We start from the raw sequence: 72,089 nt of genomic DNA, 5'->3' as shown, positions 1-72,089 counted from the left end.
CAGGTTCCTGCGTTCACCCCCGCTATGGATTCCAAGCAGAAGGGTAGCAGCGGACAAGAAGGGAGACTCGAGGGGGCACGGAATTGTTGCACCTGGCTTACCTCCCATCGAAATCCTACAGCTGTGCCTCCCACGGACACTCTCTCTGGCAATATCACCCCATTTGGCATGTATCCAGTCCCGCTATGCTGAACATTGGGGGATTATGGGATATGCAGTTCCACTACACGGAGCTGCATTTGGATTCGGACTACATGGAGGGGGCGGAGCATAGAGGTCAAAACAACAGAGGGGAAGGACTGTATTCACCACGCAGCGCTAGGAGCAGTTGGAGAGGGGCGCTGAGGAAGGCTGATAACGCCGAAATGCATCCGCCTGAGCCATCTGTGCAATAAAGTGCTCCTGATTGTCTCCCTTGGGTCACGGCCTTTTTCTTTGGAGGAGGTAGCAACTTAGACATTTATGCGCTAAGCCAGTGCTCATTTGCGTGTACCCCCGCGGCATCAAGTTGGGCTGGACTATCTGGCAATTTCGACGGAGCATCTTTTCCTGTATTGCGTTAGCAATAAGCTCCAGAACCCACCACGACGCTTGGAGGAGACAGCGGCAGGGGATATTTCATCCTCTAACCGGGTAACTAAGTTCCTGCGTTCACCCCCGCTATGGATTCCAAGAAGAAGGGTAGCAGCGGACAAGAAGGGAGACTCGAGGGGGCACGGAATTGTTGCACCTAGCTTACCTCCCATCGAAATCCTACAGCTGTGCCTCCCAAGGGCACTCTCTCTGGCAATATCACCCCATTTGGCATGTATCCAGTCCCGCTATGCTGAATATTGGGGCATTATGGGATATGCAGTTCCACTACACCGAGCTGCATTTGGATGTGGACTACATTGAGGTGGCGGAGCATAGAGGTCAAAACAACAGAGGGGAAGGACTGTATTCACCACGCAGCGCTAGGAGCAGTTGGAGAGGGGCGCTGAGGAAGGCTGATAACGCCGAAATGCATCTGCCTGAGCCATCTGTTCAATAAAGTGCTCCTGATTGTCTCCCTTGGGTCACGGCCTTTTTCTTTGGAGGAGGTAGCAACTGAGACATTTATGCGCTAAGCCAGTGCGCATTTACGTGTACCCCAGCGGCATCAAGTTGGTCTGGATTATCTGGCAAGCTCGACGGAGCATCTTTTCCTGTATTGCGTTAGCAATAAGCTCCAGAACCCACCACGACGCTTGGAGGAGACAGCAGCAGGGAATATTTCATCCTCTATCCGGGTAACCAGGTTCCTGCGTTCACCCCCGCTATGGATTCCAAGCAGAAGGGTAGCAGCGGACAAGAAGGGAGACTCGAGGGGGCACGGAATTGTTGCACCTGGCTTACCTCCCATCGAAATCCTACAGCTGTGCCTCCCACGGACACTCTCTCTGGCAATATCACCCCATTTGGCATGTATCCAGTCCCGCTATGCTGAACATTGGGGCATTAGTCGATATGCAGTTCCACTACACGGAGCTGCATTTGGATGCGGACTACATTGAGGGGGCGGAGCATAGAGGTCAAAACAACAGAGGGGAAGGACTGTATTCACCACGCAGCGCTAGGAGCAGTTGGAGAGGGGCGCTGAGGAAGGCTGATAACGCCGAAATGCATCCGCCTGAGCCATCTGTTCAATAAAGTGCTCCTGATTGTCTCCCTTGGGTCACGGCCTTTTTCTTTGGAGGAGGTAGCAACTTAGACATTTATGCGCTAAGCCAGTGCGCATTTACGTGTACCCCGCGGCATCAAGTTGGTCTGGACTATCTGGCAAGCTCGACGGAGCATCTTTTCCTGTATTGCGTTAGCAATAAGCTCCAGAACCCACCATGACGCTTGGAGGAGACAGCGGCAGGGGATATTTCATCCTCTATCCAGGTAACCAGGTTCCTGCGTTCACCCCCGCTATGGATTCCAAGCAGAAGGGTAGCAGCCGACAAGAAGGGAGACTCGAGGGGGCACGGAATTGTTGCACCTGGCTTACCTCCCATCGAAATCCTACAGCTGTGCCTCACACGGACACTCTCTCTGGCAATATCACCCTATTTGGCATGTATCCAGTCCCGCTATGCTGAACATTGGGACATTATGGGATATGCAGTTCCACTACACGGAGCTGCATTTGGATGCGGACTACATTGAGGGAGCCGAGCATAGAGGTCAAAACAACAGAGGGGAAGGACTGTATTCACCACGCAGCGCTAGGAGCAGTTGGAGAGGGGCGCTGAGGAAGGCTGATAGCGCTGAAATGCATCCGCCTGAGCCATCTGTTCAATAAAGTGCTCCTGATTGTCTCCCTTGGGTCACGGCCTTTTTCTTTGGAGGAGGTGGCAACTGAGACATTTATGCGCTAAGCCAGTGCTCATTTACGTGTACCCCTGCGGCATCAAGTTGGTCTGGACTATCTGGCAAGCTCGACGGAGCATCTTTTCCTGTATTGCATTAGCAATAAGCTCCAGAACCCACCACGACGCTTGGAGGAGACAGCGGCAGGGGATATTTCATCCTCTATCTGGGTAACCAGGTTCCTGCGTTCACCCCCGCTATGGATTCCAAGCAGAAGGGTAGCAGCAGACAAGAAGGGAGACTCGAGGGGGCACGGAATTGTTGCACCTGGCTTACCTCCCATCGAAATCCTACAGCTGTGCCTCCCACGGACACTCTCTCTGGCAATATCACCCCATTTGGCATGTATCCAGTCCAGCTATGCTGAACATTGGGGCATTATGGGATATGCAGTTCCACTACACGGAGCTGCATTTGGATGCGGACTACATTGAGGGGGCAGAGCATAGAGGTCAAAACAACAGAGGGGAAGGACTGTATTCACCACGCAGCGCTAGGAGCAGGTGGAGAGGGGCGCTGAGGAAGGCTGATAACGCCGAAATGCATCCGCCTGAGCCATCTGTTCAATAAAGTACTCCTGATTGTCTCCCTTGGGTCACGGCCTTTTTCTTTGGAGGAGGTAGCAACTGAGACATTTATGCGCTAAGCCAGTGCGCATTTACGTGTACCCCCGCGGCATCAAGTTGGTCTGGACTATCTGGCAAGCTCGACGGAGCATCTTTTCCTGTATTGCGTTAACAATAAGCTCCAGAACCCACCACGACGCTTGGAAGAGACAGCGGCAGGGGATATTTCATCCTCTATCCAGGTAACCAGGTTCCTGCGTTCACCCCCGCTATGGATTCCAAGCAGAAGGGTAGCAGCGGACAAGAAGGGAGACTCGAGGGGGCACGGAATTGTTGCACCTGGCTTACCTCCCATCGAAATCCTAAAGCTGTGCCTCCCACGGACACTCTCTCTGGCAATATCACCCCATTTGGCATGTATCCAGTCCCGCTATGCTGAACATTGGGGCATTATGGGATATGCAGTTCCACTACACGGAGCTGCATTTGGATTCGGACTACATGGAGGGGGCGGAGCATAGAGGTAAAAAAAACAGAGGGGAAGGACTGTATTCACCACGCAGCGCTAGGAGCAGTTGGAGAGGGGCGCTGACTAAGGCTGATAACGCCGAAATGCATCCGCCTGAGCCATCTGTGCAATAAAGTGCTCCTGATTGTCTCCCTTGGGTCACGGCCTTTTTCTTTGGAGGAGGTAGCAACTTAGACATGTATGCGCTAAGCCAGTGCTCATTTGCGTGTACCCCCGCGGCATCAAGTTGGGCTGGACTATCGAGCAATTTCGACGGAGCATCTTTTCCTGTATTGCGTTAGCAATAAGCTCCAGAACCCACCACAACGCTTGGAGGAGACAGCGGCAGGGGATATTTCATCCTCTATCCGGGTAACCAGGTTCCTGCGTTCACCCCCGCTATGGATTCCAAGAAGAAGGGTAGCAGCGGACAAGAAGGGAGACTCGAGGGGGCACGGAATTGTTGCACCTAGCTTACCTCCCATCGAAATCCTACAGCTGTGCCTCCCAAGGACACTCTCTCTGGCAATATCACCCCATTTGGCATGTATCCAGTCCCGCTATGCTGAACATTGGGGCATTATGGGATATGCAGTTCCACTACACCGAGCTGCATTTGGATGTGGACTACATTGAGGTGGCGGAGCATAGAGGTCAAAACAACAGAGGGGAAGGACTGTATTCACCACGCAGCGCTAGGAGCAGTTGGAGAGGGGCGCTGAGGAAGGCTGATAATGCCGAAATGCATCCGCCTGAGCCATCTGTTCAATAAAGTGCTCCTGATTGTCTCCCTTGGGTCACGGCCTTTTTCTTTGGAGGAGGTAGCAACTTAGACATTTATGCGCTAAGCCAGTGCGTCTTTACGTGTACCCCCGCGGCATCAAGTTGGTCTGGACTATCTGGCAAGCTCGACGGAGCATCTTTTCCTGTTTTGCGTTAGCAATAAGCTCCAGAACCCACCACGACGCTTGGAGGAGACAGCAGCAGGGGATATTTCATCCTCTATCTGGGTAACCAGGTTCCTGCGTTCACCCCCGCTATGGATTCCAAGCAGAAGGGTAGCAGCGGAAGAGAAGGGAGACTCGAGGGGGCACGGAATTGTTGCACCTGGCTTACCTCCCATCGAAATCCTACAGCTGTGCCTCCCACGGACACTCTCTCTGGCAATATCACCCCATTTGGCATGCATCAAGTCCCGCTATGCTGAACATTGGGGCATTATGGGATATGCAGTTCCACTACAAGGAGCTGCATTTGGATTCGGACTACATGGAGGTGGCGGAGCATAGAGGTCAAAACAACAGAGGGGAAGGACTGTATTCACCACGCAGCGCTAGGAGCAGTTGGAGAGGGGCGCTGAGGAAGGCTGATAACGCCGAAATGCATCCGCCTGAGCCATCTGTTCAATAAAGTGCTCCTGATTGTCTCCCTTGGGTCACGGCCTTTTTCTTTGGAGGAGGTAGCAACTTAGACATTTATGCGCTAAGCCAGTGCGTCTTTACGTGTACCCCCGCGGCATCAAGTTGGTCTGGACTATCTGGCAAGCTCGACGGAGCATCTTTTCCTGTATTGCGTTAGCAATAAGCTCCAGAACCCACCACGACGCTTGGAGGAGACAGCGGCAGGGGATATTTCATCCTCTATCCGGGTAACCAGGTTCCTGCGTTCACCCCCGCTATGGATTCCAAGCAGAAGGGTAGCAGCAGACAAAAAGGGAGACTCGAGGGGGCACGGAATTGTTGCACCTGGCTGACCTCACATCGAAATCCTACAGCTGTGCCTCCCACGGACACTCTCTCTTGCAATATCACCCCATTTGGCATGTATCCAGTCCTGCTATGCTGAACATTGGGGCATTATGGGATATGCAGTTCCACTACACGGAGCTGCATTTGGATGCGGACTACATTGAGGGGGCGGAGCATAGAGGTCAAAACAACAAGTGGGAAAGGACTGTATTCACCACGCAGAGCTAGTAGCAGTTGGAGAGGGGCGCTGAGGAAGGCTGATAACGCCGAGATGCATCCGCCTGAGCCATCTGTTCAATAAAATGCTCCTGATTGTCTCCCTTGGGTCACCGCCTTTTTCTTTGGAGGAGGTAGCAACTTAGACATTTATGCGCTAAGCCAGTGTGCATTTTCGTGTACCCCCGCTGCATCAAGTTGGTCTGGACTATCTGGCAAGCTCGATGGAGCATCTTTTCCTGTATTGCATTAGCAATAAGCTCCAGAACCCACCACGACGCTTGGAGGAGACAGCGGCAGGGTATATTTCATCCTCTATCCGGGTAACTAGGTTCCTGCGTTCACCCCCGCTATGGATTCCAAGCAGAAGGGTAGCAGCGGACAAGAAGGGAGACTCGAGGGGGCACGGAATTGTTGCACCTGGCTTACCTCCCATCGAAATCCTACAGCTGTGCCTCCCACGGACACTCTCTCTGGCAATATAACCCCATTTGGCATGTATCCAGTCCCCTATGCTGAACATTGGGGCATTATGGGATATGCAGTTCCACTACACGGAGCTGCATTTGGATGCGGACTACATTGAGGGGGCGGAGCATAGAGGTCAAAACAACAGAGGGGAAGGACTGTATTCACCACGCAGCGCTAGGAGCAGTTGGAGAGGGGCGCTGAGGAAGGCTGATAACGCCGACATGCATCCGCCTGAGCCATCTGTTCAATAAAGTTCTTCTGATTGTCTCCCTTGGGTCACGGCCTTTTTCTTTGGAGGAGGTAGCAACTTAGACATTTATGCGCTAAGCCAGTGCGCATTTACGTGTACCCCGCGGCATCAAGTTGGTCTGGACTATCTGGCAAGCTCGACGGAGCATCTTTTCCTGTATTGCGTTAGCATTAAGCTCCAGAACCCACCACGACGCTTGGAGGAGACAGCGGCAGTGTATATTTCATCCTCTATCCGGGTAACCAGGTTCCTGCGTTCACCCCCGCTATGGATTTCAAGCAGAAGGGTAGCAGCGGACAAGAAGGGAGACTCGAGGCGGCACGGAATTGTTGCACCTGGCTTACCTCCCATCGAAATCCTACAGCTGTGCCTCCCACGGACACTCTCTCTGGCAATATCACCCCATTTGGCATGTATCCAGTCCCGCTATGCTGAACATTGGGGCATTATGGGATATGCAGTTCCACTACACGGAGCTGCATTTGGATGCGGACTACATTGAGGGGGCGGAGCATAGAGGTCAAAACAACAGAGGGGAAGGACTGTATTCACCACGCAGCGCAAGGAGCAGTTGGAGAGGGGCGCTGAGGTAGGCTGATAACGCGAAAATGCATCCACCTGTTCAATAAAGTGCTCCTGATTGTCTCCCTTGGGTAACGGCCTTTTTCTTTGGAGGAGGTAGCAACTTAGACATTTATGCGCTAAGCCAGTGTGCATTTACGTGTACCCCCGCGGCATCAAGTTGGTCTGGACTATCTGGCAAGCTCGACGGAGCATCTTTTCCTGTATTGCGTTAGCAATATGCTCCAGAACCCACCACAACGCTTGGAGGAGACAGCGGCGGGGGATATTTCATCCTCTATCCGGGTAACCAGGTTCCTGCGTTCACCCCCGCTATGGATTCCAAGCAGAAGGGTAGCAGCAGACAAAAAGGGAGACTCAAGGGGGCACGGAATTGTTGCACCTGGCTTACCTCCCATCGAAATCCTACAGCTGTGCCTCCCACGGACACTCTCTCTGGCAATATCACCCATTTGGCATGTATCCAGTCCCGCTATGCTGAACATTGGGGCATTAGTCGATGTGCAGTTCCACTACACGGAGCTGCATTTGGATGCGGACTACATTGAGGGGGCAGAGCATAGAGGTCAAAACAACAGAGGGGAAGGACTGTATTCACCACGCAGCGCTAGGAGCAGTTGGAGAGGGGCGCTGAGGAAGGCTGATAACGCCGAAATGCATCCGCCTGAGCTATCTGTTCAATAAAGTGCTCCTGATTGTCTCCCTTGGGTCACTGCCTTTTTCTTTGGAGGAGGTAGCAACTTAGACATTTATGCGCGAAGCCGGTGCGCATTTACGTGTACCCCCGCGGCATCAAGTTGGTCTGGACTGTCTGGCAAGCTCGACGGAGCATCTTTTCCTGTATTGCGTTAGCAATAAGCTGCAGAACCCACCACAACGCTTGGAGGAGACAGCGGCAGGGGATATTTCATCCTCTATCCAGGTAACTAGGTTCCTGCGTTCACCCCCGCTATGGATTCCAAGCAGAAGGGTAGCAGCGGACAAGAAGGGAGACTCGAGGGGGCACGGAATTGTTGCACCTGGCTTACCTCCCATCGAAATCCTACAGCTGTGCCTCACACAGACACTCTCTCTGGCAATATCACCCCATTTGGCATGTATCTAGTCCCGCTATGCTGAACATTGGGGCATTATGGGATATGCAGTTCCACTACACGGAGCTGCATTTGGATACGGACTACATTGAGGGGGCGGAGCATAGAGGTCAAAACAACAGAGGGGAAGGACTGTATTCACCACGCAGCGCTAGGAGAAGTTGGACAGGGGCGCTGAGGAAGGCTGATAACGCGCAAATGCATCCGCCTGGGCCATCTGTTCAATAAAGTGCTCCTGATTGTCTCCTCAGTGTCACAGCCTTTTTCTTTGGAGGAGGTAGCAACTTAGACATTTATGCGCTAAGCCAGTGCGCATTTACGTGTACCCCCGCGGCATCAAGTTGGGCTGGACTATCTGGCAAGCTCGACGGAGCATCTTTTCCTGTATTGCGTTAGCAATAAGCTCCAGAACCCACCACGACGCTTGGAGGAGACAGCAGCAGGGAATATTTCATCCTCTATCCGGGTAACCAAGTTCCTGCGTTCACCCCCGCTATGGATTCCAAGCAGAAGGGTAGCAGCGGACAAGAAGGGAGACTCGAGGGGGCACGGAATTGTTGCACCTGGCTTACCTCCCATCGAAATCCTACAGCTGTGCCTCCCACGGACACTCTCTCTGGCAATATCACCCCATTTGGCATGTATCCAGTCCTGCTATGCTGAACATTGGGGCATTAGTCGATATGCAGTTCCACTACACGGAGCTGCATTTGGATGCGGACTACATTGAGGAGGCGGAGCATAGAGGTCAAAACAACAGAGGGGAAGGACTGTATTCACCACGCAGCGCTAGAAGCAGTTGGAGAGGGGCGCTGAGGAAGGCTGATAATGCCGAAATGCATCCGCCTGAGCCATCTGTTCAATAATGTGCTCCTGATTGTCTCCCTTGGGTAACGGCCTTTTTCTTTGGAGGAGGTAGCAACTGAGACATTTATGCGCTAAGCCAGTGCTCATTTACGTGTACCCCTGCGGCATCAAGTTGGTCTGGACTATCTGGCAAGCTTGACGGAGCATCTTTTCCTGTATTGCGTTAGCAATAAGCTCCAGAACCCACCACGACGCTTGGAGGAGACAGCGGCAGGGGATATTTCATCCTCTATCCAGGTAACCAGGTTCCTGCGTTCACCCCCGCTATGGATTCCAAGCAGAAGGGTAGCAGCCGACAAGAAGGGAGACTCGAGGGGGCACGGAATTGTTGCACCTAGCTTACCTCCCATCGAAATCCTACAGCTGTGCCTCCCAAGGGCACTCTCTCTGGCAATATCACCCCATTTGGCATGTATCCAGTCCCGCTATGCTGAATATTGGGGCATTATGGGATATGCAGTTCCACTACACCGAGCTGCATTTGGATGTGGACTACATTGAGGTGGCGGAGCATAGAGGTCAAAACAACAGAGGGGAAGGGCTGTATTCACCACGCAGCGCTAGGAGCAGTTGGAGAGGGGCGCTGAGGAAGGCTGATAACGCCGAAATGCATCCGCCTGAGCCATCTGTTCAATAAAGTGCTCCTGATTGTCTCCCTTGGGTCACGGCCTTTTTCTTTGGGGGTGGTAGCAACTTTGACATTTATGCGCTAAGCCAGTGCGTCTTTACGTGTACCCCCGCGGCATCAAGTTGGTCTGGACTATCTGGCAAGCTCGACGGAGCATCTTTTCCTGTATTGCGTTAGCAATAAGCTCCAGAACGCACCACGACGCTTGGAGGAGACAGCGGCAGGGGATATTTCATCCTCTATCTGGGTAACCAGGTCCCTGCGTTCACCCCCGCTATGGATTCCAAGCAGAAGGGTAGCAGCGGACAAGAAGGGAGACTCGAGGGGGCACGGAATTGTTGCACCTGGCTTACCTCCCATTGAAATCCGACAGCTGTGCCTCCCACGGACACTCTCTCTGGCAATATCACCACATTTCGCATGTATCCAGTCCCCTACGCTGAACATTGGGGCATTATGGGATATGCAATTCCACTACACGGAGCTGCATTTGGATACGGACTACATTGAGGGGGCGGAGCATAGAGGTCAATACAACAGAGGGGAAGGACTCTATTCACCACGCAGCGCTAGGAGCAGTTGGAGAGGGGCGCTGAGGAAGGCTGATAACGCCGAAATGCATCCGCCTGAGCCATCTGTTGAATAAAGTGCTCCTGATTGTCTCCCTTGGGTCACGGCCTTTTTCTTTGGAGGAGGTAGCAACTGAGACATTTATGCGCTAAGCCAGTGCTCATTTACGTGTACACCTGCGGCATCAAGTTGGTCTGGACTATCTGGCAAGCTCGACGGAGCATCTTTTCCTGTATTGCATTAGCAATAAGCTCCAGAACCCACCACGATGCTTGGAGGAGACAGCGGCAGGGGATATTTCATCCTCTATCTGGGTAACCAGGTTCCTGCGTTCACCCCCGCTATGGATTCCTAGCAGAAGGGTAGCAGCAGACAAGAAGGGAGACTCGAGGGGGCACGGAATTGTTGCACCTGGCTTACCTCCCATCGAAATCCTACAGCTGTGCCTCCCACGGACACTCTCTCTGGCAATATCACCCGATTTGGCATGTATCCAGTCCGGCTATGCTGAACATTGGGGCATTATAGGACATGCAGTTCCACTACACGGAGCTGCATTTGGATGCGGACTACATGGAGGGGGCGGAGCATAGAGGTCAAAACAACAGAGGGGAAGGACTGTATTCACCACGCAGCGCTAGGAGTAGTTGGAGAGGGGCGCTGAGGAAGGCTGATAACGCCGAAATGCATCCGCCTGAGCCATCTGTGCAATAAAGTGCTCCTGATTGTCTCCCTTGGGTCACGGCCTTTTTCTTTGGAGGAGGTAGCAACTTAGACATTTATGCGCTAAGCCAGTGCTCATTTGCGTGTACCCCCGCGGCATCAAGTTGGGCTGGACTATCTGGCAATTTCGACGGAGCATCTTTTCCTGTATTGCGTTAGCAATAAGCTCCAGAACCCACCACGACGCTTGGAGGAGACAGCGGCAGGGGATATTTCATCCTCTATCCGGGTAACCAGGTTCCTAGATTCACCCCCGCTATGGATTCCAAGAAGAAGGGTAGCAGCGGACAAGAAGGGAGACTCGAGGGGGCACGGAATTGTTGCACCTAGCTTACCTCCCATCGAAATCCTACAGCTGTGCCTCCCAAGGGCACTCTCTCTGGCAATATCACCCCATTTGGCATGTATCCAGTCCCGCTATGCTGAATATTGGGGCATTATGGGATATGCAGTTCCACTACACCGAGCTGCATTTGGATGTGGACTACATTGAGGTGGCGGAGCATAGAGGTCAAAACAACAGAGGGGAAGGACTGTATTCACCACGCAGCGCTAGGAGCAGTTGGAGAGGGGCGCTGAGGAAGGCTGATAACGCCGAAATGCATCCGCCTGAGCCATCTGTTCAATAAAGTGCTCCTGATTGTCTCCCTTGGGTCACGGCCTTTTTCTTTGGGGGTGGTAGCAACTTAGACATTTATGCGCTAAGCCAGTGTGTCTTTACGTGTACCCCCGCGGCATCAAGTTGGTCTGGACTATCTGGCAAGCTCGACGGAGCATCTTTTCCTGTATTGCGTTAGCAATAAGCTCCAGAACCCACCACGACGCTTGGAGGAGACAGCGGCAGGGGATATTTCATCCTCTATCTGGGTAACCAGGTTCCTGCGTTCACCCCCGCTATGGATTCCAAGCAGAAGGGTAGCAGCGGACAAGAAGGGAGACTCGAGGGGGCACGGAATTGTTGCACCTGGCTTACCTCCCATCGAAATCCTACAGCTGTGCCTCCCACGGACACTCTCTCTGGCAATATCACCACATTTCGCATGTATCCAGTCCCCTACGCTGAACATTGGGGCATTATGGGATACGCAGTTCCACTACACGGAGCTGCATTTGGATGCGGACTACATTGAGGGGGCGGAGCATAGAGGTCAAAACAACAGAGGGGAAGGACTGTATTCACCACGCAGCGCTAGGAGCAGTTGGAGAGGGGCGCTGAGGAAGGCTGATAACGCCGAAATGCATCCGCCTGAGCCATCTGTTCAATAAAGTGCTCCTGATTGTCTCCCTTGGGTCACGGCCTTTTTCTTTGGAGGAGGTAGCAACTTAGACATTTATATGCTAAGCCAGTGTCCATTTACGTGTACCCCCGCGGCATCAAGTTGGTCTGGACTATCTGGCAAGCTCGACGGAGCATCTTTTCCTGTATTGCGTTAGCAATAAGCTCCAGAACCCACCACGACGCTTGGAGGAGACAGCGACAGGGGATATTTCATCCTCTATCCGGGTAACCAGGTTCCTGCGTTCACCCCCGCCACGGATTCCAAGCAGAAGGGTAGCAGCGGACATGAAGGGAGACTCGAGGGGGCACGGAATTGTTGCACCTGGCTCACCTCCCATCGAAATCCGACAGCTGTGCCTCCCACGGACACTCTCTCTGGCAATATCACCACATTTCGCATGTATCCAGTCCCCTACGCTGAACATTGGGGCATTATGGGATATGCAGTTCCACTACACAGAGCTGCATTTGGATGCGGACTACATTGAAGGGGCGAAGCATAGAGGTCAAAACAACAGAGGGGAAGGACTGTATTCACCACGCAGCGCTAGGAGCAGTTGGAGAGGGGCGCTGAGGAAGGCTGATAACGCCGAAATGCATCCGCCTGACCCATCTGTTGAATAAAGTGCTCCTGATTGTCTCCCTTGGGTCACGGCCTTTTTCTTTGGAGGAGGTAGGAACTGAGACATTTATGCGCTAAGCCAGTGCTCATTTGCGTGTACCCCCGCGGCATCAAGTTGGGCTGGACTATCTGGCAATTTCGACGGAGCATCTTTTCCTGTATTGCGTTAGCAATAAGCTCCAGAACCCACCACGACGCTTGGAGGAGACAGCGGCAGGGGATATTTCATCCTCTATCCGGGTAACTAGGTTCCTGCGTTCACCCCCGCTATGGATTCCAAGAAGAAGGGTAGCAGCGGACAAGAAGGGAGACTCGAGGGGGCACGGAATTGTTGCACCTGGCTTACCTCCCATCGAAATCCGACAGCTGTGCCTCCCACGGACACTCTCTCTGGCAATATCACCACATTTCGCATGTATCCAGTCCCCTACGCTGAACATTGGGGCATTATGGGATATGCAGTTCCACTACACGGAGCTGCATTTGGATGCGGACTACATTGAAGGGGCGAAGCATAGAGGTCAAAACAACAGAGGGGAAGGACTGTATTCACCACGCAGCGCTAGGAGCAGTTGGAGAGGGGCGCTGAGGAAGGCTGATAACGCCGAAATGCATCCGCCTGACCCATCTGTTGAATAAAGTGCTCCTGATTGTCTCCCTTGGGTCACAGCCTTTTTCTTTGGAGGAGGTAGGAACTGAGACATTTATGCGCTAAGCCAGTGCTCATTTACGTGTACACCTGCGGCATCAAGTTGGTCTGGACTATCTGGCAAGCTCGACGGAGCATCTTTTCCTGTATTGCATTAGCAATAAGCTCCAGAACCCACCACGATGCTTGGAGGAGACAGTGGCAGGGGATATTTCATCCTCTATCTGGGTAACCAGGTTCCTGCGTTCACCCCCGCTATGGATTCCTAGCAGAAGGGTAGCAGCAGACAAGAAGGGATACTCGAGGGGGCACGGAATTGTTGCACCTGGCTTACCTCCCATCGAAATCCTACAGCTGTGCCTCCCACGGACACTCTCTCTGGCAATATCACCCGATTTGGCATGTATCCAGTCCGGCTATGCTGAACATTGGGGCATTATAGGATATGCAGTTCCACTACACGGAGCTGCATTTGGATGCGGACTACATTGAGGGGGCAGAGCATAGAGGTAAAAAAAACAGAGGGGAAGGACTGTATTCACCACGCAGCGCTAGGAGCAGGTGGAGAGGGGCGCTGAGGAAGGCTGATAACGCCGAAATGCATCCGCCTCAGCCATCTGTTCAATAAAGTACTCCTGATTGTCTCCCTTGGGTCACGGCCTTTTTCTTTGGAGGAGGTAGCAACTGAGACATTTATGCGCTAAGCCAGTGCGCATTTACGTGTACCCCCGCGGCATCAAGTTTGTCTGGACTATCTGGCAAGCTCGACGGAGCATCTTTTCCTGTATTGCGTTAACAATAAGCTTCAGAACCCACCACGACGCTTGGAAGAGACAGCGGCAGGGGATATTTCATCCTCTATCCAGGTAACCAGGTTCCTGCGTTCACCCCCGCTATGGATTCCAAGCAGAAGGGTAGCAGCGGACAAGAAGGGAGACTCGAGGGGGCACGGAATTGTTGCACCTGGCTTACCTCCCATCGAAATCCTACAGCTGTGCCTCCCACGGACACTCTCTCTGGCAATATCACCCCATTTGGCATGTATCCAGTCCCGCTATGCTGAACATTGGGGCATTATGGGATATGCAGTTCCACTACACGGAGCTGCATTTGGATTCGGACTACATGGAGGGGGCGGAGCATAGAGGTCAAAACAACAGAGGGGAAGGACTGTATTCACCACGCAGCGCTAGGAGCAGTTGGAGAGGGGCGCTGAGGAAGGCTGATAACGCCGAAATGCATCCGCCTGAGCCATCTGTGCAATAAAGTGCTCCTGATTGTCTCCCTTGGGTCACGGCCTTTTTCTTTGGAGGAGGTAGCAACTTAGACATTTATGCGCTAAGCCAGTGCTCATTTGCGTGTACCCCCGCGGCATCAAGTTGGGCTGGACTATCTGGCAATTTCGACGGAGCATCTTTTCCTGTATTGCGTTAGCAATAAGCTCCAGAACCCACCACGACGCTTGGAGGAGACAGCGGCAGGGGATATTTCATCCTCTAACCGGGTAACTAAGTTCCTGCGTTCACCCCCGCTATGGATTCCAAGAAGAAGGGTAGCAGCGGACAAGAAGGGAGACTCGAGGGGGCACGGAATTGTTGCACCTAGCTTACCTCCCATCGAAATCCTACAGCTGTGCCTCCCAAGGGCACTCTCTCTGGCAATATCACCCCATTTGGCATGTATCCAGTCCCGCTATGCTGAATATTGGGGCATTATGGGATATGCAGTTCCACTACACCGAGCTGCATTTGGATGTGGACTACATTGAGGTGGCGGAGCATAGAGGTCAAAACAACAGAGGGGAAGGACTGTATTCACCACGCAGCGCTAGGAGCAGTTGGAGAGGGGCGCTGAGGAAGGCTGATAACGCCGAAATGCATCTGCCTGAGCCATCTGTTCAATAAAGTGCTCCTGATTGTCTCCCTTGGGTCACGGCCTTTTTCTTTGGGGGAGGTAGCAACTGAGACATTTATGCGCTAAGCCAGTGCGCATTTACGTGTACCCCAGCGGCATCAAGTTGGTCTGGACTATCTGGCAAGCTCGACGGAGCATCTTTTCCTGTATTGCGTTAGCAATAAGCTCCAGAACCCACCACGACGCTTGGAGGAGACAGCAGCAGGGAATATTTCATCCTCTATCCAGGTAACCAGGTTCCTGCGTTCACCCCCGCTATGGATTCCAAGCAGAAGGGTAGCAGCGGACAAGAAGGGAGACTCGAGGGGGCACGGAATTGTTGCACCTGGCTTACCTCCCATCGAAATCCTACAGCTGTGCCTCCCACGGACACTCTCTCTGGCAATATCACCCCATTTGGCATGTATCCAGTCCCGCTATGCTGAACATTGGGGCATTAGTCGATATGCAGTTCCACTACACGGAGCTGCATTTGGATGCGGACTACATTGAGGGGGCGGAGCATAGAGGTCAAAACAACAGAGGGGAAGGACTGTATTCACCACGCAGCGCTAGGAGCAGTTGGAGAGGGGCGCTGAGGAAGGCTGATAACGCCGAAATGCATCCGCCTGAGCCATCTGTTCAATAAAGTGCTCCTGATTGTCTCCCTTGGGTCACGGCCTTTTTCTTTGGAGGAGGTAGCAACTTAGACATTTATGCGCTAAGCCAGTGCGCATTTACGTGTACCCCGCGGCATCAAGTTGGTCTGGACTATCTGGCAAGCTCGACGGAGCATCTTTTCCTGTATTGCGTTAGCAATAAGCTCCAGAACCCACCATGACGCTTGGAGGAGACAGCGGCAGGGGATATTTCATCCTCTATCCAGGTAACCAGGTTCCTGCGTTCACCCCCGCTATGGATTCCAAGCAGAAGGGTAGCAGCCGACAAGAAGGGAGACTCGAGGGGGCACGGAATTGTTGCACCTGGCTTACCTCCCATCGAAATCCTACAGCTGTGCCTCACACGGACACTCTCTCTGGCAATATCACCCTATTTGGCATGTATCCAGTCCCGCTATGCTGAACATTGGGACATTATGGGATATGCAGTTCCACTACACGGAGCTGCATTTGGATGCGGACTACATTGAGGGAGCCGAGCATAGAGGTCAAAACAACAGAGGGGAAGGACTGTATTCACCACGCAGCGCTAGGAGCAGTTGGAGAGGGGCGCTGAGGAAGGCTGATAGCGCTGAAATGCATCCGCCTGAGCCATCTGTTCAATAAAGTGCTCCTGATTGTCTCCCTTGGGTCACGGCCTTTTTCTTTGGAGGAGGTGGCAACTGAGACATTTATGCGCTAAGCCAGTGCTCATTTACGTGTACCCCTGCGGCATCAAGTTGGTCTGGACTATCTGGCAAGCTCGACGGAGCATCTTTTCCTGTATTGCATTAGCAATAAGCTCCAGAACCCACCACGACGCTTGGAGGAGACAGCGGCAGGGGATATTTCATCCTCTATCTGGGTAACCAGGTTCCTGCGTTCACCCCCGCTATGGATTCCAAGCAGAAGGGTAGCAGCAGACAAGAAGGGAGACTCGAGGGGGCACGGAATTGTTGCACCTGGCTTACCTCCCATCGAAATCCTACAGCTGTGCCTCCCACGGACACTCTCTCTGGCAATATCACCCCATTTGGCATGTATCCAGTCCAGCTATGCTGAACATTGGGGCATTATGGGATATGCAGTTCCACTACACGGAGCTGCATTTGGATGCGGACTACATTGAGGGGGCAGAGCATAGAGGTCAAAACAACAGAGGGGAAGGACTGTATTCACCACGCAGCGCTACGAGCAGGTGGAGAGGGGCGCTGAGGAAGGCTGATAACGCCGAAATGCATCCGCCTGAGCCATCTGTTCAATAAAGTACTCCTGATTGTCTCCCTTGGGTCACGGCCTTTTTCTTTGGAGGAGGTAGCAACTGAGACATTCATGCGCTAAGCCAGTGCGCATTTACGTGTACCCCCGCGGCATCAAGTTGGTCTGGACTATCTGGCAAGCTCGACGGAGCATCTTTTCCTGTATTGCGTTAACAATAAGCTCCAGAACCCACCACGACGCTTGGAAGAGACAGCGGCAGGGGATATTTCATCCTCTATCCAGGTAACCAGGTTCCTGCGTTCACCCCCGCTATGGATTCCAAGCAGAAGGGTAGCAGCGGACAAGAAGGGAGACTCGAGGGGGCACGGAATTGTTGCACCTGGCTTACCTCCCATCGAAATCCTAAAGCTGTGCCTCCCACGGACACTCTCTCTGGCAATATCACCCCATTTGGCATGTATCCAGTCCCGCTATGCTGAACATTGGGGCATTATGGGATATGCAGTTCCACTACACGGAGCTGCATTTGGATTCGGACTACATGGAGGGGGCGGAGCATAGAGGTAAAAAAAACAGAGGGGAAGGACTGTATTCACCACGCAGCGCTAGGAGCAGTTGGAGAGGGGCGCTGACTAAGGCTGATAACGCCGAAATGCATCCGCCTGAGCCATCTGTGCAATAAAGTGCTCCTGATTGTCTCCCTTGGGTCACGGCCTTTTTCTTTGGAGGAGGTAGCAACTTAGACATGTATGCGCTAAGCCAGTGCTCATTTGCGTGTACCCCCGCGGCATCAAGTTGGGCTGGACTATCGAGCAATTTCGACGGAGCATCTTTTCCTGTATTGCGTTAGCAATAAGCTCCAGAACCCACCACAACGCTTGGAGGAGACAGCGGCAGGGGATATTTCATCCTCTATCCGGGTAACCAGGTTCCTGCGTTCACCCCCGCTATGGATTCCAAGAAGAAGGGTAGCAGCGGACAAGAAGGGAGACTCGAGGGGGCACGGAATTGTTGCACCTAGCTTACCTCCCATCGAAATCCTACAGCTGTGCCTCCCAAGGACACTCTCTCTGGCAATATCACCCCATTTGGCATGTATCCAGTCCCGCTATGCTGAACATTGGGGCATTATGGGATATGCAGTTCCACTACACCGAGCTGCATTTGGATGTGGACTACATTGAGGTGGCGGAGCATAGAGGTCAAAACAACAGAGGGGAAGGACTGTATTCACCACGCAGCGCTAGGAGCAGTTGGAGAGGGGCGCTGAGGAAGGCTGATAATGCCGAAATGCATCCGCCTGAGCCATCTGTTCAATAAAGTGCTCCTGATTGTCTCCCTTGGGTCACGGCCTTTTTCTTTGGAGGAGGTAGCAACTTAGACATTTATGCGCTAAGCCAGTGCGTCTTTACGTGTACCCCCGCGGCATCAAGTTGGTCTGGACTATCTGGCAAGCTCGACGGAGCATCTTTTCCTGTTTTGCGTTAGCAATAAGCTCCAGAACCCACCACGACGCTTGGAGGAGACAGCAGCAGGGGATATTTCATCCTCTATCTGGGTAACCAGGTTCCTGCGTTCACCCCCGCTATGGATTCCATGCAGAAGGGTAGCAGCGGACAAGAAGGGAGACTCGAGGGGGCACGGAATTGTTGCACCTGGCTTACCTCCCATCGAAATCCTACAGCTGTGCCTCCCACGGACACTCTCTCTGGCAATATCACCCCATTTGGCATGCATCAAGTCCCGCTATGCTGAACATTGGGGCATTATGGGATATGCAGTTCCACTACACGGAGCTGCATTTGGATTCGGACTACATGGAGGTGGCGGAGCATAGAGGTCAAAACAACAGAGGGGAAGGACTGTATTCACCACGCAGCGCTAGGAGCAGTTGGAGAGGGGCGCTGAGGAAGGCTGATAACGCCGAAATGCATCCGCCTGAGCCATCTGTTCAATAAAGTGCTCCTGATTGTCTCCCTTGGGTCACGGCCTTTTTCTTTGGAGGAGGTAGCAACTTAGACATTTATGCGCTAAGCCAGTGCGTCTTTACGTGTACCCCCGCGGCATCAAGTTGGTCTGGACTATCTGGCAAGCTCGACGGAGCATCTTTTCCTGTATTGCGTTAGCAATAAGCTCCAGAACCCACCACGACGCTTGGAGGAGACAGCGGCAGGGGATATTTCATCCTCTATCCGGGTAACCAGGTTCCTGCGTTCACCCCCGCTATGGATTCCAAGCAGAAGGGTAGCAGCAGACAAAAAGGGAGACTCGAGGGGGCACGGAATTGTTGCACCTGGCTGACCTCACATCGAAATCCTACAGCTGTGCCTCCCACGGACACTCTCTCTTGCAATATCACCCCATTTGGCATGTATCCAGTCCTGCTATGCTGAACATTGGGGCATTATGGGATATGCAGTTCCACTACACGGAGCTGCATTTGGATGCGGACTACATTGAGGGGGCGGAGCATAGAGGTCAAAACAACAGAGGGGAAAGACTGTATTCACCACGCAGCGCTAGGAGCAGTTGGAGAGGGGCGCTGAGGAAGGCTGATAACGCCGAAATGCATCCGCCTGAGCCATCTGTTCAATAAAGTGCTCCTGATTGTCTCCCTTGGGTCACGGCCTTTTTCTTTGGAGGAGGTAGCAACTTAGACATTTATGAGCTAAGCCAGTGCGCATTTACGTGTACCCCGCGGCATCAAGTTGGCCTGGACTATCTGGCAAGCTCGACGGAGCTTCTTTTCCTGTATTGCGTTAGCAATAAGCTCCAGAACCCACCACGACGCTTGGAGGAGACAGCAGCAGGGTATATTTCATCCTCTATCCGGGTAACCAGGTTCCTGCGTTCACCCCAGCTATGGATTCCAAGCAGAAGGGTAGCAGCGGACAAGAATGGAGACTCGAGGGGGCACGGAATTGTTGCACCTGGCTTACCTCCCATCGAAATCCTACAGCTGTGCCTCCCACGGACACTCTCTCTGGCAATATCACCCCATTTGGCATGTATCCAGTCCCGCTATGCTGAACATTGGGGCATTATGGGATATGCAGTTCCACTACACGGAGCTGCATTTGGATGCGGACTACATTGAGGGGGCGGAGCATAGAGGTCAAAACAACAGAGGGGAAGGACTGTATTCACCACGCAGCGCTAGGAGCAGTTGTAGAGGGGCGATGAGGAAGGCTGATAACGCCGAAATGCATACGCCTGAGCCATCTGTTCAATAAAGTGCTCCTGATTGTCTCCCTTGGGTCACTGCCTTTTTCTTTGGAGGAGGTAGCAACTTAGACATTTATGCGCGAAGCCAGTGCGCATTTACGTGTACCCCCGCTGCATCAAGTTGGTCTGGACTATCTGGCAAGCTCGACGGAGCATCTTTTCCTGTATTGCGTTAGCAATAAGCTCCAGAACCAACCACGACGCTTGGAGGAGACAGCGGCAGGGGATATTTCATCCTCTATCCGGATAACCAGGTTCCTGCGTTCACCCCCGCTATGGATTCCAAGCAGAAGGGTAGCAGCGGACAAGAAGGGAGACTCGAGGGGGCACGGAATTATTGCACCTGGCTTACCTCACATCGAAATCCTACAGCTGTGCCTTCCACGGACACTCTCTCTGGCAATATCACCCCATTTGGCATGTATCCAGTCCCGCTATGCTGAACATTGGGGCATTATGGGATATGCAGTTCCACTACACGGAGCTGCATTTGGATGCGGACTACATTGAGGGGGCGGAGCATAGAGGTCAAAACAACTGAGGGGAAGGACTGTATTCACCACGCAGCGCTAGTAGCAGTTGGAGAGGGGCGCTGAGGAAGGCTGATAACGCCGAAATGCATCCGCCTGAGCCATCTGTGCAATAAAGTGCTCCTGATCGTCTCCCTTGGGTCACGGCCTTTTTCTTTGTAGGAGGTAGCAACTTAGACATTTATGCGCTAAGCCAGTGCGCATTTACGTGTACCCCCGCGGCATCAAGTTGGGCTGGACTATCTGGCAAGCTCGACGGAGCATCTTTTCCTGTATTGCGTTAGCAATAAGCTCCAGAACCCACCACAACACTTGGAGGGGATAGCGGCAGGGGATATTTCATCCTCTATCCAGGTAACTAGGTTCCTGTGTTCACCCCGCTATGGATTCCAAGCAGAAGGGTAGCAGCGGACAAGAAGGGAGGCTCGAGGGGGCACGGAATTGTTGCACCTGGCTTACCTCCCATCGAAATCCTACAGCTGTGCCTCCCACGGACGTATCAAGTCCCGCTATGCTGAACATTGGGGCATTATGGGATATGCAGTTCCACTACATGGAGCTGCATTTGGATGCGGACTACATTGAGGGGGCGGAGCATAGGGGTCAAAACAACAGAGGGGAAGGACTGTATTCACCACGCAGCGCTAGGAGCAGTTGTAGAGGGGCGATGAGGAAGGCTGATAACGCCGAAATGCATACGCCTGAGCCATCTGTTCAATAAAGTGCTCCTGATTGTCTCCCTTGGGTCACTGCCTTTTTCTTTGGAGGAGGTAGCAACTTAGACATTTATGCGCGAAGCCAGTGCGCATTTACGTGTACCCCCGCTGCATCGTTGGTCTGGACTATCTGGCAAACTCGACGGAGCATCTTTTCCTGTATTGCGTTAGCAATAAGCTCCAGAACCAACCACGACGCTTGGAGGAGACAGCGGCAGGGGATATTTCATCCTCTATCCGGATAACCAGGTTCCTGCGTTCACCCCCGCTATGGATTCCAAGCAGAAGGGTAGCAGCGGACAAGAAGGGAGACTCGAGGGGGCACAGAATTATTGCACCTGGCTTACCTCACATCGAAATCCTACAGCTGTGCCTTCCACGGACACTCTCTCTGGCAATATCACCCCATTTGGCATGTATCCAGACCTGCTATGCTGAACATTGGGGCATTATGGGATATGCAGTTCCACTACACGGGGCTGCATTTGGATGCGGACTACATTGAGGGGGCGGAGCATAGAGGTCAAAACAACTGAGGGGAAGGACTGTATTCACCACGCAGCGCTAGTAGCAGTTGGAGAGGGGCGCTGAGGAAGGCTGATAACGCCGAAATGCATCCGCCTGAGCCATCTGTGCAATAAAGTGCTCCTGATCGTCTCCCTTGGGTCACGGCCTTTTTCTTTGGAGGAGGTAGCAACTTAGACATTTATGCGCTAAGCCAGTGCGCATTTACGTGTACCCCCGCGGCATCAAGTTGGGCTGGACTATCTGGCAAGCTCGACGGAGCATCTTTTCCTGTATTGCGTTAGCAATAAGCTCCAGAACCCACCACAACACTTGGAGGGGATAGCGGCAGGGGATATTTCATCCTCTATCCAGGTAACTAGGTTCCTGTGTTCACCCCCGCTATGGATTCCAAGCAGAAGGGTAGCAGCGGACAAGAAGGGAGGCTCGAGGGGGCACGGAATTGTTGCACCTGGCTTACCTCCCATCGAAATCCTACAGCTGTGCCTCCCACGGACACTCTCTCTGGCAATATCACCCCATTTGGCGTGTATCCAGTCCCGCTATGCTGAATATTGGGGCATTATGGGATATGCAGTTCCTCTACACGGAGCTGAATTTGGATGCGGACTACATTGAGGGGGCGGAGCATAGGGGTCAAAACAACAGAGGGGAAGGACTGTATTCACCAGGCAGCGCTAGGAGCAGTTGGAGAGGGGCACTGAGGAAGGCTGATAACGCCGAAATGCATCCGCCTGGGCCATCTGTTCAATAAAGGGCTCCTGATTGTCTCCCTTGGGTCACAGCCTTTTTCTTTGGAGGAGGTAGCAACTTAGACATTTATGCGCTAAGCCAGTGCGCATTTACGTGTACCCCTCGGCATCAAGTTGGTATGGACTATCTGGCAAGCTCGACGGAGCATCTTTTCCTGTATTGCGTTAGCAATAAGCTCCAGAACCCACCACGACGCTTGGAGGAGACAGCGGCAGGGTATATTTCATCCTCTATCCGGGTAACCAGGTTCCTGCGTTCACCCCCGCTATGGATTCCAAGCAGAAGGGCAGCAGCGGACAAGAAGGGAGACTCGAGGGGGCACGGAGTTGTTGCACCTGGCTTACCTCCCATCGAAATCCTAGAGCTGTGCCTCCCACGGACACTCTCTCTGGCAATATCACCCCATTTGGCATGTATCCAGTCCCGCTATGCTGAACATTGGGGCATTATGGGATATGCAGTTCCACTACACGGAGCTGCATTTGGATGCGGACTACATTGAGGGTGCGGAGCATAGTGGTCAAAACAACAGAGGGGAAGGACTGTATTCACCACGCAGCGCTAGGAGCAGTTGGAGAGGGGCGCTGAGGAAGGCTGATAACGCCGAAATGCATCCGCCTGAGCCATCTGTTCAATAAAGTGCTCCTGATTGTCTCCCTTGGGTCACGGCCTTTTCCTTTGGAGGAGGTAGCAACTTAGACATTTATGCGCTAAGCCAGTGCGCATTTACGTGTACCCCCGCGGCATCAAGTTGGTCTGGACTATCTGGCAAGCTCGACGGAGCATCTTTTCCTGTATTGCGTTAGCAATAAGCTCCAGAACCCACCACGATGCTTGGAGGAGACAGCGGCAGGGGATATTTCATCCTCTATCCAGGTAACCAGGTTCCTGCGTTCACCCCCGCTATGGATTCCAAGCAGATGGGTAGCAGCGGACAAGAAGGGAGACTCGAGGGGGCACGGAATTGTTGCACCTGGCTTACCTCCCATCGAAATCCTACAGCTGTGCCTCCCACGGACACTCTCTCTGGCAATATCACCCCATTTGGCATGTATCCAGTCCCGCTATGCTGAACATTGGGGCATTATGGGGTATGCAGTTCCACTACATGGAGCTGCATTTGGATGCGGACTACTTTGAGGGGGCGGAGCATAGAGGTCAAAACAACAGAGGGGAAGGACTGTATTCACCACGCAGCGCTAGGAGCAGTTGGAGAGGGGCACTGAGGAAGGCTGATAACGCCGAAATGCATCCGCCTGAGCCATCTGTTCAATAAAGTGCTCCTGATTGTCTCCCTTGGGTCACGGCCTTTTTCTTTGGAGGAGGTAGCAACTTAGACATTTATGCGCTAAGCCAGTGCGCATTTACGTGTACCCCGCGGCATCAAGTTGGTCTGGACTATCTGGCAAGCTCGACGGAGCATCTTTTCCTGTATTGCGTTAGCAATAAGCTCCAGAACCCACCACGACGCTTGGAGGAGACAGCGGCAGGGGATATTTCATCCTCTATCGGGGTAACCAGGTTCCAGCGTTCACCCCCGCTATGGATTCCAAGCCGAAGGGTAGCAGAGGACAAGAAGGGAGACTCGAGGGGGCACGGAATTGTTGCACCTGGCTTACCTCCCATCGAAATCCTACAGCTGTGCCTCCCACGGACACTCTCTTTGGCAATATCACCCCATTTGGCATGTATCCAGTCCCGCTATGCTGAACATTGGGGCATTATGGGATATGCAGTTCCACTACACGGAGCTGCATTTGGATGCGGACTACATTGAGGGGGCGGAGCATAGCGGTCAAAACAACAGAGGCGAAGGACTGTATTTACCACGCAGCGCTAGGAGCAGGTAGAGAGGGGCGCTGAGGAAGGCTGATAACGCCGAAATGCATCCGCCTGAGCCATCTGTTCAATAAAGTGCTCCTGATTGTCTCCCTTGGGTCACGGCCTTTTTCTTTGGAGGAGGTAGCAACTTAGACATTTATGCGCTTAGCCAGTGCGCATTTACGTGTACCCCCGCGGCATCAAGTTGGTCTGGACTATCTGGCAAGCTCGACGGAGCATCTTTTCCTGTATTGCGTTAGCAATAAGCTCCAGAACCCACCACGACGCTTGGAGGAGACAGCGGCAGGGGATATTTCATCCTCTATCCAGGTAACCAGGTTCCTGCGTTCACCCCCGCTATGGATTCCAAGCAGAAGGGTAGCAGCGGACAAGAAGGGAGACTCGAGGGGGCACGGAATTGTTGCACCTGGCTTACCTCCCATCGAAATCCTACAGCTGTGCCTCCCACGGACACTCTCTCTGGCAATATCACCCCATTTGGCATGTATCCAGTCCCGCTATGCTGAACATTGGGGCATTATGGGATATGCAGTTCCACTACACGGAGCTGCATTTGGATGTGGACTACATTGAGGGGGCGGAGCATAGAGGTCAAAACAACAGAGGGGAAGGACTGTATTCACCACGCAGCGCTAGGAGCAGTTGGAGAGGGGCGCTGAGGAAGGCTGATGACGCCGAAATGCTTCCGCCTGAGCCATCTGTTCAATAAAGTGCTCCTGATTGTCTCCTTTGGGTCACAGCCTTTTTCTTTGGAGGAGGTAGCAACTTAGACATTTATGCGCTAAGCCAGTGCGCATTTACGTGTACCCCTGCGGCATCAAGTTGGGCTGGACTATCTGGCAAGCTCGACGGAGCATCTTTTCCTGTGTTGCGTTAGCAATAAGCTCCAGGACCCACCACGACGCTTGGAGGAGACAGCGGCAGGGGATATTTCATCCTCTATCCGGGTAACTAGGTTCCTGCGTTCACCCCCGCTATGGATTCCAAGCAGAAGGGGAGCAGCGGATAAGAAGGGAGACTCGAGGGGGCACGGAATTGTTGCACCTGGCTTACCTCCCATCGAAATCCTACAGCTGTGCCTCCCACGGACACTCTCTCTGGCAATATCACCCCATTTGGCATGTATCCAGTCCCGCTATGCTGAACATTGGGGCATTATGGGATATGCAGTTCCACTACATGGAGCTGAATTTGGATGCGGACTACATTGAGGGGGCAGAGCATAGGGGTCAAAACAACAGAGGGAAAGGACTGTATTCACCACGCAGCGCTAGGAGCAGTTGGAGAGGGGCGCTGAGGAAGGCTGATAACGCCGAAATGTATCCGCCTGGGCCATCTGTTCAATAAAGTGCTCCTGATTGTCTCCCTTGGGTCACAGCCTTTTTCTTTGGAGGAGGTAGCAACTTAGACATTTATGAGCTAAGCCAGTGAGCATTCACGTGTACCCCCGCGGCATCAAGTTGGGCTGGACTATCTGGCACGCTCGACGGAGCATCTTTTCCTGTATTGCGTTAGCAATAAGCTCCAGAACCCACCACGACGCTTGGAGGAGACAGCGGCAGGGGATATTTCATCCTCTATCGGGGTAACCAGGTTCCTGCGTACACCCCCGCTATGGATTCCAAGCAGAAAGGTAGCAGAGGACAAGAAGGGAGACTCGTGGGGGCACGGAATTGTTGCACCTGGCTTACCTCCCATCGAAATCCTACAGCTGTGCCTCCCACGGACACTCTCTCTGGCAATATCACCCCATTTGGCATGTATCCAGTCCCGCTATGCTGAACATTGGGGCATTATGGGATATGCAGTTCCACTACATGGAGCTGAATTTGGATGCGGACTACATTGAGGGGGCGGAGCATAGGGGTCAAAACAACAGAGGGGAAGGACTGTATTCACCACGCAGCGCTAGGAGCAGTTGGAGAGGGGCGCTGAGGAAGGCTGATAACGCCGAAATGCATCCGCCTGAGCCATCTGTTCAATAAAGTGCTCCTGATTGTCTCCCTTGGGTCACAGCCTTTTTCTTTGGAGGAGGTAGCAACTGAGACATTTATGCGCTAAGCCAATGCTCATTTACGTGTACCCCTGCGGCATCAAGTTGGTCTGGACTATCTGGCAAGCTCGACGGAGCATCTTTTCCTGTATTGCATTAGCAATAAGCTCCAGAACCCACCACGACGCTTGGAGGAGACAGCGGCAGGGGATATTTCATCCTCTTTCCGGGTAACCAGGTTCCTGCGTTCACCCCCGCTATGGATTCCAAGCAGAAGGGTAGCAGCGGACAAGAAGGGAGACTCGAGGGGGCACGGAATTGTTGCACCTGGCTTACCTCCCATCGAAATCCTACAGCTGTGCCTCCCACGGACACTCTCTCTGTCAATATCACCCCATTTTGCATGTATCCAGTCCCGCTATGCTGAACATTGGGGCATTATGGGATATGCAGTTCCACTATACGGAGCTGCATTTGGATGCGGACTACATTGAGGGGGCGGAGCATAGAGGTCAAAACAACAGAGGGGAAGGACTGTATTTACCACGCAGCGCTAGGAGCAGGTGGAGAGGGGCGCTGAGGAAGGCTGATAACGCCGAAATGCATCCGCCTGAGCCATCTGTTCAGTAAAGTGCTCCTGATTGTGTCCCTTGGGTCACGGCCTTTTTCTTTGGAGGAGGTAGCAACTTAGACATTTATGCGCTTAGCCAGTGCGCATTTACGTGTACCCCCGCGGCATCAAGTTGGTCTGGACTATCTAGCAAGCTCGACGGAGCATCTTTTCCTGTATTGCGTTAGCAATAAGCTCCAGAACCCACCACGACGCTTGGAGGAGACAGCGGCAGGGGATATTTCATCCTCTATCCAGGTAACCAGGTTCCTGCGTTCACTCCCGCTATGGATTCCAAGCAGAAGGGTAGCAGCGGACAAGAAGGGAGACTCAAGGGGGCACGGAATTGTTGCACCTGGCTTACCTCCCATCGAAATCCTACAGCTGTGCCTCCAACGGACACTCTCTCTGGCAATATCACCCCATTTGGCATGTATCCAGTCCTGCTATGCTGAACATTGGGGCATTATGGGATATGCAGTTCCACTACACGGAGCTGCATTTGGATGCGGACTACATTGAGGGGGCGGAGCATAGAGGTCAAAACAACAGAGGGGAAGGACTGTATTCACCACGCAGCGCTAGGAGCAGTTGGAGAGGGGCGCTGAGGAAGGCTGATAACGCCGAAATGCATCCGCCTGAGCCATCTGTTCAATAAAGTGCTCCTGATTGTCTCCCTTGGGTCACGGCCTTTTTCTTTGGAGGAGGTAGCAACTTAGACATTTATGCGCTAAGCCAGTGTGCATTTACATGTACCCCCGCGGCATCACGTTGGGCTGGACTATCTGGCAACCTCGACGGAGCATCTTTTCCTGTATTGCGTTAGCAATAAGCTCCAGAACCCACCACGATGCTTGGAGGAGACAGCGGCAGGGGATATTTCATCCTCTATCGGGGTAACCAGGTTCCTGCGTTCACCCCCGCTATGGATTCCAAGCAGAAGGGTAGCAGAGGACAAGAAGGGAGACTCGAGGGGGCACAGAATTGTTGCACCTGGCTTACCTCCCATCGAAATCCTACAGCTGTGCCTCCCACGGACACTCTCTCTGGCAATATCACCCCATTTGGCATGTATCCAGTCCCGCTATGCTGAACATTGGGGCATTAGGTGATATGCAGTTTCACTACATGGAGCTGCATTTGGATGCGGACTACATTGAGGGGGCGGAGCATAGAGGTCAAAACAACAGAGGGGAAGGACTGTATTCACCACGCAGCGCTAGGAGCAGTTGGAGAGGGGCGCTGAGGAAGGCTGATAACGCCGAAATGCATCCGCTTGAGCCATCTGTTCAATAAAGTGCTCCTGATTGTCTCCCTTGGGTCACGGCCTTTTTCTTTGGAGGAGGTAGCAACTGAGACATTTATGCGCTAAGCCAGTGCTCATTTACGTGTACCCCTGCGGCATCAAGTTGGTCTGGACTATCTGGCAAGCTCGACGGAGCATCTTTTCCTGTATTGCATTAGCAATAAGCTCCAGAACCCACCACGACGCTTGGAGGAGTCAGCGGCAGGGGATATTTCATCCTCTTTCCGGGTAACCAGGTTCCTGCGTTCACCCCCGCTATGGATTCCAAGCAGAAGGGTAGCAGCGGACAAGAAGGGAGACTCGAGGGGGCACGGAATTGTTGCACCTGGCTTACCTCCCATCGAAATCCTACAGCTGTGCCTCCCACGGACACTCTCTCTGTCAATATCACCCCATTTTGCATGTATCCAGTCCCGCTATGCTGAACATTGGGGCATTATGGGATATGCAGTTCCACTATACGGAGCTGCATTTGGATGCGGACTAAATTGAGGGGGCGGAGCATAGAGGTCAAAACAACAGAGGGGAAGGACTGTATTTACCACGCAGCGCTAGGAGCAGGTGGAGAGGGGCGCTGAGGAAGGCTGATAACGCCGAAATGCATCCGCCTGAGCCATCTGTTCAATAAAGTGCTCCTGATTGTCTCCCTTGGGTCACGGCCTTTTTCTTTGGAGGAGGTAGCAACTTAGACATTTATGCGCTTAGCCAGTGCGCATTTACGTGTACCCCTGCGGCATCAAGTTGGTCTGGACTATCTAGCAAGCTCGACGGAGCATCTTTTCCTGTATTGCGTTAGCAATAAGCTCCAGAACCCACCACGACGCTTGGAGGAGACAGCGGCAGGGGATATTTCATCCTCTATCCAGGTAACCAGGTTCCTGCGTTCACTCCCGCTATGGATTCCAAGCAGAAGGGTAGCAGCGGACAAGAAGGGAGACTCGAGGGGGCACGGAATTGTTGCACCTGGCTTACCTCCCATCGAAATCCTACAGCTGTGCCTCCCACGGACACTCTCTCTGGCAATATCACCCCATTTGGCATGTATCCAGTCCCGCTATGCTGAACATTGGGGCATTATGGGATATGCAGTTCCACTACACGGAGCTGCATTTGGATGCGGACTACATTGAGGGGGCGGAGCATAGAGGTCAAAACAACAGAGGGGAAGGACTGTATTCACCACGCAGCGCTAGGAGCAGTTGGAGAGGGGCGCTGAGGAAGGCTGATAACGCCGAAATGCATCCGCCTGAGCCATCTGTTCAATAAAGTGCTCCTGATTGTCTCCCTTGGGTCACGGCCTTTTTCTTTGGAGGAGGTAGCAACTTAGACATTTATGCGCTAAGCCAGTGTGCCTTTACGTGTACCCCCCGCGGCATCAAGTTGGGCTGGACTATCTGGCAAGCTCGACGGAGCATCTTTTCCTGTATTGCGTTAGCAATAAGCTCCAGAACCCACCACGATGCTTGGAGGAGACAGCGGCAGGGGATATTTCATCCTCTATCGGGGTAACCAGGTTCCTGCGTTCACCCCCGCTATGGATTCCAAGCAGAAGGGTAGCAGAGGACAAGAAGGGAGACTCGAGGGGGCACAGAATTGTTGCACCTGGCTTACCTCCCATCGAAATCCTACAGCTGTGCCTCCCACGGACACTCTCTCTGGCAATATCACCCCATTTGGCATGTATCCAGTCCCGCGATGCTGAACATTGGGGCATTAGGTGATATGCAGTTCCACTACATGGAGCTGCATTTGGATGCGGACTACATTGAGGGGGCGGAGCATAGAGGTCAAAACAACAGAGGGGAAGGACTGTATTCACCACGCAGCGCTAGGAGCAGTTGGAGAGGGGCGCTGAGGAAGGCTGATAACGCCGAAATGCATCCGCCTGAGCCATCTGTTCAATAAAGTGCTCCTGATTGTCTCCCTTGGGTCACGGCCTTTTTCTTGGAGGAGGTAGCAACTTAGACATTTATGCGCTAAGCCAGTGCGCATTTACGTGTACCCCCGCGGCATCAAGTTGGGCTGGACTATCTGGCAAGCTCAACGGAGCATCTTTTCCTGTATTGCGTTAGCAATAAGCTCCAGAACCCACCACGATGCTTGGAGGAGACAGCGGCAGGGGATATTTCATCCTCTATCGGGGTAACCAGGTTCCTGCGTTCACCCCCTCTATGGATTCCAAGCAGAAGGGTAGCAGAGGACAAGAAGGGAGACTCGAGGGGGCACAGAATTGTTGCACCTGGCTTACCTCCCATCGAAATCCTACAGCTGTGCCTCCCACGGACACTCTCTCTGGCAATATCACCCCATTTGGCATGTATCCAGTCCCGCTATGCTGAACATTGGGGCATTAGGTGATATGCAGTTCCACTACATGGAGCTGCATTTGGATGCGGACTACATTGAGGGGGCGGAGCATAGAGGTCAAAACAACAGAGGGGAAGGACTGTATTCACCATGCAGCGCTAGGAGCAGTTGGAGAGGGGCGCTGAGGAAGGCTGATAACGCTGAAATGCATCCGCCTGAGCCATCTGTTCAATAAAGTGCTCCTGATTGTCTCCCTTGGGTCACGGCCTTTTTCTTTGGAGGAGGTAGCAACTGAGACATTTATGCGCTAAGCCAGTGCTCATTTTCGTGTACCCCTGCGGCATCAAGTTGGTCTGGACTATCTGGCAAGCTCGACGGAGCATCTTTTCCTGTATTACATTAGCAATAAGCTCCAGAACCCACCACGACGCTTGGAGGAGACAGCGGCAGGGGATATTTCATCCTCTTTCCGGGTAACCAGGTTCCTGCGTTCACCCCCGCTATGGATTCCAAGCAGAAGGGTAGCAGCGGACAAGAAGGGAGACTCGAGGGGGCACGGAATTGTTGCACCTGGCTTACCTCCCATCAAAATCCTACAGCTGTGCCTCCCACGGACACTCTCTCTGGCAATATCACCCCATTTGGCATGTATCCAGTCCCGCTATGCTAAACATTGGGGCATTATGGGATATGCAGTTCCACTACACGGAGCTGCATTTGGATGTGGACTACATTGAGGGGGCGGAGCATAGAGGTCAAAACAACAGAGGGGAAGGACTGTATTCACCACGCAGCGCTAGGAGCAGTTGGAGAGGGGCGCTGAGGAAGGCTGATAATGCCGAAATGCATCAGCCTGAGCCATCTGTTCAATAAAGTGCTCCTGATTGTCTCCCTTGGGTCACGGCCTTTTTCTTTGGAGGAGGTAGCAACTTAGACATTTATGCGCTAAGCCAGTGCGCATTTACGTGTACCCCCGCGGCATCAAGTTGGGCTGGACTATCTGGCAAGCTCGACGGAGCATCTTTTCCTGTGTTGCGTTAGCAATAAGCTCCAGAACCCACCACGACGCTTGGAGGAGACAGCGGCAGGGGATATTTCATCCTCTATCCGGGTAACTAGGTTCCTGCGTTCACCCCCGCTATGGATTCCAAGCAGAAGGGTAGCAGCGGATAAGAAGGGAGACTCGAGGGGGCACGGAATTTTTCCACCTGGCTTACCTCCCATCGAAATCCTACAGCTGTGCCTCCAACGGACACTCTCTCTGGCAATATCACCCCATTTGGCATGTATCCAGTCCCGCTATGCTGAACATTGGGGCATTATGGGATATGCAGTTCCACTACACGGAGCTGCATTTGGATGCGGACTACATTGAGGGGGCGGAGCATAGAGGTCAAAACAACAGAGGGGAAGGACTGTGTTCACCACGCAGTGCTAGGAGCAGGTGGAGAGGGGCCCTGAGGAAGGCTGATAATGCCGAAATGCATCCGCCTGGGCCATCTGTTCAATAAAGTGCTCCTGATTGTCTCCCTTGGGTCACGGCCTTTTTCTTTGGAGGAGGTAGCAACTTAGACATTTATGCGCTAAGCCACTGCGCATTTACGTGTACCCCCGTGGCATCAAGTTGGTCTGGACTATCTGGCAAGCTCGACGGAGCATCTTTTCCTGTATTGCGTTAGCAATAAGCTCCAGAACCCACCACGACGCTTGGAGGAGACAGCGGCAGGGGATATTTCATCCTCTATCCAGGTAACCAGGTTCCTGCATTCACCCCCGCTATGGATTCCAAGCAGATGGGTAGCAGCGGACAAGAAGGGAGACTCGAGGGGGCACGGAATTGTTGCACCTGGCTTACCTCCCATCAAAATCCTACAGCTGTGCCTCCAACGGACACTCTCTCTGGCAATATCACCCCATTTGGCATGTATCCAGTCCCGCTATGCTAAACATTGGGGCATTATGGGATATGCAGTTCCACTACACGGAGCTGCATTTGGATGTGGACTACATTGAGGGGGCGGAGCATAGAGGTCAAAACAACAGAGGGGAAGGACTGTATTCACCACGCAGCGCTAGGAGCAGTTGGAGAGGGGCGCTGAGGAAGGCTGATAATGCCGAAATGCATCAGCCTGAGCCATCTGTTCAATAAAGTGCTCCTGATTGTCTCCCTTGGGTCACGGCCTTTTATATATATAAGTTGCTACCTCCTCCAAAGAAAAAGGCCAGATTCAGAACCCCTAAAGTCTCCCCTAGTAGCACATGGGGTGGGGTTCCTGTAGATATAAGGCAAGTACTTATAAAATATGTTTTTCTAAGTCCTGGTGCTGTAAAAATGGCCCAAGTCATTTTTAAGTTTCGTGTTTGGCGGCGCATGTGCTGCATGCGCTGTCTCAGCGACACTAAAGTAATCTGTGTATTGGCTTCACCTCCGTGTAATTTCTCCTGCCCCTTGTGATTGGTTTAAGTTTGGCATTGCTGTTGGTTTCTTGATTTCTGTTGGCTGTTGCCCCTAAGGTCACTTTCATGCAGGGCTGTAAGTGGGATAAAAAAAACTGGGGGGTCTCTCAAAGGGGCGTGGCCAATGTAATCAGGGGCGTGGCTTAAAACTCGTAAATTAAAAATCTGTGCTTAGCACAGTGTGCTGCCCGACTTGTATTTTGCTGTTTGTGTCATTGCATCTAAATATGATACAACAACTAACATCATACCTACAACAAGTCAGGCCTATAGGCTTTGACAATGGTTGTTAGTTGAAAAAGTTAAAGAAGCAGCAACTTTGTCCTGTCGATAATGTTGAGCAAGCTTCCCCTAAAAGATCTGGTGACGCCACAACAATGTTGCTGCACCTGAGTCTCAGAAAGAGATGGGAAATCCAGAGAGAAAATGACTCTCTTTAAAGGATTTCCCTTCCCCTACAACGCTCACCTGGCATGATGTCATGCTGTCACTTCTCCACTAGTGAGAAGTGAGCAGTGTCAGCAGCGTCAGCAGCGCACATGATGTGCCTGAAGTCTCTAAGCGGGTCTATATCGGGCTCTGTTTTGTGCCCTGGCACTTTTTCCCGGACTGCAGCAATAGCAGGCTGTCACTGCAGTCCAGGTCCTGTTTTGTGCCAAGGCTCAAAACAGAGCCCAATAGAGATCCGTTTCGAGCCTCCCTTAAAAAAACTGCCGGTGCTCAGACCCGGAGAGACCCGGCCCACTTAAAGCCCTGCTTCCATGTAGTCCCGAGGCAGCGGCGCCTAACTACAGTTTCGCTCCGCTCACACTTAATTGAATGCAGTCTGCCATCTGGTTGGGGGCGTAGCCCCCCTCCTCTCCCTCGTTCCCCGCGGCCGCTTGTTCTTGCTTGCCTCTGACTGATAGCAGATGCACAGCCACCTCGTCTGTGATATTTCTCACAGGGACAGTGGTGGTATGCATATATGACCTGGTCTCAAGGACTTCAACAGACGTCGCCACCACCTTCTCTTTTTAATTAGACCGTAAATATTGCGGAGGGTCTCTGTGATCAGAGTATACTTTCTACACGTGGGAGGGGCAGTCGAATGACTCATGTCCCCTCCTCCCCGGCAGCGCCCACTGTTGATTTATTCCAGGTAGATGCTTTTGACAGGGGCCTGTAAAAATCAGTCCAGCTGCCAGTGTGAACCCCTTTATCATTCAAATGTCTTTGGTGCCTCCTGCCTTAAAGAGAGGATTGTTCAGCTCGGCTCGGCACTGCCTCTGGCTGAAACTAAAACTCGCAAAGACGTTTTTAGGTCTTGCAGAGAGACCTATTGCGGTGAAACCAGAAAGTTAAACCATGCGGATTGCGAATGCGAATTTCCAACAGTTCACGTGAAATCACGTGACCACAAGCAGGCGCATTTCCCCACCTCAAAGCCATCAGCCTCCCTCCCACAGGCTGCCCCAGCGTGCGCAGTGCGCGCTGACCTCCCTTCTCCTCCCCCTAATTGCTTTTTTTCACGGCTGCCAGGCCGTGAGCTGCTTCAAAGCGATCCGCTTCGCCCCCTGCTGCACCCCATATGGTTTTGTTGTTGAAGCACCTCACCTCCCTCAGAACGCACACCGCCCCTGCAGCAGTAGTGACACTGTAAATGCGACTGTGATTGTAATTAGTATCGTTTTGTTGCGCCGCATATTAAGGGCTGCTTCTGGTTTAGACATTTTTTGTATTCCCTTTTCCATTAGCGTCATATATTGTCTTCCATCTCATTCCTCTCTTTCTTATTTTCTGAATATCTTCCATCTCTCCCCCCCTCATAACCGATTTCCCATGTTAAGGTTCTCCAACGCCGCAAGGTCATGCGAATGGCAAGAGCGCTATGCAAACATATGCCTGCAAGCATAGCTTCATCCACGTCTCTTTCTCCTGACTTTTTTTCCCCTTTCCACACCTCTTCTTTTCTTCCCTTCCTTTCATCGTATCTCCCTCTGTTCTTTGTTTCCCCTCCACGCTCGTTTCCCCTCTGGCTCCCTCTTGTCTTTTCTGCCCCTCTTTCTATTTCTTTTCTTTTATGAGTGTCTGTGCCCGTCGCCTCTATCCCACCCAGACCACATTTCACAGGCCAGAGTGGAGCCTGTTTTCTATCCGTCTGTTTTCCCTACACTTTAAGACCTTTTTTCCGCACTTTTCTCAGGATATGAGGAAATGTTTTGAAAATTCAGCCTGCTCGGCAGGAGCTGGCTCATGTTTTTATTAAAGACGCCCTGTGTTAAATCTGACTCCCCAAAATAACCCGGCCGCTTGCCCCTCCTGCCGTAGCTGCTGCTCTGAAGAGATTTCCAGTCGGTTTGGCTGGGTTCGTCTTTAACAAATATGCAAATATGTTTTTTTCTATTTACACAACAAAACCACTGGTTGCAACTGGATTTGTGCAGCCACCCATTCCCAGGATCCGGAGATGTCATGTGTGGTTCCTGACATCGGCAGGAGGACGGGTTTATTGGTGCAAAGAAGGGTACTTGGACAAACTATGCCGAAAGAGTGGGGTCATGGGCAGTTTTTACCCCGCCCCATACAAAGTATGCACTCTTCCCCCCACTAAGCATGGGCGGAAAATCCGTTTCGCTCGCGGATTTTGCGGATTTTCGGTAAATTCGCAATCCGCGAGATTCGCGAATCTCCCGCAAAATCCGCAAATCCGCGAGCAGCGGATTTCATGGCTTGCTCGCACTGTTCGCGTGAGTTCGCGGCTTCCCAGTACAACTTCGCGCCCCGCGAATAAGCGCAAAATTGCAGAAATACGATCTTAGCAAAACTGAAACTACTTACCAGGTTCAAAAGTTCAGGCTCATCATTAGTAGCCATTTCCTGTAGTGCTTCCTGAGGGGCCCCTCCAGAGTTCAGTTGCCAGTTGCAACTATTATGTGACCCTGCTCTGAACCTCAGAATAGTTACACATATGCCACAAAGGTCCTGAATTACAGCTAAGGGAGACAAGCAGGAGCCAGGCTGGAGGTTCAAATCCATTAATCAGCCCCTAATTCATTATTGTCAGTTGGGGCAGGGCAGGTGTTGTAACTAATTTTGCAACAATGAAAGCACTTAGCAAGTGCAAAAGATCACTAATCAGGAAGCACTAAGGAAGCAGGTGCCAGCTAAAAAAATATTCTGTGACACATTAATCAGCCCCAAATTAATTCAGGTCACTTGAGGCAGGGAAGGTGTGCTTGCGTTGCCACAATAATGTACACTGACTGGACAACCAGAGGGTGCTGTGATGAAACAGAGGGTTGCATGGGTGGGCCAGAGGGTGGCATGAGTAGTCAGAGAGTGGCAGTGGTGACAGAGAGTGGCAGTGATGAAGAAGAGTGTCCCAAACAGGCTGGACAACAAGTTCGCGAAACTTGCGACCCGACAGGTAAGTTCGCGTTTTGCGAAATTGTACAAAACCCTCGCGAACTGGCAGAAACCCGCGCGAACACACAAAAAAAAAAATCCGCAAATTCGCGAGAATTCGCGGATTTTGCGGATTGCGAGTTCGCAAATCCGCAAAATTCGCGAACGCGAGATTCGCAAAATTCGCCCATGCTTACCCCCCACCTCAGCAGTAACATGGACACTTGCGCGTAACTTTAAGGATATTGTCCTGTCTGCGCCTCTTTGCCGGGGGAACGGATTCTCTGTGGGATTTTGAAGCGCTAGAACAGGATCTGCATCGAGGCACTAGCATGCCGGAAAACAGTAAGCACTAGTGCGCTAACCCTGCTTTCTTCAGCTAGTACCAAAATGTCCAATCTCGGTACCTTAAACCCAGGCCCTGAGCAGCAGGAGGCATGTTTACTAATACCTCATCTGTCTTTGAATGTCTGCCCAAAAAATGTAAGTGCTCCCCTGGAGTCCGATGGGATTCCTACTTGACTTTCTCTGTCCTGGCCCAAATGGAATATTTTACATTTGTGTTTTTAGGGACCTATAACATTTAAAAGTGGCATTTTTTTAATGAATTATTGTTATACCTTCCTTTTTTCCACCCCCATCTGCCCTCCTGTTATCCATCTTCACCCACCTTTGCTTTTCCAACCCCACCTGATTGCCAAAGCAAATAGTTTGCCCATAGGTGAGAGCGATTCCGCCTGCCTTGAGCGCATCCACTTCAAAGCCATCTGTTGCTCGGCCTCACTTCTCCACTTCTCCTCCCCCTCCTCCCCCTAATTACATCCCTGTTCACGGCCGCAGCCTGCAGTCCCGCCCCAGTCCCGCCCCTAAAAGCTTCTTTCCTGACTCCACTCTTCCATTCTGTCCTCCTCCCTTTATTTTTTTTAAACCACATCATATCTATCTAACGCCCTCCCTCTATCTATCGCCCTCCCTCTATTTATCGCCCTCCCTCTATCTATCTATCGCCCTCCCTCTATCTATCTATCGCCCTCCCTCTATCTATCTATCGCCCTCCCTCTATCTATCTATCGCCCTCACTCTATCTATCGCCCTCACTCTATCTATCTATCGCCCTCCCTCTATCTATCTATCGCCCTCACTCTATCTATTTATCGCCCTCACTCTATCTATCTATCGCCCTCTATCTATCGCCCTCCCTCTATCTATCGCCCTCCCTCCATCTATCGCCCTCACTCTATCTATCTATCGCCCTCCCTCTATCTATCTATCTATCTACCTATCTATCTATCTATCTATCGCACTCACTCTATCTATCTATCGCATCACCACAGCACCACTCAGCACCACCACAGCATCACTCAGGGGCACCACAACATCACTATGCGCTACCACAGCATTACTGAACGCCACAGCATCACTGAACGCCACAGCATCAGTCAGCGCCACTACAGCATCAATCTGTGCAACCATTTAACAACAACTGGTTCAAATATGTTCTCTCAATGTTTCAAGCTTTATTAGAAATGTCACAAAAAGATGTTAATATTTCACTTCTGTTCTTGGATTTAGGTCACAATAAAATACACTGAACATAATCTTCACAAAAGTTATTTACAAAAGTTTTAGCTATTGCCATTATAAATTACAATAACTTTTATTTAAGTATTAATTATTAAACAAATAATAAAAGCATTTTTTATTTGTAATATCAATACATCTAAGTCACATAAATAATACACACATTGCATTACAAATGCGATAGGTGTCACATTTGCAAAAGTTAAAACTATTGGCATTGTAAATTACAAAGCTATTAATTTCGCTATTTTCAATACCAACACATAAATAAAAAATGTGTCATTTACAATACCAATAGCTCAAACTTTCCTAATGCGAGACCTATTGCATTGCAAATGCTTGTTTGCATCGGGACAAAAAAAAAAAAACAAGTGGGGTTTTCTTTCAGTTTCCTGCTTACCTCAAATGTAAAATGAAGAAAACAATGCATGCCTATGTTCAAATGTGCTTCCCTCCTTCAGTCCAGTGGTACACGTTTTGAGTAATATGGTACACTCTGAGTTTCACACACGGACAGAGAGAGATCTGCCTTCACTTTTTAAAAGTTAGTTTGATGGAAAATATGTCTCCATTTGCTATTATGCAAGCGGCAACAATGACGCAAAATCCATTTGCTCCCATTTTGCATCTGTGCAAAACTACGTAGAGTACAGTGATCTTAGAACTCTTTAATGAATCAACACAACATATTGCTGCTGTTGTAAAATGCAAACCGTTTCGAAAGCCGATAGGGACTGATAAAGTTGGTTGAAATGGGAGGTAACTAAAAAGTCACATGGGGCCTTGTGTCATATTTGCATTCTGTTTCTACTATCTACAAAAACCCCTTTTTAACTTGTCGCTCTTTTTAAAATTTTATGATGTTCAGTATGGTTTTATGTGATCATGTATTACTATGTATTTTTATGATGGTTTTTAACCTTCGAAATAAATAAAAGAACTGAACTGAACTGAAAGCCGATAGATTTTTGTTTGCTTCAGAAGAGTCTATTGTACAACTGTGTGCAAGTGGTCACTAGCCGTCCCAGGCCACGTTGCTCTGTTGCCTGGGGAAACAGGGGTTTGCAATAGCATAAGCATACATTTACTTTAGCGCGGTGCATTTTCTATCAGTGCGATAAATAATTAAAATAAAGAAGGTTAAAGTTTATGTCCAACAACCTCAAAAGAACATCCCCTACTTCATATGTTCTCACAAAATGCAAACTCATTCTCTCTGCAAGAAATCTTTTCACCGCTCTGCCTTTGGTCCTTTTCTCAGAAAGACAAGGCCCCGGGCTTTGTTTTCACAACGCGTTTACTCAACCATTGAGGTGACTTAATAAAGCACTTAAGTAGGCGCACACCATAATCATGCGGATGGCTTGGTTTTGTAAGAGTCTTGTTTTCAAGGTGCAAGAGCGGGCCTTCTGTTTGTGATGAGCGAGTTAAAGGGGGGCTCAAAGAGAAAAGGCTGACAGGGCAATCAAAAAGGTTTGATCTTCAGAATAAAATAAGGGCTTAATTTAAACAGGGGTGGTTACGCTCAAAACACTAGGGGTGGGCCTCTGCAGCCTTTTATTTGGCATACTGTCAGAGCCTGCTAATAAAGTTTATTTGGCATGACACTTAAACTTTTTTCCAGCCTTCTTTTGATTAACTTTCCAATCAACATTTTGAAAAAGGGAAAGAAAAAACTTGAAATAAACACCCCTCTTTTGTGTTAATGCTTCAAAGATTTTCAAATGGCTGAGATTATTCCCACTGCAAACACTTCTATTTACAAGGTCAAGTGTATAAGCACTCGATGCAGCTTAAAGTATAATTATTTATCTAAGGGCGTTTGAGTGTAGATCAGCAGCCCTGGCAGAACACCAGACATCAACAGTACAAAATCCCTTGACAATTTCACAAGCCTGTGCTTATATAATATATATATATAATATACTAGCAGCCCGTCCCGACGTTATCCGGGAGCAATCATTACGTTGTGTAACCTGCCCGTGTCACTGCTCACGTCATTTTTTCATGCTGTAATGCCCCGTTTGGTACCTGCCCACGTCACTGGCCACGTCACTTTTTCGTCCTGTAATGCCCCGTTTGCTACCCGCTCCACTTTGTACGCTTTTGTCACCTGCACGCGTTTCTTTTTCCTCCTGTTAACCTGCCCACGTCACTGCCCACATCACTTTTTCCTCCCTGTAATGCCCCGTTTCACTTTTTCGTCCTGTAATGGCCCGTTTGCTCCCCGCTCCACTTTGTACGCTTTTGTCACCTGCACACGTTTCTTTTTCCTACTGTTAACTTGCCCATGTTACTGCCCACGTCACTTTTTCCTCCCTGTAATGCCCCGTTTCACTTTTTTGTCCTGTAATGGCCTGTTTGCTCCCCGCTCCACTTTGTACGCTTTTGTCACCTGCACACGTTTCTTTTTCCTCCTGTTAACCTGCCCACGTTACTTTTTCCTGCACACCTTTGTTTTTCTTCCGGTACCTGTGGCTCGCTCACCGCTCCTCCCCGCCGCCGCTCCTCCCTCACGTTTGCTTTGCTGACTGGTAACTTGGCGCCCTACCTCATCCGCCGCTGACCGCTCCTCCCCGCCGCCGCTCCTCACTGTCTGCCCGCCGATCATCACCGCCTGTCTGCTGGTCATGTCCGCTGCTCCCCTGATCTCCGCCGCTCCTCGTCACTGCTCCTCGTCACTGCTCCTCCCCGCGCTGATCTCTGCCGCTCCTCCCTGCGCTGATCTCCGCCGCTCCTCGCGTGTACGTCGCTCTTGATGTCAGCACGCACGTCGCGGCCGCTACTTTAAAGGGACTACTTTTTTTTTTAACTTATATTTTTTAATAACGTATTTATTTTTAATTTATATAGCCTATGTCCATCTGCACACCCTGAGGATTACAACGATGTATCGGGTGTGTGGATTGGCGCTGTGGTTCCCGAGTTTACCCGCCTCAAAGTTCTTCCTTTATAATAGTAGTATAGATATAATATATATATATATATAATAATATTCACAGATGTATACACCGAAACTGATATCCATACAGCTGAATTGGAGCTTATAATGGCTAAATAAATTAGTAGAATTGATTAATGCTCGCTGGCCGGATAGAAAGACACTACCATGTCTGGCTTCACAATTTTTCAATCACCCGCAGAATAATTTTAGACAACTCAGTTTCTATACTTTTTTAAAATTCCAAAATCTATAAAAATATAGAAACCCCAAAAACATGGAAATTGAGAGGCTGTGCACAAAAATACAGTCAAAAACAAACTGGGAGAACATGCGGTGACAACATAAACATGTTGGGATTGGTACTATTGTGCAAATTGTACGTTAGAATTCGCGTTTGATACATACTACGTCAAACACTGATGAGCATGTATGCCCTCTGTCTTCAAGGATTTGGTAGAAGACTTGTTATCCATCTGTGGATGTAGCTCAGTGGTAGAGTGCATGCTTCGAATGTAAGAGGCCCCGGGTTCAATCTGCAGCTCTTTTAATAAAAATGTGATTTTCTATTTTTTTTTCATTTAAACTAATAGATCAGAACAAACATTTAATTTATTTTCTTTTAAGCTGATTTATTTTTCCGCTTATGACCGTTGCAATGCCTACCGAGCACTAGCTCATTAATGTGCTCCAGTGGCCCCCGCGCAAGTGCTCGTGTGCTACTGGACGTAAATACCACAACATATTTAGTCAGTTATGGATTTGCACTTATTATATTAGTAGGACATTGTGTCCTCTGCTCAAATTTGCTTTTGTTAGTAGTCTCTCGATAGCAAATCAGCAGGTGTTGTACACTCATTTCATGTACACTGTACTCTATCAGCGACTTCCACCACTACCTGATCATATATGCACCCCCTTTCTCATCACTTATGAACACTGCTCCCCATCTCCCCATAATCAGCCTCAGCATCTCTTACTGACTGGTTAGTGCACAGCACTCCAGTCTTTGTAAGTGGCGTCTAGCAGTTAATTTCTCGCTGGCCCATAGCAGATCGGACACCCACCTACAAGGAGGTAAGCGCCTAAGCGGGTAGGGTCAGGAACTGGCACAGAGGAGACTGAAGCGCTCCCCAGGCAAACCGACAGTCTCTTGGCACTCCCTCATTATAAACAGTCCTGTCTGACAGACTTTAAGTAACAAGTCTTTGATTAACCTTCATAGGAAAGCGAGTTCACTGATCTGCGGCAGACACGGGATCATTTCATTTAGAGTTATTCACTGCTCTCTTGTGCAACATCGGACTCAATCCCAGAGTCGAGCCCACTCTGTTGAGTTGATCAGCTAAGTGTCAGCGAGAGGCCAAGTAATGAATGAGCACTTAGTCTGTGCTGTGCTCCTTCTTGAGCGGAGTTGATGCCTGCTAGCAGGCTGTCATAAAAACGCTAGCTGCAGTGAAGGACTTACCTTTTAGAATTCTTTGTGGTATCGAGAATCATTAACTTGGGTCAGAGGCACAGCAGCTAATATTTATAGCGCTTAGTAAGTGTAATAGCGTTGCAAATAATAAGAAATTATCATTAATACTACTCCTGTCAATATTAGTCTTTCGTGAACTCAAGGCACTGGTGCAGAGTAAAGAATCACGCACAGGACCAAAAAGCTCCTTTTATCTTAGGTATACTAGTGATAAGCTACTGTAGATGTGGAGTTAATTTATGCATAACCAAATCAGTGCAAAGGTCTAAAGCTTTTCTGCAGAGCCCGCCCCGGGCGCTGCCAAGTACCAATGCAGCAAGTCTTGATTTCACCGTATGTCCTTCTCCCACCACCCTATGCTTCTTTTTCCTTTGCCTCATTCTTGATTAGTTTCTGCTTCCTTTCCTCCCTGCTCCCTGCCTGACCCCTCTCGGGCACCAGTGGCACTTTGGGGCCCCGGCGCATATTTTTCACATCCTCATTGTTTGATCCTCAGCAAATGAGAGAACAAGTATTTGCAATGCAATAGGTCTCGCATTTATGCAAGTTTGAGCTATTGACAATGCAAATGACAATGCCTTTTATTTATGTTTAAAAACTAAAACAAAAAATAGCCATTGTCATTTGCAATGTCATTAGCTCAAACTCGCGTATATGCGAGACCTATTGCATTGCAAATGCTTGTTCCTATTGCAAATCCCCTGTTACATAGGGTAACATGGTAGAAAATTATTGATTAATAACAATTGCTAGGGGAGGGATATAAATGCCATTCAAATACTTCCCAGAATGGTAATAATAAATCCAACAATATCATATTGTTGAATTTCTCCTAAAGTGTACATACACAAAGTAATAAGACTTTCTTGTTTGTAGGTTCAAATGCAGCCTTCCAGTGTTCTGCCCTGATTGGTCAGAGTTAAGTGGATTAGCCAGGCCTCCTTGAAGAGGTGATAAAGAGCCCCTGTGGTTAACCAGCTCTGCTGGCAGGGCAGTGTGCTGTTCAATAGGAATGCCAGGCCAGGGGAGGGGTCATAAACTATGCTCTGCAAAGGGGAGAGCAGAGACCATTGTCAGTTACAGTTCTGAACTTCCCACCTTAGGCAGATAATAGGATTAAGGAAGGTATGAGCAGTTGCAGGGGGGAGAGTCTAAGTAAAGTAGCTATCCTAGGGGTGTGTTTAGCCAGCTCTTACCTCCTTGCTAGAAAATCAACCATTATTGCTTTGGAAGATTTAATGCACTCTGGGACAAAACAATGCCACACTCTACAGGATGTGTTCATAACGTTGAGGAGTTACCCTGCTCCCATTGGTCAGAAGTGATATCCTGCACGACCCAGAGAACTTAGAATAAGTATCTGAGAGGAACACAGTCCTCGAGATCTGCTGCTTGAAACTTACTGAAGCAAGAAGTGCCCTGTTGAGACGTTTTGTTGAGCACATATTTCTAAGGCCTTACTTCTGAAGGCTGCACCACCTGAAACTACAGCCCTGTGGATCATCTTGCTGAAAAAGAACTATAGAGTAGACTGACTCAAATAAAGCTACAGGTTAAAAGAGCTCATCTGGAACACCACCAACTAAATCTACACCTAGGAGAACCATCAGTGGATTTGTAAGGGTTTTGTACCAGTGGGTTGTGGGAACTGAAGTCCTCAACTTTCAAGGACCATCTTGGAGCTTCGAGACCCTTGGAGAGTTTGAGACACTTTGGGAACCCTTGAGGAACTTCAGGAAGAAGTTCAAGAAGTTTGGAGAACTTTGAACCAACTTTGAAAAAAGCTCCATAGAGGGACCGACTCAACCTGGGCACCCAGGCCGCCTGCCTTCAACCGCGAGCCGGTCAAGCCAACCAGGTTTGTCCCGCTAAAAGCTCCATCGCTCCAACTACCAGAGATTGACCGGGACTAGAGAAAATCTGGAGCCGGTGAACCCTCACCGGATCCAGCTACATGAGGAGCATCGAGAGACCCCGCGAGAAAAAGCTTTTTAAGTCCACTCCAGGATAGTCAACCGGTACCTCGTCACAAGTCAAACCGGCAAACCCTCACCGAATCCGGACTGGCCGGGAGCTTCGAGGGGCCTCGTGGAGAAAAGCTCCAGAAATGTTTCTAATTGTGAAGGTAGAAACTGAGACCGGGAGCAGCCGCGAGCTGAAGCCGCTCAGGGCTCCATAGCGCTCGGCCTGAAACTTTGGCTTTGGTCCGGTCTATTGTGAGCAGGTATCACAATATGGTGCTATAATCTTCTAAGCTCTATATTTTATTAAATCTTTGAAAATTCATATCTCTGGTTCCCTACATTGGATCTTTGTCGTTTTTGTGTCATGTTAAAGATAAAAATATTTCTTATTGTTATAAATTGGTGTTGGATTTTTATTATGTGTTCTGTCTTAATTATTTACTGAAATGGTGTTTTAAATGCTTTACATACCTATCTTTGAAGTTAAGCGTGTCTGCTCGCTGCCACGTTACCAAGGGTTGAACATAGGAATAATTTTCTAAGACCGATGCTGAGTCCTATTATGTGTTAGTGGCCTTATTGCCAGTGACAGACCTACATTTGCCCTACCAATAACCCACTTTCCAACAATTGGTGCTCAGCGGTGTGGATGAGGACTTGTGTTTAAAAAGTACACCTTTCAGTGAATGATGTAAGATTATAAAAATCCTCTAAATTGCCTAGAACAGAACTTTTGAGTTTGATTTTTGGAATTTGGACTAAACTGTTTTTAATCCATTGTTTTGATTTTTCCAAATTGTTCTAAGTTTTTTGTGCCTAGTTTTTGTGACCCAAAACTAGGGAACAATAGAGCTGGACCTGGCTAAAATGTCCCAGTTTAAGATAGCTGATCTTAGGGCACAGTGTAGGCTTAGGGGGCTGAATGCTGCCAAGATGATTAGGAAGGCAGGGTTGCTTGAGTCCCAAAAGGCCTGGGCCAGGGCAGCTGAGGAGAACCCAGGGGGTGGGAAGATGTTCCTCCCAACCACACCCAAGAGAGGGGTGTGGATGAGACCTCTTCCATTGTGACTAGTATTAGCCAAGTGAATCAAGGGGGTGGTGGGAGTGAGTAAGGGTCCTTTACTCAGGAACCACTACTGTCACTTGCAGAGAAACAGCTTCAGGCTCAATTAGAGTTGATTGCCTTGGAGAAGGAGAAATTCTAATTGGCTAAGAGAAAATGGGAGAGGGAGGAGGAGAAGAGGAACGGTGGCAGCAAAAGTGAAGAAGATGTTGAGATGTCCATGTGTGGTAGATTTTTAAAAAAAAAATTTTTTTTATTGAAAACAATGCAGGGCACAAGACCGTCAAATGGCACAGACATTGGGTAGCACAGGTTACATTAGACATTAGCAACCTTTTACTCATCAGCAAAATCAGTGGTAATAAACTCATTCCTATTGGTACTTCCCTGGAGTCCCTCCATCCCCCCCCACCCCTTACTCAGATTCACTCTCCCCATCTAGCATTGGTGGTTCACATAAATAACCTCTGTAATTGTTCCAGGCCCCCCAAATGTTTCCCCATTTCCGGGGGCATCCACGGTACAGATACACCACCCTCTCTGCCATCATTGCCGTATCCAAGTCCATGCACCAGTCCTTAAGCGTCAGAACCTCCTCAGATCCCCAATAGTTGGCTATATTTCATTTGAAATACATTACACCCAGCGTCACCCATTCCTGAGCGGGGTGGGTGAGATCATTCGGCTCCCAGAGGTTCAGGAGGCAACATCTTGGCTCCAGGACAACTGACACCTCGACCACCTGAGACACCGTTCTCATGATTTTAGCCCAGTACGCTGCAATCTGGGGGCATTGCCATAGAGTGTGAAAGAATGTTCCCTCCTCCCTGCAACCCCTAAGGCAAAAGCGGTGTGTGGCCCTCCCTATGGTGTGAAGGGTGACCCTCGTATAGTATACGGGGTGTAATATCTTTAGCTGTACCAGTCTGAGTCTAGAAGGTATAGTCACCTCCCGCGGGGATGACTGCAATGTCTGCCAGTCCGCCTCGTTTATTTCCCCCAAATCAGTGAACCATTTGGGCTTTAATTTTAGTGTTGGGTCCGGTGTGTTGTTGACTAGTTTACGATAAGTGAATGAGGTCGCCTTTTTGGGCATATGCTCAATAAGCAATCTGTCCTCTAAAGGAGTGGCCTCAGGCACATCAGTGCCTGATGGGAAAACCGATTCCAGGGCATGTTTGATCTGTATATATCTAAACTTCTCGGTGGATGCTAATTTGTATAGGGTCTGAAGCTGGTCAAATGATACTACAGCACCTCTCTTCCATAAATCTCCCACCGTGGAGATGCCTATCAGGTCCCAAGTTCTGAACCCCTTGCTATTGCGAAGTCTACCCAGCTGCCACGCTGACCAAAGGGGGGTCATTTGAGTGATAGTATCTTTGCATTTAAGACAGGTCTGTGCCGCATACCAGATGCTAACTGTATGCGCTGTTGGTCCCAAGAGGGAGGAAGAGCCACCCCTATCATATAGCACGGAGAGAACTCAAGCCTCTCCCATACCTGTCCGCCTGGAACGCTGGTTCCGTCTGGGGTGCGTGTAACCACTGATTAATTATTTTCAGTTGGGCTGCCCACCCAGTAATACAACTGAATATCTGGGAGGGCTATACCAACGTCATACCAGCCCCGGATCAATTTACCCCTTGAAATGCGTGCCGGTTTATTTCCCCAGAGCATGCCAGAGACAACCGCTTCTATATATAAAGGGACTGTGACTGGGTATTTTCCAATACATAAAGAAGTTGGGGAAGTGTCATCATTTTAAAAAGGGCTTCCTTGCCCAGGAGGGTCAGAAGCAGGTTATGCCAGTGTATCACATCACGCCTAAATCGTTCAAGAGCGGGCTCTAAATTTTTTATGAGGATGGCATCTGATCTGGGCGTTACCCAAATACCCAGGTGTTTAAAAGAGTCTTCCGTGACCGTAAGTGGGCAGTCCGCCGGGAGCAGTGGGGCCGGGCCCTTAAGGACGAGCAACACTGATTTGGACCACTTGATGGTATAACCCGATGCCCGACCAAAGATTTCGCAAATATTCAAAAGTACTAATATAGACCGTCTGGGGGAAGACAGGTGTAATAGAACATCCTCGGCATATAGAGACATGCGGTCCTCCCAAGTCGCAGTTCAATTAAGTCCCCGAATCATGGGGTCCCATTGGATCCAGGCCGCCAATGGCGCCAGCGCAAACAGCAATGGAGACAAGGGGCAGCCCTGGCGCATACCCCGTCCCAACGGAAAGCCTCTAGAGATATGACCATTCACCACCACGTGTGCGAGTGGACGCGAGTACAGTAATTTCACCCATGCGCAGAATTTGGGGCCGAAGCTCAGATGCCTGAGACTGCGAACAAGTAAGGCCCAGGTGTGGTAGATTTTACCCTAAACTTCCCAAGGGCATAGTGCCCAAGTACACAGAGGGGGATGACATTGACAGGTGGCTAGCAGCTTTTGAGAGGGCCCTTAAAATGAGTACGGTACCACTCTAGGTATTGGGGTGCACTCCTGTGGGAGTTGATTCCAGTAGCTGGGAGGGATAGGCTCCTGACCCTGAAGGGAGAGGATGCAGAATCATACCAGCAGATGAAGGCATGCTTAGTCAAGAGATGTGGTCTGACTCAAGAACAGTACAGGGTAAAGTTTAGAGGCACCCAGAAATTGAGTTCAAAGTCTTGGGTAGACTTTGTGGATGTTTCAGTGAAGGCACTGGAAGGCTGGATTGTTGGTAACAAAGTTGACACATATGAGGGATTGTGTAATTTGTTTTTGAAAGAACATATTTTGACTCATTGTGCAGAACATAGTTATGCCAGTATATGGTAGACTCTAAGCTGACAGACCCCAGAGTGTTGGGGGATTTAGCTGATGAATGGGTAAGAACCCGGGTTTCCATTCAGCACCAGGGGGGTGGCCAGAAGAAAGGAGGACAGGTCCCTAGCCAAGGGAAAGCCCAGGGAAATAAATGTCAAAAACCGAAGGATCCTCCAAAGACCCACAAAAACCTGCACAAGGAGGCGGCCCGAGCCAACCCAAATTTAAAGCGGCGGAGGGTTTAAGGGAAAGCCTGTAGGTTCTTTGATCCCCCAAAGGTGGGTAAGTGCTTTGACTGTTACCAGCCAGGGCATAAGCAGGGAGATTCTGTCTGCACCAAGAAGCTCCCCCTAAGGGGCCATCCACAGGGATTGCCAGTGTCAGTGTAGGGATGGAGAGCGGTGCCCCAGAAAGGAGTAGTCGGGTGGTGCAAGCAACCTTAGTGTCCTTGGGAAGGGTGAATATTGCCACCCTTGCTGCCTTACCTCCAAACATGGACAAGTATAGGCAGAGGCCTAAAGTGAATGGGACTGAGGTTGAGGCTATCAGAGAAACTTGGGCTAGTGTAACTATGGTCCTGGATGAACTGGTGCCTCCAGAGCAGTTGTTACCTAGTGAGTTTCACCAAATGACATATGCAGACAGCACTACCAAACTCCATCCTATGGCTGTGGTAGATTTGGAATGGGGAGATGTGACAGGTCCTATGAAGGTAGCTGTGTATAAGGTGCTTCCAGTCCAGAGTTTACTGGGCAATGATCTTAAAGCCTCTGGGTGGTCAGAGGTGGAGAGAGGACTCCATATGAAAATATTGGAGGAGCTCCCTGAGTGGGTATGTGCTGTGACTAGGTCACAGACTAGCCAGAAAGGAGGAGCTGGACACTTGGACCCTGGAACAAAGACAAAGGGCCAAGCATCCAAGGACATGGGTACTGGGCCTGGTGAGCCAGCCCAGGGAACTCCAGAGGTACAGGAAGAATCGAACCCTGATGGAGAGGATCTGGCCTCTGAGGGAGGGCCTCCATCCCTGCCAGAGCTGTTAGACTTGGCAGAACTGAAGTGGACCCTCCAGAGAGGAGTTCAGTCAGGGACAGAGTAACTGTCCCACCCTTGAGAGCTTGAGGCGGATTGCTTCCAAGCAAGAGGAGGGGGATGACAGTGGGTTTCACATACTCTCCTGGGAAGATGGACTGCTTTATACTGAGGCCAGAAACCTCAAGGAGGGGGCCACCAGGAGGTTGGTGGTGTCCCAGAATTACAGAGAGTTCATCCTTACTTTGGGTCATGATATCCCCTGTGCAGGACATTTGGGACGGACAAAGACATGGAACCGCTTGGTGAACCATTTCTACTGCCCCAGATGTCTGAAAAAATAAAGGAATTTTGCAGCTCCTATGTCACCTGTCAGGCCAGTGCCAAGGCAGGGGCCCAGACAAAGGCTCCCCTAATACCACTGCCAGTGGTTGGGGTTCCTTTTGAAAGGGTGGGGATGGACATCGTTGGTCCCCTGGACCCACCACATCAGGGAATAGGTATATCTTAGTGGTAGTTGATCATGCTACTGGGTACCCTGAAGCCCTACCTCTTAGAACCATTGATGCTCCTGCGGTGGCTAGAGCACTGCTTGGTGTGTTCATTGGAGTGGGGTTTCCAAAAGAGGTGATGGCAGATAGGAGTATAAACTTCCTGTCCAGCTATCTGACTGCTATGTGGGATGTGTGTGGTGTTAACTACAAGTTTACAACCCCTTATCACCCACAAGCAAATAGTCTAGTTGAGAGATTCAATAAAACCTTGAAGGGCATGATATATGGGTTGTCAGAGAAACTCAGGAGGAGATGGGATGTTTTCCTCTCATGCTTACTGTTTGCCTACAGGGAGGTGCCACAGAAAGGGGTTGGTTTTAGTCTCTTTGAGTTGGTGATTGGACACCCTGTGAGGGGGCTATTGAGCCTGCTAAAAGAGTCTTTAGAGAAGCCTCTTAAAGAAGCAAAGGACAATGTGCTTGACTATATGCTAGGCCTGAGATCTAGAATGGCAGAGTACATGTACATGGCAAATGGGTAACTGGAGGCCAGCCAGGAGCTCATGAAGCACTGGTATGATCAAAAGGCTACTATGCCTGAGTATACTCCAGGACAATTGGTATGGGTGTTGGAGCCTGAGGCACCCAGGGCCCTCCAAGACAAGTGGGGTGGTCCCTATCCAATCTTAGAAAAGAAGGGTGAGGTTACTTATTTGGTTGACCGTGACACCCCCAGGAACCCTCACAGGTCCCTGCATGTGAATAGATTGAAACCCCACCATGACAGACCAGAGATGACCATATTACTGGTCACTGATGAGGGTGTGGAGGAGGAAACTGAGCCTGCGCCAACCTCTTCTCCACTAATGTGCAAGATGGGTCAGTGGAGGGAGTTGTACTCTCTCCCAAATTGACAGACCAGCAGCACAGAGACTGTAAGCAAGTGCCGGAGCAGTTTGCTGGCCTGTTCTCTTTGACCCCAGGCATCACTGAGTGGTGTGTGCACCACATTGACATTGGTGACATCCTACCTGTCAAAAATAAACTGTACTGGTTGTCTGACCATGTCACAGCCAGCATTAAAGCTGAGGTTGCTAAGATGCTGGAATTGGGGGTAATTGAACCGTCTGAGAGTCCATGGGCTAGTCAAGTATTGCTGGTACCTAAACCAATCCTCAGGGGGGACCCAAGGAGTTAAGTTTCTGTGTGGACTACAGAGGATTGAATGCAGTCACAAAGACAGACGCTCACCCTATACCTAGAGCTGATGAGCTCAATGATAGGTTAGGGGCTGCTAAGTATCGGAGTACTTTCGATTTGACTTCAGGTTACTGGCAGATTGCCCTCACTGATGGAGCAAAGGAAAGGTCAGCATTTTCCACACCAGAGGGACATTATCAGTTCACGTTAATGCTCTTTGGCTCAAAGAATGCACCTGCCACCTTCCAAAGGCTGGTGAACAGGGTATTGTCTGGGTTGGAACAGTATAGTGCAGCTTACCTGGATGATATAGCTGTATACAGTTCTACCTGGGGGGATCACTTAAGCCACCTAAGGGCAGTGCTTCAGGTCATGCAGCAGGCAGGCCTGACTATTAAGGCAAGCAAGTACCAAACAAGGGCGAGGTATGTGGTGTACCTGGGCCACCTGGTAGGTAGGGGCCATGTACAGCCTCTCTAAGCGAAAATCCAAACTATTTTGGATTGGACAGCTCCTGTTACCCATCCTCTGGTCAGGGCATTCCTTGTTCAAAATTATGGGACCATTGTGGGGCCCCTAACAGAACTCACTTCTAAAAAGAGGCCCAAGAAGGTGATTTGGACCCCTGAGTGTCAGAAGGCTTTTGACACTCTGAAAGCTCCTATGTATTCAGCACCAGTGCTATATTCCCCTGACTACAGAAAGGAAGTTGTGGTTCAGACAGATGCTTCAGAGCAAGGGATTGGGGCAGTGTTGTCACAGCTAAATGAAGAGGGCCTTGATCAGCCAGTTGCCTTTAATAGCAGGAGGCTTCTTCCCAGAGAGCAGAGGTGGAGTGCCATTGAGAGAGAGGCTTTTGCTGTGGTGTGGTCCCTGAAAACGTTGAGACCATATTTGTTTGGGACTCACTTTCGTGTTCAAACGGACCACAGACCTCTCAGATGGCTCATGCAAATTAGAGGGAAGAATCCCAAGTTGTTAAGGTGGTCCATTTCCCTTCAGGGAATGGACTTTACAGTGGAACACAGACCTGGGGTTACCCTTGCAAACGCAGATGGACTTTCTAGGTTTTTCCACTTAGCTGATGAGGACTACCAAGGTGTAGGTTAGTAACCCATCACCTTTTGTTTGGGGGGGCTATGTTGCAAAGTCATCCTGTGCCCTGAGCACCCACCAATATTTTGCTGAATGACACTGGAGGTAACTGATTTTGACTGACTCTAGGCTCTGCCTAACCAGGCCCAGGGCCAGTGCAATGTTGAAAGAGACACATTAGAATACAGTTACGACATCTACATATACTAGGCTACACAATGGTATGGTGGGGTAGCCATGTGATTGGTATGACCTCCCCTATAGGCCACTAGTATATATTAGGGCAGGGGATTGAAACTACCTAGAAGTCCCCAGCCCCGTGGAGCATGGCAGTTTCGAGGCCAGCAGCCTTTTTTTGAACTTGCATGTGTGCACTGCTGAAGCCTGAGGTCAGTTTAAAAACAGCCTTGGATGCCAAGACTGCTTTAAAGAAATAAATTGTGTCCAAACTCGACTTTGGTGTTTGAGACATTTAAAAATGGATAACCTACAATGATTTGGCAAATTAGGGACCCCCAGGGTCTCCCCTAGGTATCCCAGGGGTGGGGGGTCAGGGATTCATAAGGTACACCCGTATAAAATGAGTTATTAAATGCCTGGGTAACGTGAATTTTCACATTTCACTCCCCACATTGTGATAAAGTGCTGCTCAAATTCGACTTTGATGCTAGGATCACTGTAAAGGGAGAATCTGCAATATCTCTACAGAGTCAGAACCCCTACAGTCTCCCCTAGTTGTACATGGAGTGGTGTTCCTGTAGATATAAGGCAAGTACTTATAAAATATGTTTTTGTAAGTCCTCGTGCTGGGCAATTGCCCAAGTCATTTTTCCCATTGCAAATCCCCTGTTATATAGGGGTAACATGGTAGAGAGTTATTGATTAATAACTATTGCTAGGAGAGGGATAGAAATGCCATTCAAAGACTTCCCAGAATGGTATTAATAAATCCAACAATATCATATTGTTGAATTTCTACTAAAGTGTACATACAAGCAGTTATAAGACTTTCTTGTTTGTATGTTCAAATTCAGCCTTCCAGTGGTCTGCCCTGATTGATCCCAGTGAATTTGCCTAGCCAGGCTACCTTGAAGAGGTGATAAAGAGCCCCTGGGATTAACCAGCTCTGCTGGCAAGGCAGAGTGCTGTTCCATAGGAATGCCAGGCCAGGGGGAGGGGTCATAAACTATGCTCTTCAAAGGGGAGAGCAGAGACCATTGTCAGTTACAGCTTTGAAATTTCCATCTTAGGCAGATGGTAGGATTAAGGAAGGTATGAGCAGATGCAGGGGGGAGAGCTAAGTAAATTAGCTATCCTAGGGGTGTGTTTAGCCAGCTCTTATCTCCTTGCTGGAAAATCAGCCATTATGGATTAGGAAGATTTGAGGCACTCTGGGACAAAATAATGTCACAGTCTACAGGATGTTGTCATAACTTTGAGGAGTTACCCGGCTCTCATTGGCCTGAAGTGACATCCTGCATGTCCCAGAGAACTTGGAATAAGTATCTGAGAGGGGCAGAGCCCTCCAGATCTTCTGCTTGAAACTTACTGAAGCAAGAAGTGCCCTGTTGAGAAGTGTTGTTGTGCAAAGATTTCTAAGGCCTGACCTCTGAAGACTGCACCACCTGAAACTACAGCCCTGTGGATTATCTTGCTGAAAAAGAACTATAGAGTCGACTTCCTGAAAGCTACAGGTTAAAAGAGCTCGTGTGGAATATCACCAACTAAATCTACACCTGGGAGAACCATCAGTGGATTTGTAAGGGTTTGTACCAGTAGATTGTGGGAACTGAAGTCCTCAACTTTCAAGGACCATCTTGGAGCTTCCAGACCCTTGGAGTGAGTTTCAGACACTTTGGGACCCGTTGAGGAACTTCATGAAGAAGTTCAAGAAGTTTGGAGAACTTTGGACCAGCTTTGAAAAAAAGCTCCATTGAGGGACCGACTCAACCTGGCCAGCCAGGCCGCCTGCTTTCAACTTCTAGCCAGACAAGCCAACCAGGTTCGTCCCGATAAAAGCTCCATCGCTCCCACTTCCAGAGATTGACCAGGATTAGAGAAAATCTAAAGCCGGCGAACCCTCACCGGATCCGGCTACATGAGGAGCATCGAGAGACCCCACGAGAAAAAGCTCCAGAAAAGTTTCTGAGTCCGCTCGATGAAAAGGTGACCGGGAGCAACTGCGAGAGCCAAGCCGCCTGCCTTCCATTGTGTGTAGGCCTGGTTTCCTGGGTTGTCCCGCTGAAGCAATCTTGAAATATTTTCTAAGTCCGCTCCAGGGAAGTTGACCGGGACCTCGTCACAAGTCAAGCCGGCGAATCCTCACTGATTCCGGACTGGCTGGGAGCTTTTAGGGGCCTCGAGGGGAAAAGCTCCAGAAAAGTTTCTAAGTGTGAAGGTAGAAACTGAGACTGGGACCTGCCACGAGCTGCAGCAGCTCAGGGCTCCATCACGCCCGGCCTGAAACTTTGACTTTGGTCCGGTCTATCTTGAGCAGTCCCAATATGGTGCTATAATCTTCTAAGTGCTATATTTTATTAAATCTTTGAAAATTCATATCTCTGGTTCCCTACATTGGAGTTTTGTCGTTTTGGTGTCATTTTAAAGATACAAATATTTCCTATTGTTATAAATTGGTTTCAGATTTTTATTATGTGTTGTGTCTTAATTATTTACTGAAATGGTGTTTTTAAATGCTTTACATACCTGTCTTTGAAGTTAAGCCTGTCTGCTCGCAGCCATGTTACCAAGGGTTGAGCATAGGAATAATTTTCTAAGACCTATGCTGAGTCCTATCATGTGTTAGTGGCCTTATTGCCAGTGGCAGACCTACATTTGCGCCTACCATTAACCCACTTTCCAACAGCCATTATCTCCCAAAATTTGATAGCAGATTGGAAATCATGTTTCCTCAAGAATACCAATGAATTGAAACTGAACACCTCCTCTTTGTTTTTGAAGGTAATGACAAAGTGGTTCTCCCTGTCATATGGACCTCTTCACATCTCATATGACTTTCCAGTTACCATTGTTCTTCATCTGGAGGCCAGATTCTTAGACACCAGGTACTTGTCCTTTCCTTTAGTCCTGGAAGGCTCTAAATTATGCCTTCCCACCCTTGTCCATGACTCTGAGAGTAGCTCTCACAGTCAGGAAACAGACCTCAGAATTGAGTCTAATAACAAGATTGTGGAGAACACAATGTTGGTTTCCCCTCCTGCTAGAGCTCTCTTCTAAACCCCCAATAACCGTTCCCCATCTTCCACATCTCCTTCAAGATCCTTTGGAGTAGCTTCATGCTTTGGTCATTACTGACTGACCGTAGTAGCCTGGAGACTTTACGGAGATGCTGGCAAATGCCAGGACATTCAGAACAAGCTCTCATCAATAAGAGATACAAATCGGCCTGGAACAGGTGGTTTCACTGGTGCAAATAACGAAAACTGGAGCCTGTGGCAGCAGATGTGGCAGCTGAAGCAAATGTTCTTGCTTTCCTGCTCACAAAAGGCTTTTTCTACAGGAGAATCAATTCTTATACATCAGCTATTTGTGCAGGTCACGCTCCTATTGCCAATAAACCAGTAGAGCAAATCCCCTACTGTCTAAACTCCTAAGAGGTATCAGGTTCTCTGCTCCTCCCCAGCCTAAATATTCTAACCTACAGGACGTGTCTGTAGTTTTGGAATTCCTTCAGGATTGGCCACACTATTCTCTTTTAACCGCTAAACAGCATTTTGCCTAAATGGCTCTTTTACATTGTTTAGTCTCCTACAAAAGGGTATCTATGTCAGTGTTCTGGATCTTGCAGGTAGGTTATATACACCTGAAGGTGTCTCACTTAAAGTCTGCATCTAAACATGTTTCTTTTCATGCCCTCCTGGGTAACCAGACGTTAAATGTTGTTAATTGACTGCTGTAGTATGACAGAGTCACGGCCTCTCTTAGAACGTCTCCATCGGGTGAGTTGCTGATTTCTCTGATTCATAATTCTGTTTCCTGTCCAGCTCTAGCTCATTGGATTAGATGCCTCCTGGCAGAACCTGGCATCAATACCTCATTTTTTGTGCCCACTCTGTTACGGGAGCTATGGCTTACTAATCCTTCAATGTGGGAGGTTGTTTAGAGGTCATTATACACATGGCAAATTTGTCTTCAGATTCAATATTTAAGGATTTCTACTTAAAACCAGTGCGTAATCCTTTTTCACTATAGTTGATAAGCTTCAAACATGCATAATATGAAGACTTCTGTCCTGACATACAATCGAAAATTTTATATCATTCTTAAACAAGAATTTTCAATTCGATTAAGGGCATGGAGGCGAAGATTTTCCCACTCATATTTGCTAATCTAGACCAATTGATACCTTGTGTCCTTTTTACTGGCCCGCCCAACTATACTGTTATAACATTTATGAATAGTCACTAACTGGATTCATTCTTTTAGTTGCAGACCAAAAACAAGACTACATTTGTTGGTTAGTTCATTCAGGCACACATCCTTTTGCAGCAAGAAGAGGTGGTTCATGTGATATTACAACTGTTGATATGGATACTAGTGTTGTGATCTGTAGACTACTATTCTGACTTTGGTACTTGTAGTTTTCTCTTTGTGGTTCTTGGGTACTGTAGTCAATGATTGCGTACATGGCTGCTGTTTAAAATGAAGCAAAGAAGGACATGAATAATCTTCACCTCCATGTCCTCAATGGAAATGAAAAGTCTTGTTCACAGATGCTTACATTTTTTGATTCTAAATTCCACTCCCCTTTGAAATGCATTGGACGGCAGTTATATTTTGAAGGAACACAGCAGGAAACAGAGCATTGAGCCTCCCAAGCAAGGGTCACAAGACAGAAGTCCGGTCTACCTGCTCTCCAACACCTCCTCGTCTGTCTTCCTCGATGTAGTCCTTACAATTGAGACATCTTCTCCTTCTGGCATATCGTATTGTATGTCAGGAACAGTGGCGAGGATTATGCATTATTTTCTTCACTTTTATTAAACAGTAGGTTCAAAGTTAAAAAACAAAAAACATCACTACACCGTACTACAACGCCCATGAACCACAGGCAGTAACCATGGTAATCATAAGCCAATCACGTAACAGTCCATGAGTCCATATAACATAAACCGCGCCACAGTCCTTTCTCTTCTTCATTGATGGAAATTAAGCACAATGGACCTCAATCCGTTTTTGAATCCGAACCTAAAAGAATGTGAAGATCATTAAGACACTTACAATGAACTTATAATTCCCAGTTAAAGACATGTAAAGTCATAACTTTACCGAGCTTTAGTAAATCTCATGAATGATATTTCCAACCATTTGATCAAGTCTCTTAACATTCGGCACAAGCTCTGCTGTCTGTACGAGATCACTTCACAAAACATGCATACCGGTAATGTCAAGAAAATAGCCTTTAAATAACAATACAGAATTACAGTTTGTATCTGAGTAAAGACCACAGTATTTCCCTGTTAATCTCGGTATCCATTTCACCGTCTCAAGGTGTTAATATATATTTCGATATCCCTGTAAGTCCTCCAGGGCGGTATAGCAAAAAGATAACATCGGGAGCCTTGTTTTGCTGTGAGGAGGTGGACCCTGAAAGACTTACCTTCTGCCGTGAGGGGAACGGCTCGCTGTTGCATTAGGTCCCGCACTCTATCGCTGTGAGGGGAACGGTTTGCTGCGCCAGCACCATCGCCGCCGCGAGGGCAGGGACTTCAACTCCCAGGTGCCCCGGCGGCTGCGGCGCACGAGTGACGCCACCAGAGCGCCCGGAGGCGCGTGAAAGCAGAGGAACGCCTCTCGCCCCGCGAGTCGTGCGCGGGAGCTCCCGGGCGAAGCCCGGGCCAAGGGCGGGCCTGTTTAAGCCCGTTCAAGACCGGTCAAGGACGGGACGGGCCACCCCCCTTTCAGCTGATGTGTGGCATTGACTTGTGAGTACATTGTATCTTTCTCTATTGCCATAGACTTGCCGGGTTTACATTCATGCCCCCTAAGGAGGCCAAGGGGAAAGCGGAGGTTGTTAATCTCACAGGAACTATGGACCAATTTATAACAAGGATGAACTGTGTTATCGATGAGGGGATCACGATATTGGAGCAACGTGTATCCCAGCACCTCGCCATTGCAAGAAGGTCTTCAATGTGAAATATTGCTAATGCCCGGACTCCTGTCCATCAAGGCCTTAATAGTGGCATTGGTGCATCACCAATTATTGAACTCCCCACTTTACAGTTACCATCCCATGATACATCGCATGCTTCCTCTGGAGAACAGTCCACGGTTTCTGAATCGTTATTGCTTTCTCCCCACAAATTGCCCACCGTGCCCAATGTAGTTAAGGTCCACAATACTAGACAACTGCGAGAGAGAAACCCAGGGGCAATTCCCAAGTACAAGCAAGGGCTGTCAACTAACATTGGGAGAAAGAAAAAGAAATCCCCAAAAAATATTAGAGCAACTCCAGCTACACTGGAGCAGCCCGTTGTGGGTGACTCAGCAAGCCTAGTTCCACCCTTAGTTAATCCTACACCAACTAGGATGGTGCATCAGACCGCAAGCGGGAGGTTAAGTCAAGGCGACAGGGTAGGGGTGATGGGCCCCGAGCCACCCACTATATATGACACACTTAGGCTTCTCCTACGCCCACTTGAGGATAGATTGGGTAAGATCGAACAGTACTTAAAAAGGATGGAGCGTGACTTTAAAGGAATCGCTAATTCCCTACTAAAGGATGCTACTCCCATGGCTACCCAATCACTAGCTAAAGCCAGTGGAACTAATGCTCCAGTTGTCCCGAAGGTCGCGGTAGCATTGAACGTTGCCCATAAGGCTCCAGTTGCACCCCCCAGCAAGGACCCAATAGCTGCCAATGCAAGCAAACCTTGCCAGCATAATGTACCTCAGGTCAGTGAGGGTGGAGGGGTTCCCTTAGCCCAGATTCCCAAGGGGAAAAATATTATAAATTTACCCCCAGAAGTATGTCCATTCGTGGTAATTCTAGCAGGGGTTCTAGAATTGGGCAAGCATGAGGTGGAGTCCCCTACAACATTGAGGAACAGGGTTGTCCATTGGTTAAACATAAACAGACCACTGCCCTTACATATTGTGTGTAAAATACTTATGGTCCGAAGGGTGCCGTGGATTGGCCATCTGGCCAAAAACATAAGGGGGGATTGCATTCTGGTTAATTTTAGCGACCCCAGATCTGTTGAGTATATTTGCAACTGGAGATACCCCAGCCCAGGAGCGACTATCCGCTCCCTTCCACTGTCTTATTTCTATCCCCCAGGTCATTTTACTCCATTAGCAGATGGCTGGACAGTGGTGCAGCGTAATGGGAGGCGTCCACCCCAGGGGGGTTGGCCAGGGCCGTTCTTATCCTTGGACCCTATCCCTACTCAAAATCGTTTCAACTGTTTGGAGGCTGTTGATTGACTCCAGGATAAGGCAGGAGTACTGATTAGCTCCTCTCTCCCCCTGAGTGGATGCTCCCCCTCTTCCTCTGTATCACCTCAGTCTCCGGGCCAAGAGTTACCAACTCCTGCTATAGTACCTCTGAGGGCTATTAACACTGGTAGACAGAATTTACATCAATCTCCACGTGCTCTCATTTCCTGTAATGATCCCACCAATAATTTTAAACTTGTCTCGTGGAATGTGGCAGGACTGCGAAATAAGCTCTTATTACCGGACTGGAATGATTTTATTGATGGGTATGATATGTGTTTTTTTCAGGAAACTTGGTCTCTTGAACCCCTGTATAAGCCTGGTTTTTCTTATATTCATGTATCTGCTATCTCGGTTGGCCGTGGTCGACCCTCTGGTGGGCTTACGGCATGGGTAAGGATAGACCTCAACCTTAAGATTACTCACCACACGTGTCTAACATTAGATGTTATGAGACTTTCCATCAAGGGCATGAATGGCATTACCTCCTGGGAATTTTTAATGTATACGCTAGAGGAACCCAAGGGGGGGCTAAATCCTCCACCATTTCTGTTCTCTCTGACTTGCTCCAGTTGTGTCCTTCTGATTCCTTAGTTTTGGTTGCTGGTGACCTAAATTGCTCGTTTGAGCCTCTGGCAGTAGATGACATCCTCGGAGTTAATGAGGAAGATGCCAGGTGGGGCATTCCGTCTCTGTCACTTAAGCCAGTTAAGAGATGGTCACCTGTTGTCATCCAATTGAACGCCCTAACGATAGAATCAGGTTTGAGAGCTGTAAATGGGCGCACTATCTCGGATGCTTGGGGGGCAAACACATATAATAGGGTTTCCTGCGAAAGCAGAATTGACTATATATTGGTGGACAGGAGGGCATGGAAGTTAGTGAAGGATATGGTCGTTATTCCATCAATAGACAGTGACCATAACCCCCTGTCCCTCACAAAGGTGGACCTGTGGCAGAGGAAGGAGCACACCCCCTCCACTAGCTTGATATTATTAACTAAGACAGTTGTCCCATCCAATTGTAATAGGTTTCTCAAATGGGCAAAGTTTATAATGGACGAGCAAAGATTGGGTGAATTGGAAGAAATCCTTAGTGACCAGACTCTAAAGCTCTCTGCAGCATGTAAGGACATGGTTGGACCTGTGGCGGCAGAAACCATTTACATTGATACGATAGATCAGATTGGTGTTCTGTTTTCAGTTCCTAGTAAAAAGCGCCCGACGAATGTCAAGCCAGTGCAGAAGTGGTTTGATAGAGAATGCAGAATGAAAAAAAACAGTCTGATTCTTGCCATTAAATCTAGCAATCCAGTCCTTTTTCAGCAGGCAAGATTACACTATAGACAAGCCATCACAACAGCTAAGAGGGAGTGGGAAGAATCCCATTGGGATAGCCTTAGAGAAGCGATTAAATCCAAAAATGGTGAGCTATTTTGGACTTTAGTCAGAAGATCCAATGGCTGCGACCCAGATCAAGTCCCCAACCACATAACGGATAGGGAGTGGTTTGAGCACTTCAAGAAACTGTACGGGGGCTTTGAGTATTCGAGTACTCCAGGGCCCTCTTATGGTACCATGGTTACTGAGTCTACCCAGGTTCCATTCACTAGAGTATACAAGAAAGAGTTGCTGGCTGCATTAACCAAGATTGTACCCGCTAAGGCCCCGGGGCAAGATGGTGTACCGGGTGACCTTTTTAAAGCTAAAATCGAAGGCTGGGCCTCCTACTTTGCAATTCCTACGAATGCCTTGTTGGAAGGCTCACCGGTCCCGAATTCTTGGAAGGGGGCTGAAGTGATCCCTATATACAAGAAGGGCCCAAGGGGGGACCCTGCCAACTATCGCCCAATAAGTCTTATAGATGCTGGGCAGAAATTGGTTGGCAGGGTTCTCTTGGAGAGGATTCTCTTGTGGGCGGATGAAAATAGTATTATATCAAACTTCCAGGCGGGCTTTAGGGCTTGCACAAGCACGATAGACCAGGCATTTAGGCTAATGCTTTTACACTGGAAGGTGGTTACCATTGGCAAAGGAGGTCTTTATTTGGCATTTATTGATCTGAAGACCGCCTTTAATCTGGTGCCCGAGACCGCCTATGGCTGGTCTTGGAAGAGATGGGGATTCCTTCGCCCATTCTGAACCTCTTGGCTCGTATGCACGACGGAAATTATGCCGTTTTAGATGGGGAGCACAGGAGCAAAAAACAGATAAAATCCCTGTGAACAGAGGGGTACGCCGGGGTTGCGTACTGGCTCCTACACTCTTCGCGCTATTGTGAATGGTGTAGTCTCCTTTCTGCTCGAAATCAATGCTGATGCCCCGGTCCTGGCGGGTGATAAAGTCCCCGCATTACTCTTTGCGGATGATACGCTCCTAGTATCCAAAACTTCCGCAGGATTGCAGAAGCTGTTAGATTGCTTCTGCTTGTTTTGTAAGCTGAGGAGCCTGGCCGTAAATACTTCCAAAACCAAGCTTCTTTATTTTAACCCGAGTAGATCGTCCAGATCTACCTTGTCTCTTGATGGGGTGCCTCTGGAACGTGTAAAAGAGTTTGACTACCTGGGGATCAGAATTTCTGATAAACTTAAATGGCAGCCACATATTGATAAAATGGCGTTGAACGATAAGAGGGTAGTTGGAGTATTGGGGAGGGAACATCGTGCCTCTACCTCTAAGCCCGTTGCTCCTGCCTTGGACATCTATGCTGCAAAAGCTGTAGGCTGCGCCCTATGCGGTGCGGAGCTTTGGGGCTTCGAATGTGTGGATGCCTTAGTTACCGCTGAGAACAAGTTCTTTAGAGAGTTTGTCTTGCTCCCAAGGGGTACCCCAACTAAGCCACTTTTGAGTGATCTGGGTCGTCGTTCCATCAAGGACCTAGCTACTCTACGCCCTCTCTTATACTGGGCCCGACTATGGCGTACCTTGGAGCTTTCAAGGTACGCCGACGGCTTAAAAGAGGTCATGAACCTTCAAGGAGCTCATAAAATTAGTTGGCTAGTTAATATAAAGAAGCTTTTGCTGGCAACATGCCTTTTAACAGCCCGGGAGTCTGGGGCACTGCTATCTAAGGCAGAAACTAAGCGGGCCTATTGGGCATGGGTTGATGACCAAGAACAGAGGGACCCAAACCAAGGTAGGCTAACTGAGGCATTCCGTCAGCACAAACCTGCGCCTCGCCTGGAGCCCTATTTAGATTTTATTATGAAGCCTAGAGACAGATCTCTTTTTATGCAGTTCAGGGTGGGCACTCTTCCGCTTCACGATCGTACTAGCAAGTGGAAGCCACCGCACCAAACTCCCGCTGATTGTCCAACCTGCAAAGGTGTTATTTAAAAACCTTGCTCATTTTTTGTATGTCCAGCCTACATAAAACCTAGACAGAAATGTCTCAATCCTGTGTGTCTGTTGCTTATTACCAGGGACCACTCGGTCGCACTCAGAATACTTAAGGCTGATGCTAATACAACCTTAGTGTGTGGGGTTACCAAATTTTTAAGTTGGGCTTGGCTGATTAGACTGAAGGCCATTCGATGAAATAATCATAAGCAAAATATCTTTTTATATATCTATATATCCACAACGCTGCTATAGTTTAATGCATTTTTAACTATTTATTGTAACATAAAAGGTTTTTATCTGTAATCTCTTTTACATGTACTGTTAATGAATTGTGTTTTAATTGTAAATGTGCTTTTATGATATTATGTATATCGAAATAAAGCTTTGATGATGATGATAACATGCTAGGGGGGATAATCCTCACCTCTGCGGCCTTAATAGAATTTACATTTTCCTTCATGTTAACTAGGAAATGTTTCATTCTATGTCAGGACTGGAGGCGAGTATTATGCATGTTCAAAGCTTACTTACCATCCATGTGGTAGCGTCATGCACCGGTTTACAATAGAACCTTTTGAAAGAGGAGTTGGAAGACCAATCCGCTGCATTCATAATACCTCCAGCCTGCCACCTACCTACATAGCCCCCTAGCAGAGTGAGCCCCAAATGCAGTGCTATCGATGCCGGTCTCCTGGCAATGGTCAAAGAGGACACCGCTTTGAATGGTTTATTTATGTCAATCAACAGTTTCCATTCCCTTGGAGGGAAACCTCCATTTTCATATGCCTTCAGGCACCTTCCCTCGCACAACTTGGGGCCTCTGGAAAGGCTGGATATGATACCGACGTGGTACAAGTATTTGTCCTCCAGGAAATGGTGAAGATAATCCTGAAACTCACTTACAAGATATAAGACAGAGCAGAATAACCGGTTTTGCTGAGATCTCCTTCCTTGAAACGTACTGGTTGTCTTGCCAGTAGCATTATAGGTGTAAGATCAAATTGACATCCCAGATTCCCAAGTACCGAGGCTCAGGGGGACAAGATAACCTGATGCCTTTGAGAAGCCTGCATAACCAAGGATGTTCACCCACCAGAATATTGTTCACCTAAATATGGCCCGCTGAGATAGCTGACCTGAATGAGGTAATGGTACGGTAAGCCAGTCCCTCCTGGAAGAGCTCTGCGAGGATATTAAAAATGTCAGTAACAATGGTGCCCACGGGACTCAAGTGTTTCTCCACACACCAACAAACCCACCTACTCCGGGCCGATCTGTAACTCTTGGTAGTTTCTGGAGCCCACACCTGTTGGATGAGGAATTCAGCTCAGTGAGGGACCAAATAGCAAAGGATCCTGCTAATAACTCAAGACAATTGATGTGTAGGCTCAAATCTTCAACTGTCCATCTGCCCCCATGGATATTGAGCCGTATCTGGCCCCCCTGCTGAGGTGACTGGCGTCTGATTCTATCAGTAGGTCCAGACAGGAACCAAAAATCGCCTGTCGTTTCATGCCTCCATGTGGTCTATCCACCACTGTAGCACCGTCTTAGCCTCCAACATCATCTCTGAAAACGTAAAACCCCTCCAAAGAGGGGCTGCCCTTAGTCCTTGCAGGGCCCTGTAATGGAGTGGCCCCATGAAAATTGCTTGTATAGAGGAAGATAGCAATCCTGGCCAACTGCTGCAAGAAGATCCTGTCCCACCTGAGAACCTTCTGCAGCTCCTTTTTGATCTTGGTTATCTATGGTCAGGCAAGCTCAGGATTGCAATTCTGGAGTCTATGAGAAAGCTGAGAAAAGTCATGCTCTGCTGGGGAACCAAATCAGACTTCTGCTGGCTGATGATAAACTCCAAGTCCTGGAGCAAGGAAATAGTGGTGTCCAGGTGAGACACCAAAAGATTACGGGATTGTTCTCTCAGGAGAATATCATTGAGGTAGATTATTAACCTGATGCTCAGTGCCCGGAGGTGTTTCACCATAGGTTTAAGAAGCTTCGTAAAGCACCATGGTGCTGATGACAGACCTGACAGAAGGGTCTGAAGAATTGCCCATTCCATTCGAATTGGAGAAACTTGCAATGTGGAGGAAAAATGGGGACCATCAGGTAGGCATCCTTGAGGTCCAGATGCGCTACCCAATCATCCTGGAGCAGAAGGTCCCTAAGGAGATGGAGCCCCTCATTCTTGAAATGGCAGTAAACCAGCCATTTGTTGAAGGAGCTGAAGTTGATCTCCACCAGAAATAGATTGCTGAGGAAGCCTCTAGGGTGGAGAGCAGATGTGCATACCATGCACTTGGCCAGTACGTCTTGTACCTCTTGATTGATCAGAAAAATGTCCTGTGTTAAAAAATACAGTGGGCGGGGTTTTACTAACTACACCGGAGTTCTGTAAAACTCTATGTGGTATCCTTGCACAGTATTTTCGGGAGAAGAGAGTCCTGGCAGTCAGGCGTACGATGGGTGTGGAGAAACGGAGGCCTTTACTTTGATCGGCAGATAATACGATTGCAAGCAGCTTCTAGATATCCACCCAAGTGAGGACCAGCAAGTTACGATATTAGGAAAAGATTGAAGCTTAAGCACAGGGGGCTACGACCTCCATGGAGTTGGTCTTGCGCAATATTGCCCGGTTAAAGAACTAAGGGCCAGATGTAGGTCGGTCGGTAACGGCCGAAAATCGGTATTTTGGGCCGTTACCGACCGGTTTACAAGATTTGGCATGTAGGGGGCAATATTTTACCGAATCGGTAAAATTACCAATTCGGTAATTTTACCGATTCGGTAAAATAAAACATCGGTAAATTTACCAATTTGAAGCCACGCATATGTAGGTGGGACTCTTCAGAGTCTCAGGAGCCTTAACGAATCGGTATTTTACCATCAAAACCAATTTGATGGTAAAATACCGATTCCGGTGTGCATGCACATGTGTGCATGCACACCTATGTCATGTGACAGGCAGACCTGCCCTTAGGGCAGGTATGCCTGCCACATGGCACCTGTGCCTGTTTTGGGGGTGCCAGAGGGTGTCAAAGTGACACCCCCTGCACCCTTGTGAATTCATTAATTACCGATTCGGTAAATACCGAATCGGTAATGCCTAATCATTCCTATGGGCTTCAAAGGCCATAGGAATGAATGGGCATTACCGATTCAGTATTTACCGAATCGGTAATTAATGAATTGTTAGGGATTGGGTAACGAATCCAGATGTTGGGACCTACATCCCATTTACCGATTTTGAAATACCGAATCGGTATAATTCGGTATTTTAAAATCGGTAAATGGGATTTACCTACATCTGGCCCTAAGAGAACGGAAGAGTTACCATTCCAAATATTTTAGCGTGCGCAATCCGGCAATAGTTGTGAGGGTGCCAGTATTAAAAAAGACACTCAGATCCTTCACAATTTATGACGCAGACATCGAAAAAAATTATAAGAATTGCGGAAAAGATATGAAATAAGGATTCTTTACTACAAGGCAACCACCCAGTGCCACAAAATAGGAAAGACCTAACTCTCAGTCTTGATAAAGATGGCATACTATTGAAAGATAAGCCATCGAAACTCGTCGACGCCCAACAAACTACACAATCGAGTAATCAAGCTCATCCTGTGTATCACAAGAATCAAGCGTGTCTAGGATTGAGTTTCTGAATTTAGATACTTGATGTGCAAACCTTTATGACAAATTGCACTGTCTATGTTCGTCTCTCCCCCTTTTGTGTTCTTAAAATGGATAATTTTTATATGGTATTGTTTTTATTTAGGTTGATATCTTATGTTCACAATAACAGGTGAAGCATGAGAATTTGTGTAGTGTATAACAATTTTAGATGAATTATGACTGTGATGATTTTGCAGATAATGTCTGTGGAATGTTAATTTGTTTTTAATGTGTTATTGGTTATGTTTTTAATATACAAATACATTTCAAATAATTTTTATATATATATGTTTTGTCATGATTGCCTAATAGTAGTGTCTAATACTAACATTTGGGCTTCACTTCCTAGTAATCTCGCCAAGGGAATTTTTGATTTTCCTATCCTTGCACAGTCTCCAGCACCCATTGGTGTGCCGTAACTTCTAACCACTTGTGCGTGAACAAACAATGTCTCCCCCACAAGTGGAGAGGCAAAGTAAGGCTGGTTGTTTTTTCCACTCCCATCGCCACTTGTGGGGTAGAATATCCTCTGATGGCTATTGTGCCAACCGTTGTCCCTCTTGGCCTGTGTTGTGTTGGGGCCTTGACAGGACTGGCAGCCGGAGGAGTGTCCCCTGCCTCTTCCGCCCCCTCCAAAAACCTTCCAGGTAAATTCTCCTTCTTGGATGACTGGGCTTTACAAGGGCTGAAAAGGTCGAGACAAACTTCTCCAACTCCTTGACGAAAGGCTCGCAAAAAGGGGCTATTTTTATCAGAAGGGAGCCACAGAGAAGGTGTAGTTGGTGTCTTCTTGAGACAAGTAATGTGTCTTATGCCTTGAGATTCATTTGTAATCCGGTGGTCTTTCTTCCTTCATTTTGAAGTAATTTAGTCACCTTCTCCCCCACTAAGCAATTTGGGCGTATAGTCATTAATGTTTCTTTTCCTACCTAAAATGGTGGCTCTCGCAAGACTGACAGCAAGACTTTGTTGCTTAGATACTGGCAGAAAGCATCGCTCACCTGTACAGTGGAGAGTTTCAGGCTGTGTTACTGACAATGTTTTTTGGTGTGGGTTCGCTTTCCTCTTCTCTGCTACCATGGAGCAAACTGAATACATTGCTGGACCTTCTTCTCAGCCTCCACCCATGGCATCTTCGCAAGCCATGATATAAGCTGCTGTAGAGGCAGCTTTTAAAGCCAGGGAGGGCCCTTTTGCAAAAATACCTAAGGTGCAAGAACCTGATGATCCTGGGGTTGATCTAGAGGAGGAAACAAATATGGGTTGATTCGCTCAGGGCGTGGACCTGACTAACCTCCTGCAGCATTTGTGAGATAATCCAATTGTGCCAACTCCTGACCGCTTGGTTGGCTAGCATGACTTTCTGGCTCATTAGCAACATGTGGAACTTGTGACTGATGTGCAATTGCATGAGGTCATCATTTGAGTCTTGTCCCATGAATGAAAAGAGATGGACAAGACATATTTTCCCAGTTTCCTAGCCAGATGCTATCCTGTAGAGAAGTTTGCAAAGGAGTTCCCTGTGGTAGTGAAAGTGGACAATCTGATGGCAGGGCTTTCCACTCAGCGTTATTGTTGTAAATAAAATAAGTATAACTTAAACCCCAAGCTCATCACAACAGTAATGTGGTATCGGAGGATGCTTCCCCACTGTACACTGTCGATAAGAAGGTGGAGGAGTCAGTTAAAAGGTGTTATGCTGTATCTAATTTTTAAATCAGAGCTAATACTTACAAAACAAATAATGTCCAGTCTCTTCTAAAGAATTTCAAAGCTTTAGCGGACTGCATTAATGAAGCATTGGATTTTTCTGATTGTCTCTAATGGAGCCATTATCAAAAATGGGGTGACCCAAAGTAGTCCTGGACCTGGGTATAGTACGGTATCAAAAACAATAGTCCCTGACCAGTGAGAGTTTTATGATTCAATCAAGCTCAAAATTATGAGTTCCTAGATGTGAGCTAACCTTACTTGCTCAAAGTATTCAAAACAAACATTTAAACATAAAATGCAACAACCGAGATTGTCATAGTGGAGAATAAACAATTTTATTCTACCAACTTCCAGTAGTCTTTATATCTTTTTCCAAAATCAATTCTAATCACTTTAGATACACAGAGAGGAACCTCAAAAGAACGTGCAAAAGTAAAGGTGCTCAAGAATTAGAGGGGTGAGTGAAAAAGAGCAAAAATACGTGAAATTTTAAAAACATGGAGAAACATGGACTGATTCACTAATTACAGGCATATGTGTCTTGGCCACAAATACTATTACCACATAGTACATTTACATCAAGAATTTTCTTTCTGGCACGTTTTTACAGATTGGGGTTGTGCGTGGTCTAAGAGGGTATAAGGGGGCATCAGCGTTTCGACCCGGCTTAGTGCTTGGAGGATTGGTCGGAGCCTCAGCTTGCGGGTCTTCTTCAGGACGAAAGGGCAACCTCTGTACCAGAATGATGTCAACTTCCCAAGTGGAGGTCAGGGTAGTCAGGATATTTAATATTCCAAGCAGGGCATCTTATGGTGTCTGACAGGTGTATCATATGTCACAATCCACGTGTACATCTGCGGCGATATTCTAAATCCTATTCAGGTTATACAACCCTTTCTTATTTGGGTGTATGATGCGATTTCTGCAATTAGGTACTGTGGCCACAGATTTATGGGAGAGGGGGGCGGAGTCCTCACCCCAGTCAGAAGAGGTAATCACTTCCTCTTCGTTTAGAGTGCCAGATTAGGTCACTGTGCGGGTCGCCGTCTCCACTCCACTTCCGAAAAGGATTCAATAATTTTTTGTTTAAATGTTTGTATTAAATACTTTAAGCAAGTAAGGTTAGCTCACATCTAGGAACTCATAATTTTGAGCTTGATTGAATCATAAAACCATCTCTGGTCAGGGACCATTGTTTTTGATACTGTCCCTAATGGAGCAGCAGGTTCAGTTCCTTTCAGACTTGTCTTTTCATAATATGTGCACCTCATCAGCAGTGCCAGGAGCAACTATTACTGTATGCCATCGTTTGTAGTTTCGCTCCTGGAGAGCAGACATAGTTCAAAATGTAACTCAAATGAAGTTGTCTTTTGATGGTTGCAGGCTCTTTGGGCAACAATTAGAAGATCTGATTAGGAAATCTGTCCAAACAAATGGCTAATGGCTCCTATGCATTCCTTGACAAGAGCTTTTCCACTTGGTCTTCCTATAGGTTCTTTACAGCCCTTTCGAGGAAAGGATCGCGACTGGTTCCAGCCCTCCTCTGTCTCCTCATCCAATCCACCTCTGCCAAAAGCATGACAATCTGAATTTTTCTTCATTGGAAGGACAACAACTGTTGTTTCAGGACATTTTGAATTGGATGTTAAAGAATGCTTAGGTGGTGCAAGTGGTTTCGGAGTGGTAGGATTTAGAATTTTCAGAAACTCAAAATCCAGTTTCCAGATGCACCCTACTTCCAAAGGTTGCAACATGTCAGCAAGCACTTCTAGAGGGGGTTCAAAAGCTGATCCAGAAGCAGGCCAGTGTTACTGTGGCTCTTTAGGAACAGGTACAAGGTTTCTACTCGATTTTGTTCCTTACAACAGTATAAAACCAGTCCAGAATCTGAAAATCTTGAATCGATTCCTGGTTCTTTGATCCTTTAAAATTGTCACCCTGCAAAGCTTCTGACTGTGAGACATTGTGTTGTGAGAAGTTGGCCTGGTATATGCTGTCCACTAATTAAAGTGGGCACCTTGTTCCAGTCCAAACAACCTTTATGGTGATTTAAGAGGTCAAAGCTATCCAAGTGGTAGCTATGGAGAGCAGCCTTAGCCTTGAAGGAATGTTAAGCAGCTTGTTTTACCAGAATCCAACCATATTGTATTGATTAAATGAAAGGAGAACCACGCAGTAGTTATATAAACATGTCTTTATTATAGCAACACACTCTAAATACTTCACAGTATCTGCTACCCACAGATAAACACAAAACACACAATACTGTAGCACAGAAACAATCGTAACTGTGCTCAATGGGGAGACCAAACCAAATACTAAAATAGTGGTATAAGAATCACAACTAGAGTCAAGACAGTGTCTAGGGTGTGTAGAATTGCTGGGACCCCAAGGAACCACCCGAGTTGAGTAAGTAGTGTCCCCACGGAGGAGAGGTACAGTGTGGGAACACGACCATGTGTGCGCTGTACAATTCTATGGGAGATTTGTGGTTGCAGTTTTAAAGTTGAGGGCCATTCCCAGTGGATTACAAGGAAGCCCTTTGGATCATAGGCGGTTGAAGAGCCACCCCACCCGTGGATACCGTAGTACCAGAGTTACCTATCCCAGGGCAGCCGGGTGCATAAGGCTGAAGTGGTGTCAGAATTAGTTGTCAATCTCAATGGAGGACTTCAAGGAAATGTTACTGCAGGAAAGAAGAAAAGTGTTTTGTTTGGAATCCAAAGGTGGATTCGGGTTGAAGAGTACCTGAAAGCAGATGGGACAGAGTCTGGGTCACTCAGAACTGATCAGGGGCTCCGTAGACGAAGACCCATCGATGACGGGTGCTTCAGGTGCGTTGAAGGGGTTCTCGACTCTGCAGTCACCGTGACCAGGAGATGTCTATGAGCTGTCCCACAGAGGATGTCACGTGCAGAGGAGTCAGTGTCTGGCTGGAGCATCAACAAGCCTCGGCAGCGGCAACCCACAAAGATGGTCAAGAAAAGTTTCGTTTTGGACCAGCAAGGTCCAGGTGACTCACCAAATACTGGGGAGTCTAGGCAGCCCTGGAGCAACCAGGAGAGCTCAAGAAAAGCAAAGATGACACTCAAGAGGACCCACAGGCCGGAGGCCTAGGAGTCCAGAGGGGACCTCAAGCAGACAAAGCAACCGCCCACGGAGCACTCAGTGCGAGCTGGCCAAAGTTATTTGGTGGAAATGGTGTCAGAGGCTGGGGCTACTCGGAGCTCTGTGCACTTGTTTTGGGAACACCACCATGTTTATGCATTTGAAAAAGTATGCAATGCACAGGGGTACGGGTAACCCTGTGCAATCCCCACAAGGGATTTTGGACTCAAACTTGGTGAGAGGGCAGCTCAGACCTTGAGGGATGTGGAACCCACCTCCTGTGTTGCTAGAAACTTAGGAGTCCGCGGCATTCAGAATCAGCAGACCAGTCAGTTGTGTTATGGTGCCTGTGGTTGCAGGGTAGTAACTCCTTCACTGCAAGGGAGATAGCTTTGGGTGTCCTTGATGCTCCACAGGTCCTGCACAGAGCCTGTATGGTGCACGGGCACAGACGATGCTCCAGACTGAGAGGGAGACAAGTAGGGCCCAAACAAAGTCCAGCGAAGTCCAGAGTGTCTAGACGGTCGAAGTTCAGTGGTTTCTTGATCAGAATCTT

The sequence above is a fragment of the Lissotriton vulgaris genome, unplaced genomic scaffold (genome assembly GCF_964263255.1).
Source record: "Lissotriton vulgaris unplaced genomic scaffold, aLisVul1.2 SCAFFOLD_1810, whole genome shotgun sequence".
NCBI lineage: Eukaryota > Metazoa > Chordata > Amphibia > Caudata > Salamandridae > Lissotriton > Lissotriton vulgaris.
This window is presented reverse-complemented; position numbering follows the sequence as displayed.